We start from the raw sequence: 72,089 nt of genomic DNA, 5'->3' as shown, positions 1-72,089 counted from the left end.
TTGGGTACGAATCTGGCATAGAACTCGATGAGTCCCATGGGTGTTGATCAATCCAGATGTGGCAATTTAAATTGCTAAGATCAACACACATGCACAGGGATCCATTGGCTTTGCGAGCTAGAACAGTTGGAGAAACCCAATCTGATGATTCAATGGGTTCTATGACATCACTAGCACAAAGTTTTTCTAATTCTTTTTTAAGTCCCTCACGCACGGCCAATGGTACTCTGCGGACCTTATGTACTACAGGTTGGGTACCATCAAGTAATTTGATTTTGTGCTTGAAGCCTTTAAATAAACCTAATTTGTTGTTAAAGATCTCAGGATGGGTGGATTTCCACGTTTCCTCTTTAAGAGTTTGCACTAAAACCAAATCTTTTTTTAATATGACTTGCTGTGGATCATTAGGATCTAAAATGATTACTAGGTTACCTTGGTTGTGCCAACCCAAAAGACATGTATCGTCTTTGGCAACATATACAGTACCTAGAGCATTATTGCCTTTAAAACATAACTTGGCATGAAATTCACCTATGACATTGATGTTTTTACCACCATAAGCATTAGGACGAACCAGTGAATGCTTTAGAACATGACCTTGGGACTGAAACAAGTCTTCCCATATTTTGTCACTTATGAGAGTAAATGGAGACCCTGAGTCAGCCAACGCTTTGATGTCTTTCCCGTTCACAGTCAGAGTACATAATGGTCGTTTAGATTCTTGAAAAACCGTGGAAACAACGTCTGCATTGTGAGATTCTGACAATAAGCAAATTTGATCTTCGTCACTTTTTTTATTTTTATTTTAAAGTTTTATATAGTGCGAACCAGACCCTTGCGGGTATCAGAGCGCTTTACAGGGTAGGTGTCATAGTTACATAAATACAACGAAAATAACATAAGGTTCAATGCTGGTCCATGATAGTATAAACTTCCTAACATAGATACATGGGTATAAGGTACATAACAAAACATTCAATGTATATCAAGCAAAATATAGATACAGTATCCAGGAGACCTGGCTGGACAGTAGACAATAAAAGGTTCTATGTAGAAGATACTTTGGGTAGCAATATAACAGTAGTCCATGCTCAAGTGAATTTCACTTCTTTTTTGAAAGATGCCGTAGAGGGACTAAGTCTAGTTTCTGGGGGTAGAGCATTCCATATTCTGGGCGCCATCCCTGAAATGGTTCGGCTATATGTTTTCTTCTTGTTGAATCTTTGTGGTTTCAGTAGAAGGTTTTTAGCACTTCTTGAAGATCCGACCCCACATGAGGTTGCCAGTTTCTGTACCAAATAGCTAGATGCATTGTGGTGAATGTCTTTATGCGTCATACATGCTATTTTCAGATGTATTCTAGCTTCAAAAGGTAGACAATTAAGGGATTTTAGGTCGGGAGATATGTGGGAGCTTCTTTTGGAGCCTGTGATGAGTCTTGCTGCAGCGTTGATTGAGGTTCTTAGAGGGGCCGTTGCAGCTCTGTGCAGGCCGCAGAGAGAGATACTCCTGTAGTCAATTCTTGGGATGACTAGAGCTTGTACTGCCAGTTTGAAGTCCTTTTGTGGCAGGAAAAGTTTCAGTTTTCTCAGAGTATGTAACTGAAACTTTGCTCCTTTTGTCGTGTTGCTGATGTGTTTTTGCTTATTGAGGTTTCTGTCCGGTGTAATTCCCAGCGATTTTGCTGAGTCAACAATGAGAGGTTGGCAGTTGAGTGCAGTAAGGTGTTTGATCCATTCTTGCATTCTGGGTACTTGAGCGGGAGGAGCGATTCGGAGGAATTCGGTTCTGAGGTCATTCAGTTTTAGATGGTTTTTGGCCAGCCAGGTCTGAGTTTTTCCGAGAGTTGTGTTGAGCGCTTTGATGTCTTCCAGAGTATGGATCTTAAGGTATAATTGTGTGTAGTCAGCGTACATGTCATATTGCACGTTAGATGAGTTGAGAATTTCAGTGAGTGGTTCCATGAATAAATTGAACAGTGTCGGAGATAGTGAAGATCCTTGTGGGACTCCTAACGTGACCGGAACAGGTTTGAACAATGAGTGGTTGACCTTAAATAGTTGCAATCTGTTTTGGAGGAATGAAGTGAACCAATTTAGAACTGATCCAGATAGTCCCATTCTGTGTTTCAGAAGGTCTATCAGGTTGTTGTGTTTGACAGTATCAAAGGCTGAGTAAAGGTCTAGCAAGATGAGTAAGCAGGCTCCATTCTCATCTAGGATTTGTAGAGCATCATCAATTATATAAGTCATGGCTGATTCAGTGCTGTGACCTGCACGTAAACCTGATTGGTATTTATTGAGTAGGTTAAAATGTTCAATATGTCTTACCAACTGGAGGTGTACACATTTTTCTAAGCGTTTGGCCACGGTAAGGATGTTGGATAAAGGGCGGTAATTGTTTAAGTCCGCAGGGTCAGCCGTAGGTTTCTTTAGAATGGGGGATACCTGCCTGGCTTTGAGGGTGTCAGGGATGCAACCTTGGCGTAAAGAGTTATTTATGATCTTGGTCCATAGAGGCAACAGCAGCGGGGTGAAGTCTTTTACGAAGTTTGCAGGGAGAGGGTCAGTGAAGTGATTGGCTGGATTCAGGGCAGTAAGCGTTTTGAGAATAGATTCTTCTTTGTAGGTATTAAAAGAAGACAAATGCATTATTTTTTAAGTCGAACTTTGATGAGATTCGCTGTGGGGCATTTAGAAGGGAAGGTGAGGGGTTCGTATGTGAGACAGTGTGTGTGATTAGATCATTGAAAAGGTCTTTCTTTATGGTATTGGTCTTCTGAGAGAAGAAGGTAGCAAATTCTTCACAGTTTGGTCGTGAGCCACATTTATCTTGGGGCGGTGAGGTATATCCTTCGATTGAGTTTTGATTAACTCGAAAAGTTTTCTAGGACGATTTTTTGCCTGATCTAATTGGTGTGTGAAGAAGTCTGCTTTAGTGCGCTTGATCTTTCTGTAGTATGCATTTCTCTTCTTTCTTAGTATTTTGAGATGATTGGCGGATGGAGCTGATCTCCATCTGCGTTAAGTTATTCTTAGGGCTCGTCTGTCCTCGTTTAATCTTCCATTGTACCAAGGCTTAGAATCTTTTGTGGAGACTCTCTTCAATTGAAGGGGAGCTACCTCATTTAGTATCATGTTCATGGAATTGAAGTAGTGGTTGGTGAGATCATGAACATCTGATATCCCTTCAGGAGGAAGAAGTAGGTTGTAGCTGTGAGTAGTGCTTATGTTAGGGTCAATGTTTTTTAGATCCCTCTTCCATACTTTAGGTCTTGTGGGGTGAACCGAGTTGCATTTCACTGTTTCATTGATAAAGAAGGTGATGATGTGATGATCTGACCAGTCACATGGATGGATCTTGAAGATGATACATCCCGGGATTGTTCAATGTTGAGGATTTTCTTGGTCGAAGAGTGCTGGGGTTAACAGACGACCTGCTAATGGATTTGCAAACATTAGCAAAATGTCCTCTTTTAAGGCATTTACTACAAGTTTTGTAAAGAGCAGGACAAAATCTAGCATTACCAAAGTGAGAACTGCTACCATAACAGTAACATTCCCAGCGTCTATTAAGAAGGTCTGGCATTGGTGTTAGGTTTTGAATATCCTTAGGTTTTTCCTTTGCGTGGTTTCTCCTTTAAAGTGGAGTTTGATTTACTCCTAATGGCTGAAACATTTTGTGCTGGAGGAGCAGAACAAGGAATCGACATTTGCTCCAAATACGATGTAGTGCTTTCATTCCTAGTAGCTATATCTAGTGTTTTTTGCAGAGATAGATCAGGCTTGTTTAAAAGAGCTTCTTGCACTTTTTTGTTATTAGTTTTTCCCACCAGCTGGTCCCTAATCATTTCTTCTTCAAATGTTTTATAATCGCAAGAAACTGCCAAAATACGTACTGCGCCAATATAAGTGGAGGCAAACTCTCCTGGAAGCTGCGCTCTTTTGCCAAATTTATGTCTTTCTAAAGTGATGTTCTTACAAGCTTTGAACCTAATGTCAAGAGATTTAATTGCTGTTGCATACTCATCTTCAACTCCGTCACCATAGCCTTCTACAAGTAAGACTATTACTTTGGTAGTGTGTTTAAGGATGGTACGTCGCTCTGAACCTAGACAGTGTCTCAAAATTGCAAATTTCTTTTTGTGTTTGAATGACTCGCCTTCAAGAGCATCTAGGTATGCTTCGAAACTTTCTTTCCATTTTTCCCAATCGCAATCAGGTGAAGCGGGGTTAGGTGAAAATGCAGAAGATGCAGACAAGGATTGTTGCATAATGAAGAGAAAAGACAAAACTATCACCTCAGCTGATTTGAATAAATGTAATGATGAGTTAAGTAAAATGTCAGCAAAAAACCAGTATTGTATTGTCACACTACACATGCATATATATCATGAAACATGCGCGTTGCAGAATGGACGACTTGACACACAGAGTTGACAGAATTGAGGACTTCACACGTGGTGTGTGGCCGTTTTTAGTATATAGCGTGCGTGCCACTGAAGCAATTGCTAAATGCACTTAATTTTTCCAAAAGTGAACCACTATAACGCATTCAATATTGTTTGGCGTGCACGTTGTTGAATAATTGCTTGACATGCAATATTAGTTTATTATTCACGTGCGCGTCGCTGAAGCAAAAGCTTGATGCGCTGTTAAGATTCAGATCTTCGTAATCAGATCACTGCACTCAATGTTGTTTGGCGTGCGTGTTTTTGAATAATTGCTTGACACACAATGTTAGATTATAATTAGTGTGCGCGTCGCTGAAGCAAAAGCTTGATGCGCTGTTACGATTCAGATCTCCGTAATGAGATCGCTGCAACAATGTATCCTTTTCCATCCCAATTACAGATGGCGCCGCGTTACGTGTTCACGTCTGCGCGTTAAAACGTCAGACAACAGTGTCAGCGCGTGAAAGGACAGTCTATGCGCTTGGGACAGAGGAATCGTCGCGAGGCGTGTGCGCGGGCCAACAGGATGATGCGAGTGATATTAACAAAGTACACATACCTATGTTCAATTTTCACTCCGCTAATGTCTGCTGTGTTTGGTCCGCAATGGACGATCCTTTAATCTTCGCTGATCGCCGCTAGATCAAACACCTTGGATTTCGATCGCTGCTCCGGGTCATCAGCTGATTGCTTGAAACAAAGGAGGCAGGCACGCATGGTCATCTTGAAGGCTGATCGTCTCCAGTGAAAAGAAGATGCAAAGATACGTATGTAAATCTTCTTTATTGCCAACAAGATAGGAGCAACGATGTACAGCAACATCCAGTAATAAAACCAACTGTAATCTCTCTCCCTAACATTCGAGAACTTCCCAAGGTGGAAGTTCTAAGAAGAGAAATTGTCATGGACACAACCCAACAGGTAGCTAAAGACTTGGCCCATGTTTGCAAAGTGGAGCAGCTTTGCATTTGGAAAACACACTGTATGTGTCTTGCAAGGTACGGAAGACTGCTGGGAATTGAGATTACTGCAGGCAACGTTTGTTTTAATATTAGGGAAATAAAAGGTAAAAAACGGCCCAGCAGACGGTAAAACAGGCCCACAAGAAACACCCACACACTGACCTGTCAGAGCAGCCCATCGGACATTGCCTGGTTGTCCTACGGGCCAGTCCAACCCTGCTCTTAAAAACTAATTTGTTCCTATGTCCACTTGTTATACTCTTTCTTTACCTCTAACACAGTTGAGATGTTAATTCGTGCCTGTTACTAGTAAAACTCTCCGCTGCCCAAGTGGCTTGGGTCGTGTTATATTGTAATGTGTTTTATCTAGGTACCTGAATCAATATCCTATTCTTTGCCCTTGTCCGGTTATAGATCAATAATATCCCTACAACGGCACAGAAACCCTTTTCATAATTCGGTCATAGCGCATGCTGTCACATTAAGCAAGCCTATTCCTCCAGCCCCCTAGAAAGCACACCGAGTTCATAAACAAATCCAAGCCTCCAGCAACCTGGGAAATCCCCGCTGCTATTGTTTTGATTTCGTCCGAGAACTCCTGTAAAGCACTGTAAGAACGACCAGTCCTTAGTGACATCTTTATTGACGTCTTATGTCCATCCTTACGTCAAACCCGGCACCTTTCAGGTATAAATATACCAACGCTGCCTTAAGCAAACACACGGTGGTGGTGAATCTGGAGCAGCGACTACTTGCCCGAGAGCCCAGCTGATGCGAGAGCCCACTGACGCTGCCCCTCCCTTTTGACGCGCTGAGAAAGACGCTGTCTTTTCTCTTGCCGAGAAATCCAGCCTCCGGCGTTTCCAGCCTACCCTTGCGGGTGACTGGGATACCGAGTCTTGAGAGAGAGATACCAGCCCTCCTGCCTTCTAATACCCAGGTACTGAACTGACTAAACCCTTACAGAGAATTCTTGAGTCAGATTCTTGGCAAACCAAACTTAACTTAAACTGCTACTTACTTACTCCCTCCCATGTATTAGGTTTAGGTCAGGTTCACCGGGGTAGGCGTAGTTAGAAGCACCAGTTGAGTACGATTAGTCAATGTATATATGTATGTATCTATTTTATCCATTTTAAAGTATCATATGGCTAAGAAACCATATCAATGCTTTTACAGTATTATTTTATAATCCTGCTTTTACTGTATGCACTTTACTTAACTATAAGTATTACAATTGTAGTAATTCATTTCTCTTGTATGAGGAAAGAGACTGCTCAATATATAACACCTTTTATTGAAAACGCCTGTCTCTCTTTTTCTCTGCAAACTGGTGAAACTAAGTACGCACTTATTGACTGAGTGAAATAGCTGTCTTTTGTTTTCACACGACTCTAGAGATATACTCTTATTCAGGGAGAGCAAAGTTGTCATGTTTTATGGTTGTCAGAAACTAAATCCCTTCTTGTCTATCCAGGGAGGTTAAACTCCTCTTCGCTTATTCGAGAAAGTTTCTAGTGAACTCTGAGCTAGCTGGCAAAAAACTTAAGTCTAATATAGTGAGTAAAGACCTAGATAACCTCAGTCCTACGTCTACACTACTGAATATATTATTCCAATGCGCAGAGCCTATTGGGACTATAGGAACTACACTACATGGCGCCCAACGTTTGGTAAGGCGATAAATCTAACGCAAGACGTTAGAGTAACTCAGTCGTGCTTTTTCACACAGACCCTTTCTCCCGTAAATACTCCAAAGACGTCTGGAGTGGGTCAAAGGTTAAAATCCGCCGGAACTTAGTAGAAAGAGATTTCTATGTATTGTTTTTGGTTTATTCAACGTTGAAGGATACAGTGTTCCAAAATATTGTGCACCTAATCTTTGTTTCCTTGAAAACTTGATCTACAAAAAAAAAAAACCTTCCTGTCAGTAAAATGTCAGACGGTGAAGAAGATAGGGAGACAGCTAGAATAGCAGCTCAACTCCTAGCGGAAGACACAAGTCTCCTACAGCAAGACCCAGATGCAATACTCATCCCGGTCAGCATAAGAAAAACTATAACACTTAAACTTATAGAAAATGGACTAACATCGAGAGGTGGTACAGTCATATTCGTAATTGATGCACATGAATATCGGCAGACAGAGGTATTCTATTCATGGATAAACTTTCCAGCAGCAAACGCTGTCACACATGAGTTCCACTATTACAAAATAGAGGAACCACCGGATGAGTACACTCCTTTCGAGGAGGTGGAAATCCCATTAAAATACCAAGAGCACCTGCTCTGGTTTAAAGGCGCCCTAAAACATAATAATCACATCACCAGGCTCGGTCCACTAGGTAGACCAGGAGCAACGTGGCCGGTTCTAGCCAGCTACACACCACAACCTGACATTAATAAAATGTCTAGCGAAAAACTCTTAGTTAAAATAAAAGAATTAACAAAGGCATATAGAGAGTTAGTTCAATTGGCGATGGAGGATATAACTTTCCTCCAGAAATTGAAAGAAACAGATATAGCAGAACAACCATTTGAACTTGCCAGAATCATAGAAAAATCCTATGAAGAACTAGGAAGAGATAGTTTGGGTGGGAAACCAGTAAAACCCCAACTAACTGAAAATCCTGAAAAGATATTTATTAAAAATAATCTAAACACTCCAAAAAAGAGCTGGGATGGAAATAAACAATCCACTCCCAAAGAAAAAAGATTCCAGTCCAGAGGAAAGTCTCCTCGGCGGAGAGAAAGATCTCTGGACCAAGGACACAAGTCTCCCCAGAGGGAGCCCTCTGAGAAAAGATACAACCTTAGAAATAGGGATAATTTGAAGAAACCTGATAGATATCAAGATATTGATACACGTCCCTCTCGATCTTTTCAGACTTCCTCGCAGAATCGGAAAGAAGAGGACGGTCAGAACACAGGGAAGAGCACGTCAAGTCCAAAGACAAGGAACCTGCTCATCAAAGTAAAAAACTACAATTTCCAAAAAAGAAGGTAGCCAGCATTAAAATAATCAAACATGCCGAGGATCCTGAGGACACAGTTGAAAAACGGAGAGTGGGCTCAGACAATGCTAGACAGCGCAGCAGAAGTGAGCATAGCTCGCAAGATCCTGATGAATCATCTGGAGACAGTGGACACGAATGAATACATTCAGGTGGAAACTGCAGATACCAGAGTTAGCAAACCTCATAAAATATACGAAATAACATTACGTATAGAGGGAGATAAGACTAGGAAAATAAGGGGTCTATTTTGGGATAACCTCTCCAAAGGCTATGACATCCTTTTAGCTGAAAAAGACTGGCCACCGGAGTTTGTCAGGGAGTGCCCTCATGGCAAAGAAATGATTATGCCTGCCTTCTCAAATCACATTCCAATTCATAAAAATATACACTTGCAAGAAAGTGGGAAGTAGCCCAAGCTCCTGCATTATACAAAAACCATGTTGGATGGGATGAGGACTCTCCTCCTCACAAAATCCAGTTAAAAAATCAACCAACTGCACAGAGGCAGTACCCAATTAAGCAAGAAGCTAAAAAACAGGTCAGGGAGATCTTAGATCAACTTGAATACCAGGGGGTGATTGAAACATGCACCTCACAAATGAATAACCCTTTGTTTCCTGTCTCCAAGCCAGACGATTCATATCGTCTAGTTTTGCACTACAGACACCTTAACTCATGTTGCAAAACCTTTGCAGTACAAAACTCACATAGTGCAGCACTAATGAATAACATCGTGCGCAAAAAATACAAAACAACATTAGACATCTCTAATGGATTCTTTTGTCAAAATATAGCACCTGAAAGCAGGTATTTGACCGCTTTCTCAATAATGGGCTTGCAGAAAAAATTCTGTCGACTCCCACAGGGGTTCAAGAATAGGCCAGGATTATTCTCAGCAAGAGTAACAGAGTTACTACAAATGTATGATGATGAGGCATTATCTTATGTCGATGACATCTATCTAACAGATGACGACTTGGATACTCACTTGAAAAGAGTGAACACCATAATACTTGGGTTCGCAGCAGAGGGTTACAAATTCAACTTTAAAAAGTCCCGAATTGCCCATCTAACTGTCCTGTTTTTGGGATATGAATTATCAAGTGAAGGCAAAAGCCTGGCAGACAATTTCTTAGAGAAATGTGCTGTAATCCAAGCACCAAGAACGCTGAAAAACTTACAATCAATTCTAGGCTTCCTGAATTTCGGAAGAACTTACATTCTAAATTATGCAGAGAGGGTTAAACCTCTATATGAACTAATAAAACCGGATTTTAAAACAATCAATTGGACTCAAAAACACACAGAAATTTTGAGATCATTGCAAACAGACATGTTAGCTAAAACAAAATTGCAAACACGCGATAACACACGCAACCTTGTAATCCGAGTCATCCCAGGAAGATGCGGATTCACGTACCTAACCTCAAATGAAGGAGAAACAGTACCAATAGCATACAAATCACATTTGTACACAAAAGCGGAAATGAAATTTAGCTCAACGGAGAAAATTCTAACTGCGGTAGCAAAAGAAAGAGCCCTAGCACAAGGTAAACGAATAATCATCGTTACACCAGTACCAGCTCTAGAAGCGGCAACAAAGGCAAGCATCCCTAATGCTAAAGCACTACATCCAAGATGGATACAATGGGTTAATTCTCTTGCTGCAACAGACGTGGTTTACGAATTTGATCCTAATTTAAAAACACAAGAATTTCTCCAATATGAATTTGAATGTCCTCTGCCGACCGAAATCCTGCCCCTTGAACACTACGGCTGTATAATATATACAGCCCGCAGTTGGGGGTAAACAAGCTTACAGTGCTGCGTGCGTGATTGTTAAAGGTCGTTGGCACGAAGGAAAATTTAGACCACTGGTCACTAAAACACAATCTCTAGGAGATTGTACAGCTCTAGGAGATTGTACAGCTCAGCGAGCTGAACTACTGACTTTTAAGATCGCGCTTGAAAATACTGATCGTGAATTCCCCACACTCATAGTGTGCGATTCGTATTATTGCGTTCAGTCTTATAATGAATACTTGCAGAATTGGGTTCTAAATGGTTTCAAAGATGCAAAGGGTGGCACAATCAAGCATAAAACGCTTTGGGAACAAGTAGTTCTTTTACAAAAGGAACTACAAAAGACTCACGTGATACATACACTGAGTCATCAACGTGATGGCGTTCACGTTGCAGGGAACTCATTGGCTGATGAGGCCGCGAAGGCAGCTGTGCAAACGGCTTCCGTAGCTGCCATCACCCGGTCAAAAACAAAAATAGACAGTGACATATTACAAGCTGTTAGTGCTACAGTAAATAATGCGATAAAAACACTCCCGAAAGGCTTTCCAGTAAAGTAGTCATACATAACTGACGGGAATAACGTTCCATTTGCTCGAATCCCTGGAGTGGGGGATAGGGCAATTCCAAACATGGAACATAGGTTAGGACTAATTATAGCGGCACACGAAGGGCTCGCCTCTGCACACGCTGGTGTCTCGGCCACAGTATCATTATTAAAACAGAGATATTGGTGGCCACAAATGAGAAGACAAACTAGGAACTATGTTCTAGATTGTGAAATATGCCAAAAAATGAAAGTTTCAACGGTAAAAAGACCAGCACAGACGCCCCTTCTGATCTCAGATAAACCATTCGCGTGTGTTTACCTGGACCACTGTGGTCCCTTACAAAGGGATGGCAACTATAAATACATCATGGTCGCAGTGGACTCCTGCACAAGATTCATTTGGATGTGGCCCCAGCGCTCGGCTGACGCCAGAACTGTTATAAAAGATTTGCGAGTCTTTATCGGCACATACGCAATTGGCATGCTACACTCTGATCAGGGTTCTGCTTTTAGCTCTCGAGCTTATAAGGAGGCCATGACCAGCATGGGCATTGCATTGCGGTATTCTTGTCCCTTCCATCCTGAGGGAAACGGGCTTGCGGAAAGAAAAAACCGAGACATAAAGCAATCTATAACGGCAAAGGTATTAGGTTCGGGTGTTGGGTGGGTCAAACATTTAATAAGTGTCCAACGTAGTCTTAATAATCTGCCAAGAAATTCTCTAAAAGGTTTCAGTCCGTACGAACTATTGTTCGGGGCTAGAATGCATATCCAGGACCTCGATAGTCAAACTTCAGTGGTAGAAAGAAAATGCTTTGATATCAAAGATCGTTTGGCTATTTTACAGGACTCAAATGAAACAAGAAAAGACCTGAGCAACATAAAGTTGAAACAACCGCCAACAGCCACTGAAGAGAAACCACCTGTCCCAGCAAGGCCTGTCTGGATTCCAAAGATTGGGGATCTGGTCAGAGAGAAAATCGCGGTGAAGAAGGAATTTGGGCCTTCTTACAGAAAAGCAGTACCTGTCTTAGCTGTCAACGGAACAAGATCAGTTGTACTACCGCCCCTTGCTGGTAAAAAGGAGAACCGAGTTGTATCCATCGACCTGGTTAAACCACAATCATGGGGCCAATAATAAGTAGTAGGCCCAGTGGACTCCCAAGAAGTAGCAGAACACCAAAGTTTGCTACAAATCAAGAGGTTCAAACTGAGAGACTAATCACATTTGATAAACCTACAGTGAATCAACAAGGACTATGCAACAAAGCCATGGAACTTATGCCTCTTGAAACCCAAATTACAACAATTCGTCAAGAAACACCTGTCTACAACGATGTAGCCACAGACTATACTAATAAAACAAGGAAAAATCCAGAAGCAATTCCAATAATTGACAGAACTGCGTTAGGCTACTTCATCAACTTCGATGACTTTTCTGAGGATCGGAGCGAACCTGAGGAACAGCCAACATCCACAAAAACTTTTAAAAACAAGGCTAAAAAACTCTTTCATCAACTAAAGGAGACCTATCTGATTTCCCCATGGATTGAATTTTGGGTGGTGCTAGGTGTACTTTTCCTCCTGCTTTGGCTCATCATGGTACTATGCTTGGGACACTTCATTGAGGGAAAATATGTTACAATGGACACAGCAAGCCAGAACATCAACCTGGTCCTAAAGCCACACAAGTCTTCACACATCGAGAAAAGAGAACTTTCTTCGGTGAACTTCACAGCCAATCCATTGACCGGTGGGGTAGCATGGGACAAAACAGATTACGATATATATGGCCCGGTCGAACTCTTGAAGTATCCTCATCAATTTAAGGTTTCATTAAGTGACTTTGTAAAACCGAGCACATTCTCTAATGATTGGGACTTTGAAAGTATTAATGATATGATGTCAGACTTAGTTATGTCAGCAAAATTTACAGAACATGATTATTTACAGGGTTCATCAAATTATGATCAGATGTACTGCTACAACCACTATGGTAACCATTATTTGCATAAATCTGCTCAGCCTAGAAATGTTTTAAATTATAATCAATGGGAACGTTGTGCAACTCCACCAAAAGGTAGTTCAAAAACATTCTATGTGAAATTCCCATACTTCTCAGGGTTTAACACAAGTGACGCAGAAACATTTTATTTCAAACTGTTAAATAAGACAGGAATGAAAACCATGCTATCAAATACAAAATCAATCTATTCAGAATCATTTTATGAAAAAATGAATACATTTGGTTTTGATTTTTGGAAAGATAACATTGAAACGAAAACAATCTGGGGTACTAAAGACTGGCAAGTCCAAGGTATAGAATCGTTATTCAGAGCCTGCATGATCCCAGAACAAATTATATTTTTGAATGACACAATTCAACAAACAACTTGTCTTGGCCTAGCCAAAATTAAAGACTTAAACAAACCGTCTATTCCAAAGCCAACACCTGACAGTAATAGCACTACAGAGGTTGAGATAGACGTAGCCCATATTTTTAACCAAAACAGAACACATCCTGATTGGAAAAAATGGTTGATCTGGCCCACAGACACAAATAACTGTCAAGATAGATTCCTGAACAAAAAACAGGGGTTCAAATTGACCAGGCCAGACCCTAGATACTCCCAGAGACAACATCCAGGGATTGTAACAACTTACAGTGTAGGAAAACTCTGCCTCGAATGGCTACAGACATCCACACTGGCAGAAATTAAGCAACACTTAACTTTACTTAAAGAAGGTGCTGACTTGCGTGATTTCATTATGGGACCACGCAAACAACGGGACTGATAGTGACAAATACACCGAGGTTGTTTCTAGGTGATAAGGAGTTTTTTAAAAACTGGGCCCTTATCGCTTGGAGATGTACCAGGGATTGGTTGATTTTAATTATTCAAACCTCTAAACGCATAGCAGATACCTTGCTTATAGAAATTCAAATCCTTGAGTCTAAAATTAAGACTACCATAAGTTCAAAAGTCTTTACCAAGAACTTAGATGAATCCAATAAAAACAACAGAGATTTTAAGGAGCACACCTTGTCGGTGAAGATGGACAAATTCAGGAAAGATCTGGATAAGTTTAAATTTGAGAAAATATACCCCTACTCAAGTGACACTTATATTCCACCGGCATATGGCACCGCTGGTCAGAGGAAGGGGTCTTCTTACAGTACATCCAGTTCAGGTGACAATTCTTCAGGGAGCGATACTGGTAGCGACCACTCAAATACACGAGGTCGCGGTCAGGGTAAACGTAATTTCAAGAACAACTGGAGGGGACATCAGCAACAACAATGGTGGCAACCCAACCCGTGGCAGTTTGGTGGAATGCCCCCATTCTTCCCTCCACAACAACTGGGTCCTTTTCAGCAACCCATGGGACCTCATATGACTAACTTTCCCGGGAATTTTCCAACAAACAACTTCAACGGGCAGCCTTTTTTAGGGTTTGGCCGGGGCAGATCCCGTGGCAGAAGGAGAGGCAACACACAGCCCCAGGTCCACTTCAGCCCCCCACCAACAACGACAGAGGTGAGGACTCTGAGGAGCAACTCGTCCAAGAACAAGGAGGCGGGACAGAGCAGCTCAGCCCAAGTATAGTTATGAATCTTAGCAAACATACCTTAACTGCTACAGAAGAAGAGGCCCTGAATAAAGGACTGGGTTTTGTGCCAACCCATCATAATGATGAGTTTGAGACCCGTTTGGAAGTGGCAAGATTCCTCAGGAAGATAAGACTGCACTTCTTCTTTGCTAATAAAGAAGCCTCTATGCAAAATGAGGAAGATGTCAATACAGGATTGAGATGTAAGTCTACTTTCACCCCACCGACTCATCTCATGCCTCCCCAGGTCCTAGCCTATGAACAAGCACTTGAAAAGGAATTGGATGACCTCTTTAGCACTAAACATAAGACTTTCCAGAACTTGTCTAAATCACACCATCTAGCACTAAAATCCCTTACTGATAACAAGGACTTGACAATTAAGCCAGCTGATAAGGGCGAATCGGTTGTTATTTTGGACACTGAGGTTTATCGAGCCGAGTGCCTCAGACAACTCAACACTGGCAATGCCTATACCCCTTTGGGTCACGATCCTACAGACGACCTGAAACTAAACATCAAAACTATGGTTGAAGAAGCATCTGCAGAGGGATGGATCACACCAGCTGAAGCCCTGTATCTTTGCACGGAACATCCTAAGAGGCCTTACTTTTATACCTTACCCAAGGTTCATAAAGAGCAACGACCGCCGCCAGGACGCCCCATCATCTCGGGGATAGGGTCCGCCCTAGAACCCCTTTCCACTTTTGTGGATTATTTTTTGAGACCGATGGTGCAGGAAATGCCCACTTATCTCCAGGACACTACCGACTTGCTCAGATTGTTACCTAGCATCGAATTTGACTCTGAGAGGGATCTCTTAGTCTCATTTGATGTAGAGGCACTCTACACCTCCATCCCTCAGGATGAGACACTGGATGTTGTGCACCAATTGCTGGAGTCCAGGGAACTGAGTAGCATCACTCCTGTCCAGTTTATAATGGCTTGTGCCACACTGGCCATGAAACAAAATTTTTTCCAGTTTGAAGAACAAGTGTACCTACAAACATCGGGTACCAGCATGGGGAGCGTTTACGCCCCTAGTCTGGCGAACCTTTATGTCCACTGGTTCGAGCAAAATCATGTATTAAACAATGGAAACCCGTTTATCGATAACCTGAAGACCTGGAAAAGGTATATCGACGACATTTTTGTAGTGTGGAGAGGGTCAAGCGACAGATGCCTAGAATTTCTCGGCTGATTGAACAGCAGAAACAACTACCTGAAGTTCACCATTGAAATGGGACACCAACGTCTGGCCTTTCTCGATCTACTAATTGTATCTTGCCCCGAGGGCCTACAATCAGAATTGTATAGGACGCCCACTGCCAGGAACTCCCTACTGCTTTTTGACAGTAACCACCCCAAGGCACTAAAAGAAAGTTTACCCTTCAGCCAGTTTTTACGGGTTCAGAGGAACTGCTCCACGAAGACAGCTTTTAAAAAACATTCCAATGAGCTGAGCATGCAACTAGTGGCACGAAAATATCCACCTAAACTTGTCAAAAGGTCCATGAAAAGGGCGATGAACAACAATCGCGAAGCACTGTTGGAACCCAGACCTCCCAAACCGGATCTGGACCGCCTCACTTTTGTCCATACCTTCGGTAGCCTCTCCAACAGCATACAAAGTGTTGTTAAAAAACACTGGCCAATATTGAACTCTGGACGCTTAACGCTTCCGCGCCCCTTGGTTTCATTCAAGAGGGGTCCTAATCTGAAAGACAGACTAGTACACACCAGGCCACGTGAAGATCCACCAAGGGCGGTAGGAGCACTATGGAATCTCCCTCCTGTCCCAGGGACATCATCCCTGCGGTAATTGCCAAGTCTGCGCTCAGACAACGAAATCATTGGAAGTCGATATTGGCACTGCCAGACCATGGAAGCAAATCAAATTTACTAATTGCAATAGTGACCATGTGGTCTACCTCATCATCTGCCCCTGTGGCTATAAGTATGTGGGAATGACAACACGCAAGGTCCGCATACGGATATCTGAGCACAAGAGCACCATCAGGTGTGCCAGGCAAGCCACTAAGTTAACAGCCCACTTTCTGGAGGCGAAACACCTAGCCACGGAATTTAAATGGACTGTTTTGGAGCAACCATTCATCCCCAAACACACAGCAGATGTGACCAAATACTTGCTGACGAAAGAACAAAGATGGGTACTGAAATTGGGGACTCACAAGGACGGATTGAACGATGACATTCCTTGGTCCGTTCTGTGAACGATTGCCAGTTAACAGTCAGGACCCCAAGGTACCACTTCATTGGCCTGAACACTCCCCCTTCCGTCTATTCACACACTGGACACTGACCTAACAGGTTTGAGAGGGGGCTTTGAGTGTTTATTTCAGAGATGTGATTATCTTTCTGAAGCCCGTGCATTTATTCCCCATCCCGTGAGGAATGTAACCAATGGGGTTTAGTGACGTCAACCCATTTATTTTAATTTGTCCATCCTGACGCCACTGTTTTTGTCCATCTTTACCACCATAGGGCTGCATGTTCTGGCCTTTTTTCAAGGTGCTTTTCTGTTGTCCTAGGTCATTGGACATTGCATCTATAAAGACTTATTCGTGTAAAGTCAAATTCATAATGACTCAAATGAATTCCCACAGCTATTTTGTAATTTCTTGCATTATTTAGTCAGGCGTCACGGTGGTTAATCGCTCACTTACAGTCTCAAGCCATCTATACATATTCACCGCCGCCTCTCTTCTGGCCTCACTAACTTGCAGCCAGGTATCATAATCAGCGGTAATGCCACAGAAACGCTGTGTTTTCTTTTCCTCAGTCTTGGTTTTCTTAAACCACAATACTTGACTTCGCTAGCGCATTGTTATGTTTATACTCGCATTTCAGTTGTGTGTCTCCGTTACCATGACTCCTATTGCATATCAACCTATGACCTGTTTTGGCCTTCAGTTAACTGAGCCAACCAAATCGCGGGCCTCATCCACTCTCAGCCAATTGAGAGTGGCAGTGAAGGGCTCCACGTGACCACGCGACCAATGGTAGCGCGGCTTTTAAACAGGCTATCCTTGGATGTTCGTCACCTCTCCAGACGGCCAGGACGCCGGCCCCGGAGTACCGACGGATAGGTAAGAGGGACTTTCCCTCCTTCTCCTGTTTCCACATCTTTACCTTCTTTTAGTGGAGAGCATTCATTGCCATATGGAATTTCGGCCCTGCCATTGATGGGCTTGATTTTTCTTTTTGATAGTGATTCCATCTTTTCTCTGGCCATTGAGATCATGAAGTGTTTTGTTCTGTGCATACTGTGTGTTGATATGTGTTCCACATGTCTTTTAGAGCGGTGCTTCATCTTCCCCTGAGCCGCTGCCAGGTGGGGTGAGGCCAGTCCACCTTACAGATCGAGGTAAGGACTGAGGAGCGTTCTGCTTATGAAATTTCTTACTGAATGTTTCTATATCGGGCCATATGTGTTTTAAATGCCCGTATTTCAACAATCTGAACATGATGTTATGTCAGATCCACAATGGTGGACTTTCTTGTCAGCCCAGTAGTTAACGACAGTTATACCCAACCTCTTCTCTTCCCACAGGGATTAACCCAGACTGTAAGGGCACCCGGAGCTTTCAGGTGACAATGTTCACTTTTTTGTTTTCCCGGTGCTTCCTTTCACTATATGTATTTCACGTGGTGCAGTAGTTTAATTTTATTGTCGGTCCTGATGAATGCAAAGACACAAGAGTCCCTTATTTGCAGAAACTAGTTGACCATTTGTTCACCTCAGGTCGTCCACATAACTAGACAACCTTGGGTCACATTGCCTTTTAACGTTGGTATGTTAGGCACACATCGAATAAACTTTTGTTAAGTGCCTTTTCTAACCAATTTTAATACACTTTTGTTTTGGTTTTCTCACCTTTTCACCCCTTTTTACACTGCACACCCCAGTCCCATGTTTTTGGCCGCTCATTAAACATCGAGTGGCTTACCTCACTGTCATTGCCATCATCCACTTAGGAACCCCCTTACCACCGGGTTGACCTTCGTGGTTGGCACCGATTTTCTCAGACGGGTGGTACGGATAAAATCCCAAATGATGAAGGGCGGATCCGTATGGTGACTGATGGGTATTTCTCGCATTCTGCTGAGAACTTCTGTGGCGCATCACTGTGGTTCCTTGGTTGTGGTAGACCTGTCAATTTTTCTGGGCACATTTTTTGAGACCCTCTGATACTTTTGTTGTTTACCACGCAAACAGCGTCAAAAACGTATCATAGTGGCCTCTATATATGCAGCTTATAACGAAGCTTGGAAAGTAACTCAAATTAAAACAGCAGAGAAAATACGGGAAATTGACCGTATTAATTTGGAAAAATCACTTTCTGTTGTGGACAATGGGTTAATGACTCTGTCCTCCAGAATATATTCACTGGACAGTATTGTATCATCTGCAATCGATATAATAGAACAGGACATGCTAATGTTACAACATGGTCAGTCCCAATTGCGTTCTATTGTACAGCTTGGCTGGACGTTACAAAATCTGCGTTCAGGCTACGTGCCTTGGCGTTTAATCAACACTTCGTCATTATTCTCTATCTTTAACCTTACTGATCTACAAATCAGCTTGGCACAAAAGGGAGCGGAATATACAATTCTGAGCATTGAAAAACTTGAGAGATTACCATTGACATTGTCAGAACGACCTGTCATTGAATGGATAATACACGGGATAATAACTATTCCGATAACGACTTTCCAATTTCGATACTGCCAACAGTATATACAGGCAGGCCAGTATGAAAGGTTGGGTAAAGGATACATCAAGTCATCATGGAAATTACCTTACACACACACATGTTATAGTGAAAAAGGACAAAATGTATTTCTTAGTGGTGATAATTGTGAAAAATCACTAAGTGGTATACTTCTGTGTCAGGGCATAAATTTGCATGGGGCCTGTGAGGGGACTTCAAATAACCTTTCATGTCACCAGCTTGGCACACCTGCAACTCGAATAGAGCCATTCTTTAGACGGCTTTCTAATGGGAGCTACATTCTAATTGTGGACCACAGATGTTGTGGCCTGGTGCCAGGAAAAGCTTATCTCGTAAGTGTAACGTCCAGGGTCACTTGCTGTGAGCAAGTATTGTATCCCAACGACACTCCAGACAGGGAGGGAAAAATGTGGCCCAGTCTGAAAATCTCTTCTATTCGAATTGATACTTTAAGCAGAATGAAGTCTGTTCTTCTACAGACGCCAGTGCACTTGACGTCATCAAAAGAAACATATGATCTCCAAGTTGCAAGGACAACGGCAGAGATTCATAACCTTTTATCAACAAATTGCCCCCTACACTTCGCAGAAATGCTAAATGAAATCTTAAACATTTCTGATACGAATGGTATCGCGAGTGTATTTAAGACAATTGTTTCGGGACTGTTGACACCTTTCAAAGCAGTCCTGGGCATTTTTCCTAATTTTGTCCATTCACTCTTTGGCGGCCTTCCACTCCTGTTGGGACTCGTAGCAGGCATTTTATTTTTGACTCTCCTGCTTCGTTATGGCAAGCCATGTCACAGACAAGACTCCAGCAACAATGGAAGAAACGATCCTAGCTATACGCTATCGGGACCGCATAACTAAAGTCCTTGGATTAGCCCGGCTAAGAGATCTGAATATGACCTGGTTTCTTTCATTCAGACCCATCTGGCAAAACTGTATCTTACCTGTGTTAAGATGTATGCTGTGCGGAGAAGAATGCGTGTTAGACGTCTGTCTTACACTACAATCAGAAGTACCATTGGATACAGATACTTTGCTGAACCCAGTAAAGGCTCATGCATCGTGTTGTCCCCAGCGGTTACCCATCCTGATGACGGCATTCGTTGAGACTTCACCTCTGCGATTGAAGGGTAGTGAAGTGCAAGATGAGAGCAGCATCAACCAGGTACGACCCCCTGTGAGCACTGCTGATCCTGTCATCGATGATAGCAATCATGCTCACGATTGCACAGTTGCGGCATTTTCCAACTTGGTCGAACTTTCACCTGAAGCAGTAAACTGCTTTTTTGAAAGTCTGTCTGAAATGATGTTCTCGCCCGAACAGAAAGAATAAACTCTTAAGCAAATGAGCACTCAGCGTTCCCTGAATTCTGAATTTGGCCTTCAGCTTTGAAAAACAAAAGCTTCTGAAAATATTTGGAACTGTTTTGACTTCTTCCCTTGAAAAACGAAACTATTTTTTCCCCCGATTCCAAAATATTTACTGTTTTTTTTGGCACTCATCCTCTGCTTAAAGTAGAACTATTCTTAGAGAACAGAGCTTCTATTTTTAGGAACTCTAGAGACAATATATTACCTCAGCCTCTAGCATATTTACAAAAAACTGTATATATATGTGATGGAATGGTCTCGCACTTTTCTTTTCTGTATTAAGAGCCATTTCATGTGTAATTTTCGCAAATCATTCATGCTGATATATATGTGCATCCTTTATTGAATGATTACACTGCTTGAAAGCATACAGTACCTATACTCATTTTCGTGTATTTCGCATATACCAATTCAGATGCAAAATAATGTATTTTGGGGTGGATCGGTATACACATGCACCGTTAGATATGTTTACTATTGCTTAGTTTAGTAATTATGGACATGAATTCGTGGAGTGGGTGTAGTGTGTTTTATCTAGGTACCTGAATCAATATCCTATTCTTTGCCCTTGTCCGGTTATAAATCAATAATATCCCTACAACGGCACAGAAACCCTTTTCATAATTCGGTCATAGCGCATGCTGTCACATTAAGCAAGCCTATTCCTCCAGCCCCCTAGAAAGCACACCGAGTTCTTAAACAAATCCAATCCTCCAGCAACCTGGGAAATCCCCGCTGCTATTGTTTTGATCTCGTCCGAGAACTCCTGTAAAGCACTGTAAGAACGACCAGTCCTTAGTGACATCTTTATTGATGTCTTATGTCCATCCTTACGTCAAACCCGGCACCTTTCAGGTATAAATATACCAACGCTGCCTTAAGCAAACACACGGTGGTGGTGAATCTGGAGCAGCGACTACTTGCCCGAGAGCCCAGCTGATGCGAGAGCCCACGGACGCTGCCCCTCCCTTTTGACGCGCTGAGAAAGACGCTGTCTTTTCTCTTGCCGAGAAATCCAGCCTCCGGCGTTTTCAGCCTACCCTTGCGGGTGACTGGGATACCGAGTCCTGAGAGAGAGATACCAGCCCTCCTGCCTTCTAATACCCAGGTACTGAACTGACTAAACCCTTACAGAGAATTCTTGAGTCAGATTCTTGGCAAACCAAACTTAACTTAAACTGCTACTTACTTACTCCCTCCCATGTATTAGGTTTAGGTCAGGTATACCGGGGTAGGTGTAGTTAGAAGCACCAGTTGAGTACGATTAGTCAATGTATATATGTATGTATCTATTTTATCCATTTTAAAGTATCATATGGCTAAGAAACCATATCAATGCTTTTACAGTATTATTTTATAACCCTGCTTTTACTGTATGCACTTTACTTAACTATAAGTATTGCAATTGTAGCAATTCATTTCTCTTGTATGAGGAAAGAGACTGCTCAATAAATAACACCTTTTATTGAAAACGCCCGTCTCTCTTTTTCTCTGCAAACTGGTGAAACTAAGTACGCACTTATTGACTGAGTGAAATAGCTGTCTTTTGTTTTCACACGACTCTAGAGATATACTCTTATTCAGGGAGAGCAAAGTTGTCATGTTTTATGGTTGTCAGAAACTAAATCCCTTCTTGTCTATCCAGGGAGGTTAAACTCCTCTTCGCTTATTCGAGAAAGTTTCTAGTGAACTCTGAGCTAGCTGGCAAAAAACTTAAGTCTAATATAGTCAGTAAAGACCTAGATAACCTCAGTCCTACGTCTACACTACTGAATATATTATTCCAATGCGCAGAGCCTATTGGGACTATAGGAACTACACTACAATATAAATACCTTCAATATGTGTTTCAGCCTGCTTGCAGCAAATGAAAAAGCATGAGGCCTCCTCATGGCTAGGAGTATCCAAATCGTGTGACAAGGGGAAACACTAGCACCCAAACAAATCATATTGAAAACGTTATGTACAATAGCCCCAGGCCAATAGGTTTGGAACATTGGGTAACCCCTCCCGGTTTGGCTGACTCAACCCGTTTCCATAAATATGCCTCCTTAAAATGGAACCTCCCCAACATATAATGCCGTCATAAGTTCTACCTTTCCAAAAGGAAACCTAATTGTTAGAACCCATATTCAGATCATAGAATTGCCATATTATTTCTCTCTTTCACAATGAATCCCAGCTATTACAACCTGCATTAAAAAGCACACAACTACAGCAGCAGTTCCCTCATTACACAATTAATCCATACTATGAACCCCTAATATTAGAACCTGCATTACAAGCCCACACTTCCAGCAGCAGTTCCTTCATTACACAATGAATCCAGACTATGAATCCCTACTATTAGAACCAGCATTAAAAGCCCAAAACTCCAGCAGTAGTTCCCCCTTTAAACAATGAATCTCCACTGTTAGAACCTGCATTAAAAGCCAACAATTCCAGCAGTAGTTCCCTCATTACACAATAAATACCATACTATTAGAATCTGCATTAAAAGCCCACAACTCCAGCAGCAGTTCCCTCATTACATAATTAATCCATACTATTAGAAGCCATGTTCGATACACAGAACTCCAGCATTAGTTTTCGCCTTCCAAAATAGAATTCAAGCGTAAATTATCAAATTTAATTATGAATCCTAACTATTACAACCCACATTCGGGACATAGAATTGCACCATTGCTTCCCTCTTCACCCAATGGATTTCAACCAACAAAACCTGCATTCAAAACATGCAGTTCAAGCAAAAGTTCTCACAGTCCAAGATAGAATTCAAGTATAAATTATCTCAATGGGCAATGAGTTCAAACTATCAAAACCCACATTCAGAAAAGAAAATTCAAGCATTGGTTCTTGTGAGGAAATGGGGTTATTGTATAGTGTGGTTGTGCAACTTCAACCTGTAATACACTTACCAACCTTTAGGACCTTCAGGTTTTGTTCGTCAAACCCTCAGCTCAACCCTGAGTAACTTTGGCACTGAGCAACAAGGCTCACACAGAGGAATAAGTGTAAAACATTTAAACAGCACCAAAACAATTGAAGAAAAAAATCAACAAAAATCTCAAGAAATCCAACACCAATTTATTAAAATAGAATGTATGTCTATAAGAATGTAGACACTAGAATGAAAAAAATGCACCAGAGGGTTCTGTAGATATAGATTTTACAATGATTAATAAATCAAAGCATTTGCACTCAACCGTGAACAAGCTTTGGCAAATGTATTGAATTTCACGCTTAGAAACTTTTTCAAAGAAAACTTGGGTAATTGTCAGTGCGGTTGGTTAGAAATAGTTGGGGTGACCAACTCCAATGGGGAGCTAGTCAGGGGGACCGGCCAGGCCCTTAGAAACAGTTACCCTACAGAAGAAGCAGTCCTCTAGTGGTCCAAAGTCCTTTATAACCATTGCAATGGAATTTTATGGAGTGGTCCTGATACATGGGGTTAGAAGGATGCTGAAGATGCTCCAAGAATGCTGTGTATGCGATGCAGTTAAAGGGAGTCTTCCTGCACGTCTTCCTTGACCCCCAAAGATGGTGCGGGGCTCCTGGTTGCAGGGTTGACGTTCCACAAGGTTCTCTTTGGTCTGGTCGTAGTCCAGTCACCCCTTTACTAACAGTTGCCCGATATCACATTCATAGGCCAATCATTCCTGGGCTGATAACTCAGCTGCTGAGGGTCCCAGCAACTCTCCAACAGCACTCCCAGGCTCAGTGAACTCGGGTGCAACTCTATGCTTCGGATCTTGGTGCTGCATGGTGGCAGTGGTAGTGACTTGAAGACTTTTAGCTACCAACTTGACCCAGCAGGCTTCTTCCGCTGTTGTGTCCCTGTGCTGCGAAAAAGATGCCAGTCAGCTGGCCCTTGCAGTTTCTTGATTTTGCTGGGCTTAGGAGACAACTTATACTTGAGCAGGACAAGGCAGGCACTGGCCCTTCCTTCACTACCCACCACATGCAGCAGGTGCAGTCAACAACGGATGGTGGAGCCTCAGTTTGTTACAGCCTGATTCATCAAGCTGATTTGCGCTCGCAAAGGGCCAGATTCTGAGAATCTGGCCCTTTGCGAGTGCGATTTTTGCATTTGGGATTCATCATCCCAAATGCAAAAATCTCTATTACCGAAATCGCATATTTGCGAGGAATTGGATTTGAGGAATCTCTAATAGAGATTCCTTAAATGCAATTCATCAACCAAATAGAAATAGCGAAATCCCAATATTCGGTCTCAATTTACCACCAGGTCTGACTTGGTGGTAAATTGCGTAAATAGTGTAAAAAGCACTTTAGTGCATTTTTTTCTTTTGCATGTTACACACACACATGTCCTTTGGACATGTGTGTGCGCAACACCTGTTCAAATGTGCATTTTAGGGGTGCTACAGGGTGTCCTTTGGTCACCCCTGGCACCCTTAAAATCGCTATCTGATTTGCGAGTAGCAAATTGCTACTCGCAAATAAGGGATACTCCCCATTCATTCCTATGGGCCTTTTGGCCCATAGGAATGAATGGGGAGGTATTCCTTTTTTTGCGAGTAGCAAATTGCTACTCGCAAATAGAGAACATGTAGGAATCGCTATTTATTTAGCAATTCCTACATGAATACCGTTTTGCGAGTCCTCAATAGCGAATCGCTATGATTCGCTATTAGGGGCTCGCAAAATGGCCCCTTGATGAATCAGGCTGTTAGTTCCATGGTGCAGAAGGCAGTTCTCCTTCTGCCTTGCTTCCGATGAATAGAGATCTGAGGTCTGGGCGCCTGGTTGCCCCTCTTATGCTCAGAAAATGCCCTCAGGGCAGGATGCTGTTGGTAGCCAATGGGCTAGCAGGTTCCCCCTCCCACCTGGTGACAACTTCCCATGAAGTGTGGTATCTAGCTATCCCAGGATGCATCATTCTGCCCACTCTCAAGATGACGAGACCCCTCTCTCAATGTTCAGACCTCCCTAGCCCATGCCTGGGGTGTGGCTACCTCAGAGCTACACGCCCACCCCAGGGAAACTGGTTTGGCAAGGTGTATCCCCTTTGCTCCCCGTGCCAGCCTACCTGTCTAGACAATGGGGCAGCCCTCCTCCCAAGTATACCCCAATTGCCATTCAAAGGTGGCTTCTCCTTTGAAGCTCGCCTTTTGGGCTGACACCTTTGTGGCTTCCTGCAGGAGGGAGGTAACACCTTTCTTCCGTGCAGCCCCCTATTGTGTTCTCCCTGGGAGTCGTTAACACATCTCCCAGGAGGGCAGAAAGCTGTCAGCGGGTCAAGCCCCATGTACATTAGTAAACAGGCAATGGAAACTTTGGGTAACTAAAATGGCAACATCTACAATTGCACTTTGCCCACCAGTGACATTAAATTCGATTTACCATTAAATCGGATTAAATGTACTGATTCTTTTGATACCAAATAGTACCAGCCTTAGTAGTCCCATTCAGAAGTTAGCAGGGTTAGGGTGCCAGACTGAAAATCTGTATGTGCCAATGGAGCTACTAGCCTTTCCACGGTAAAAATGACAATTTTATGTTTTTACTGCTGGATGTAAAGTTACAGGTCCCACTTTTTAACGTTCAGCACCATGCTTTAGAGTTCGTTAGGCCTGACGAGGGGGTGACATACATACATTAAAAAAGAGAGGGTTGGACTTGCTTTGCCAGTACTTTAAATGACTACGTCGAGTTAGCAGTTTTAAACTGCCCTTCCAGTCTGAAGTGGCAGACTGAGAGCCATGTCTTACCTTGTGCTCGTGGGGGCACAACTAGTGCTGCAGGCCATGAGATAAACCTCAATATATAGGCCCTAGGTACCCCTGGTACAATATACTTGAGACTTACAAGTAAGTTGGGTTATGCCAATAGGGGACAAGCCAATTAAACATGCACCATTTTGAAGGTCAGAGCACATGTACCGAGTCTTGGAATTTCAGAGCCATTATACCAGTGCTTAGCAGTCTAAATGGGGGCAAATAGTGTGTGTGGGGGTAAACACACAAACAGCCTGTTTCCTTACAGTTATCTTACTCTGAACAGAATTCGAGCATAAATTCTCTCATTCCACAATTGACTGGATAATTCGGTATTTAAGAAAGGGAACTCTTTAAAAGCAAAAATTGTAATGTAATGTGGAATGAGACAGGGGTGTTTAAAATTTGGAATAAGAGTTCAGTTTCACTAACGAAAGCCTCATATGATCAGAAAGATTAATCTAAGACCTTGCCACGCTAGGACATTAGGAAATATATAGATATACACAGACCAAATGAGGGAATGACAAGTAAGACGGAAATAAATTATATCGTGCTCTAAAGATTTATTCGCTTGATTCAAAGAGCTCAAAGTGGGGAACTTTAAGGCTAGTAAAAAACTAAATACGCTCCTGATTCATTGCCAGTCTACGACACTATTTATTGTAAACTTATCTAATGATTGTGCCGTTCATCACCAGTTCTTTCCACTGCTGTTCTTTGTAACCATTCTATTGCATATAATTGAATGTGTTGCCTTATAACTAGCTAGTGTTTGTGGTGGAAATGCCTTGTGTTCAAATAAACATGAATGTCACTTTCCTTTAGGCGAAAACACCTGAAGGTCGTTAATATTGATTTTCCATTACCTCGACTTCTGTATTATTGTAAGACCCACATGAACCAGCACTGCTGTCTAAGCACACCTCTCCAGTCAAAAGTACTGTCAACGTGACAGGAGAATGCTGCTCCAATCTGAGTTTACAATGGACATAGTAATAGTAATGGACAAGTAAGTAAAATACTCTATTTAGACAATCAAGTCCATAGAAGTTCCAGGTATTGTACAAACATAAAAGTAAAAATGACTTTTGGGCAAATAAGCAACGTCTCGCAATGTGCTATCGTTAGAAATTGATTTTAAAACCCTAGGGCTGTGGTTAAAGTCCAATATTATAAAGTGTAGTATCTAAAAATGTAACAGACATGAGTGTCCGTTAATGGTGAGTGTAGACTATGTAAGAAATTGTCTCAAAAGTATTGTGTTTCAGGCAAGATAAGTAATAGTTCATGCTCGAGTTCCATAGTGTGCTCATGTGCTCAGCGGCCTGCCCCTTTCCCACAATTTTTAGGAATTTGCAGTGGATGCCCCCAGTATTGGGCTGGTTCGCGTAGGAACCGGCCGACTTCCAAAAATAATTTCCTAAACTGGGTTAATTCTTTTGGTATCACTGTGGTGTAAATTAGTTTTAGGGCCCCTTTGCATGTTCTTGACCCGTGCAGCAAAAAGATTGGCCTCAGGTACTTTCGCCTCTGGTGTAGCGGGCCTGCGCAGCAGCATAAAATATGGGGCAGCCCCATATGTACGCAGGACACTGATAGGCTTCGATCTGCCTTAAGCGCAAGGGGCCATAGCTTACTTGACTTGGGGTGAGTGACTGATTGTTCCAAAAAGTTTATGTCATCGTTCATTAATACCCACTACAGTGATGTAAAGCTTCACTTGATTTATGTTGCTGAACAACAACACACATGCAAAAACAACAGTTGATGGACACAATGCAGAACAATGTCATACGTTCACCCCAGTACAGAGATCTGGGCCTAAATCCATAGGTTTTTTTCTCACCAGCCATTCCAGTTTGAACCTAGCCATATGCAAATCAGCCTTGACCCTGTGCCCCATGAGAACAGTCAGCCCGAACTGCCACGCCAGGTCTTCCCTGGACTGAAAACAAGCATCCTAGGACCGGTTTCGGGCTTACAGCCCAGTGGCATGGAGAGCACGGGACTCACTTCTGAGCATACCCGTCCCACTCGGGGTGACACATGCAAAAACAACAGTTGATGGACAGAATGCAGAACAATGTCATACATTCACCCCAGTAGAGATCTGAGCCTAAATCCATCGTTGTTTTGCTCACCATTCCATTCCAGTTTGAACCTAGCCATATGCAAATCAGTCTTGACCCTGTGCCCAATGGGAACGGTCCAGCCCGAACTGCCAAGCCAGGTCCTCCCTGGACTGAAAACAAGCAACCTAGGACCGGTTTCGAGCTTTCAGCCCTCATCAGCCAGGATAAATTGACTCCAGTGGCATGGAGAGCACGGGACCCACGTCTGAGCATACCCGTCTCACTCGGGGTGACACATGCAAAAACAACAGTTGATGGACAGAATGCAGAACAATGTCATACATTCACCCCAGTACAGAGATCTGAGCCTAAATCCATCATTTTTTTGTTCACCATGCCATTCCAGTTTGAACCTAGCCATATGCAAATCAGTCCTGACCCTGTGCCCAATGGGAACGGTCCAGCCCGAACTGCCAAGCCAGGTCCTCCCTGGACTAAAAACAAGCATCCTAGAACCGGTTTCGAGCTTTCAGCCCTCATCAGCCAGGATAAATTGACTCCAGTGGCATGGAGAGCACGGGACCCACGTCTGAGCACACCCGTCCCACTCGGGGTGACACATGCAAAAACAACAGTTGATGGACAGAATGTAGAACAATGTCATACATTCACCCCAGTGCAGAGATCTGGGCCTAAATCCATTGTTTTTTTGCTCACCATGCCATTCCAGTTTGAACCCAAGTTGGCAAGGTATGCCCGGACGTGGGTCCCTTGCTCACTTTGCCACTTTGCCACTGGATTGAAGTTAGCCTGGCTGATGAAGGGTGTTACCCAGAAACCGGTCTCAGGATGCTTGTTTCTGGTTCGGGGAAGACCTGACTTGGCAGTTCGGGCTGGACTGTTCCCATGAGGCACAGGGTCAAGACTGCTTTGCATACAGCTGGGTCTGAACTGATGTGGCGAATTGAGCTAAAGAATGATGATGGATTCAACCCAGATCTGTGCCTGGGGGTGAGTGTCTGAAAAGTTTCAGCGCTCCGTCCATCATCTCCTTGTGTTTGCTTTGTTCGCCCTAAGTTGGCAGGTTATGCCCAGACGTGGGTTCCTTGCTCACTTTGCCACTGGATTCAAGCTAGCCTGGCTGATGAAGGGTGTTACCCAGAAACCGGTCCCAGGATGCTTGTTTCTAGTTCAGGGAAGACATGGCTTGGCAGTTCGGGTTGGACTTTTCCCATGAGGCACAGGGTCAAGGCGGATTTGAATATAGCTGGGTCTGAACTGAGGTGGCGAAGTGAGCTAAAGAATGATGATGGATTCAACCCAGATCTGTGACTGGGGGTGAGTGTCAAGTTTAAGCGCTCCGTCCATCATCTCCTTGTGTTTGCATAATACATTTTTTGACATGATTAATGACAGATTACTGTAGCACAACGCATAGATTATTGAATCTCGTCATTCTGTAGTGAAGTCTGTCCTGAAGAATCGCCACTTGATACGATTGGACAGACACTGCCGAGAAACATATCTACTCAGTTTTTTTTAAACACTTTCTTCACTTATTAGGACCAGTGTACCCTGAATGAGCACCACATCTTTTAATTTGGTTAGTGAGCTCAAACAATACAGTTATCTGATACTGAACATCACTAGACCTATTTTAACTCACTCCTGTTAGCACTACTTTACATATTCTACAAACAAACCTACACCCCCCACTTCATCATACGGCTATCAAAGATCTCTGGCAAAGAGACCCTCTTGGGTGCCTGTTGGGCATTGCAGCACGGGCCTGAGTAGGAGCTAGCCCAATGATGAAGCATGGCACTCTTCGGGGTGGGTGAGGGCACTTGCTCCTACTGGAGCTCTCTCCCTGAACTGGAACACTAAGACCCCTCCTTCATCTGGAATCCAAGGAACTGCACAAACACCCTATTAAGAAATAGATACATACACACAATGAGTAACATTACAAAAGGCACAAGTTTTTAATAGAAAATACTTCTAGAACTGAAAGCTTGGATATTAAAAAGGAAGGGTGAGGTCATCTCAGAACCTGCATTGTAAATATATTTTTATGAAAACGCATGGCACAGCCTCCCAGCTAAAATGTGTGTGTGAAAAACAAGACTTTAGAAGGCCTAGAGATTTACCAGGGGAGCAGTGGTGCTTGGTATGTAGTAATGAATCTTGAAGTGGGCATTCATGGCCCTTTCAGGACCTAAAGGTCTCGTTTCGTGCTTTAATACAGGCAGCAAATGCTCCCAGTCAAGAAATGAATCCAAGGACTTTACGATACCGCATCAAGCATTGTCAAATTCTCAAGATATCCTGCGATGCACAGGAGATGTGGACTGAAGCTGGGTAGTATGTCTCATATATTTTTTGAATATTCGGGTTCAAGAGATGTTTGGTGGAACACGGCAACACTCTCTGAATTTATTAGAGAGTATTTATTTATGTAATAGGTTAATGCTGTTTGCTATTTTGTTTGAAATTTGGCAATAACTTTCAGCTACAACAGAGTTTTGCACTACTGGTAGTTCGTAGAATGATTAATAATGGGAATTGTTGAAGACAAAGCTCCTGATTTTGAAGGGTGGAAGTGGGATCCTGCAGATGTATGTGCCAAAGAACCAACCAAGAACCTGGAACGCGACAGGAGGTAACCTTGCTATGGTTATGGAGGAGTATGTGTTCTCTGGTAGTTAAAGCTGACCATGAGCTCTTGGTTAAGGTACTGCAAGTAAGATATGAGTATTCAGGGGCGCGTGTAAACTCATAGGGCCTACTACAAGTTGAACACCTCTGATGTCATAAATATTGCATTCGATCATATCTGACACAGAGGTGTTCAGAACTGATCAGATGCGACAGTTATTGCAATTCCGACTTTATGGGGCACAACATGTGGATTTTGGTGCTTAATGAATATTTTACAAAATGGTGCAATCGTTATCACACCTGGTAACTACCGCGTGTGATAAACATTGCACACCTTGTAATTGCGATCCCTGTCTAAATAGCTGTTTGGGATAGCAATTTTACTTGCCACTTTTAATAAGAAAGAAAGAACTTGGTACTGTTTTTTCCAGTTGTTAGAGGAATAATGGATACTAATATGGTTTGGCGACGGGTGGTATCAATTGTCCCCTCCCAGTAAGCATTGGTTCTGTGAGTACAAGCCTTCCCACCTCTCCTTTCTATAACTAAGAAAGGGTGACTGAGATAAACTTGATGGTGTACGCAGGCGTTACCATTAGTGAGCGTGTATAAGAACTAAAAAAAGGAACAATTAAAGAACTGCAGTATTCGACTGTCTGGACCCACCCCAAAAACAATCTATTTTGATTCACAAGGCAGCAGGACATGTTCTGTATGCTACAGCAAAGCTATCAATAACTGATGTTTAGCCTTAAACCTTACCCCCCACAGCCATCCAAAAATATGTCCCACAAGCAGTAGCCAAATGGTCAGATACTCAGCATGGATAGTGGACTATATACACATGCTTTGGTCCTGTCCTCTCCTTAGGACACACTACAGCTACATTACAAATGTACTATCTACTATCACTGCCAAACCTATCCCGCAGGGCTGATTGTCACTTTAATTAGGGATATACAAAAGATCCAAGAAAGACTGTGCGACCACACAACTGTATCCTGGCCCTTATTCTACAATCACATCAATGGAAGTCGAAAACCCCACCTTTCATAGCAGCCTCATATTGGGCCCTTTTTATTAGGTTGAAACCTACCAGACAGCACAGCTGTCTGGTTTGCTAAAGACATCTTTGGGACATATAGAAAGCTTCCTTCGGAATGCATTCTGCCATTTGCTTACAATAGGCTTTGTGATTTGTAACTCACGTTTTCTGGCTTTCTATTTGGCGTCTCTGTTTGTTTCAAGCTACCCAGGGTAAGATAGTCCCTCCCAAGGAGCAAAGCCTTTTCACACCAACTCCCCTTGTATTCTTCCATGAGTGCTCCATTTTTGTAAGCAGGCCTGTAAACCTTATTTTTATCTTTTTACATTTGCTGTGCATTTAAAGTCCGAGGTCAAATGTCAGGCAATGTGGTGTTTACTTTTCTTTCTCTGACTTTAAAGTGAGAGGATTTATGTGACAATCTTGCTGGATACTGGAAATAGAAAAGAGTAATTTTCTAGTACACAACAACATTTAAATGAACTGTGCAAGTATTTTAGAATACATCAGAATTGGGACCACAAATGAAGCACATTTGTGTTAATTCTGAAGTGTGTTGAAAACAAATACTTTAATATGATCAAAGCAAATCATCACACTAGGTGATACCATTTCTACACAATACAATTTGTGCTCTTTATAGTTTTAATATTAAAACTTTATATCTGTGCAATGTAATGGTACTTTCAATTGAAAATGTGTTGTCTGTAATGGCAGTGTGCTACCACATCATGCATACTCCACTCTATGCCACTCCACTTTACACTGCACCAGTCCACACCACTGCATTCTACTCAACACCACTTCACTGTACCCTGTGCCACTGCACTCTGTTTCACTCTGCACCACTCCACTCTAAGCCACTGCACTCTGCACCTCTCTACTTAACTCTGTACCACTCTACTCTATGCCAGTGCACTCTACATTACTCTACTCTATGGCGCTGCACTCTTCGCTGCTCCAGTATAGGCCACTCCAATCTACCCTACTCCAATATACTCTGTACAGCTCCAGTCCACGCCAATTTGTAACACAGCACTCTACGCCACTGAATTCTATGCCAATACCCTACACGCTGGTGCACTTTCATCAGATAACACTAAATTCTACGCCCCTGCACTCTACCCCAATCCACTGTAGGCCACTCTAATCTACTCTGCACACTGCACTCTCTGCCAAAGTACTCTACACCCCTTTACTCTGCACCATTACACTCTCATCTGCACCACTGCACCGGCACCACTCCACCGGCACCACTCTACGCCACTTCACTCTACTATGAAGCAATCTATGCCAGTCTACACCACTGCACTCTCTGCCACTCTACTTTACACCACTGCACTCTATGCCACTCTGCTCTGCACCACTGCACTTTACTATGCACCACTCCAATTTATGCCACTGCATTATAAGACACTGCAATGTATGCTGCTGAATTCTATGCAACTACTGTCAACACCACTATGCTACATCACTATACTCTGCAACACTCTATGTCAATGCACTCTACACCAGTCCACTCTACTCTATGGTACTCCACGCCACTACCTTCTATTCTGCAGCTCTCTACTCGATGGCACTGCACACTACACCACTGCACTCTGTGCACCACTGTACTCATCGCCACTGCACTCTACACCACTCTACTCAACACCACGCTATGCCACTGCCCTTTATGCCAATGTACTCTACACCACTGCACTCTACAACACTCTACTCTGCAACACTGCACACTATGCCCCTGAACTCTATGCCACTCTACTCTGCATCACTCTACTCTATGCCATCGAAAGGGTTCCCTGGCAACAACATTGCCAGGGAATCCATTCCCGTTACTTCTTGGTTCCAAATAAAGGTCCAAACAAGGAGTTCAGGCCTATACTCGATCTCAGACTCTTAAACAAATGTGTCCTCAAAGAGAGATTCAGAATGTTGGCATTACACCAAATCATTCCACACATTCATCAAGGGGACTGGATGTGTTCCATAGACCTTCAGGATGCTTATTTTCACCTCCCAATTTCTCAGAAGCACCGGACGTTTCTACGATTCAGAATACAATCAGACCACTTCTAGTTCAAAGTTCTGCCTCTCGGACATAAGTCGGCACCTCGCACCTTTTCAAAATGCATGGCGGTGGTAGCGGCTTTCCTACGAAAGCAAAAGATCTTCGTCTATCCTTACCTAGATGATTGGTTACTCAATAGTGCTTCTCCCAGTCTCCTGCAGGAACATCTGGGATACTGCATTCAACTATTAAACCAGTTGGGCCTGTGCGTCAACTTCAAGAAATCTGTTCTCAATCCAACACAGAGGAAACACTACTTGGGCGCTACTCTAGACGCTGCAAATGCCAAAGCGTTTCCTTCAGAGGAGAGACTGTTATCAATACTTCTCAAGGATTGTACTCTCCTGCAAACTTCTCATCCCACGGCCAGGCAGGTGTCCTCTCTGCTGGGCTCGACGGCGTCATGCATATTCATTGTTCCAAATGCCAAGCTACAGACAAGACCCTTACAGCAAGCTCTGGAGGACCAATGGTCTCAAGATTCCAACTGCTGGGAGGACACTATAACTCTTCCTCACGCAGTCCACATCTCAATAAGATGGTGCAAGCAAAAGTCTCATCTTCTGAAAGGAGTTCCTTTCCAACAGGAACTCCCCAAACAAACTCTCATCACAGATGCGTCCCTTCAGGGCTGGGGTGCTGATATGGGATCTCTTGAAGTCCAGGGGATGTGGTCAGAAAAGGAGAAAACTTACCACATCAACATGTTACAACACAGTGGTACATCTGGCTCTCAAGGTGTTCTTTCCCTCCATAGAGTCAAGTTCCGTGCTGGTTTACAGACGAACAATACCACAACGATGTATTACCCGAGCAAACAAGGGGAGACCAGATCCAGACCCCCTGTCTCTGGAGGCGCAAGAGATTTGGAAATGGCTATTGGCTTGGAACATGTCCATATCTGCAGTTCACCTTCCAAGTGCCCTCAATGCACAAGAGGATGACCTAAGCCAAAACTTCGTCGAAGCGCACAACGGGGTGGCAAAAGACAAGATAACACAAGATATTTTTCAGGGATGGGGTTCTCCACACATCGACTTATTTGCGGACACAGCAAAGGCAAAATGACACGCCTTCGCATCCAGACACCCTCAATCAGGCCCCAGAGGGAATGCACTTTTGATTGACTGGTCAGAGAAATTACTCCATGCTTTTCCACCAGTCCCTCTCATACCACTGGTGATCAACAAACTCTACAGATCCAGGGCAGAGATGAACCTGATTGCACAAGAGTGGCCTCGGAAGTAACAGGTTTTTTACTCCAGTAATATTAGTTTTAGTGCTATGGTTTGAAATTATACTTTTTCTCTGAACTAGCACACTTCAGAAGTTCTCATTGGTAGAAGTCTTAAAGGCTCAGTCTAACCAGACCCAGTGTTAAGTTGAAAACACACATGCATTAGGATAAAATATATAAAAGGGTGCACTCACCTTTGGCATGACCTACCCTATAAGTCCCTAGTAGATAATAGGGTAGGGGGATTAAACCTACCTATAAGTCCCTAGTATATAGGGCCTTGTTGTAAGTTCTGAGCCGGAAAGGGGTTCTTTTGGGTGTCACACAGAAGTTTTCATAAAAGAGGTAACGGATGATTAAGGGACAAGGCAGTTCCTGCCTAAAGGAGTTTTAATAGCCAAATAAAGACGTCCAAGATCAAAGGACAAAGTAACAAAATCAAAAGTAGTTATGGGAAAAGTCTTGGATGGGGTGGGAGAATGTCTCTAGTATTTCCGGTTCCCGTAAAAAGCCTTCGCCTTGGGTTCCCCTTATTCCAGGTTCTCTTGGTTGTTCGGGTGGTCCCGCCGACCCAGGGAAGATGTGGAAACAAAGAACAGAACAAAAACTAAGGTCGGTTTATAGACGTAGCTGGTCTTTGTAAGTGCTACCATTACCAGCCTGAGAGGTGTCACCAGGGTGATGAAAAGGTGTGAGGGAACGATCGATAGTGGTGGCCCCTTCCCTTTTCTTAACTCGGGCTTCTTTTTCATTCCTCCCCGCCCCATCAGTCTCCTTAACATTTGTACCCAGTGCACTTGCCTGGAGCCACGGTCTACCTGGATCGCAGCAGTGGGTATTGAGGCGTCCTCTCCCCTCTGGGACGCCGGATACTTTCGCCTTTGTGTGCTCTGGAAGCGAGCTTCCACTGCAGTCTGCTCCTGTTAAGTTGACTCACTTCTCTGTGGTTCTGTGTCTGGTCCCTCATATCGCTATGTCCACGTCCGGATCTTCTCCCTCGATTATTTGCGCTATTCCTGTCCTCCCCGATCCTGTGTTCTCTGCGCCTTAACCTTTGGCATCTGACGTCATCTTAGGGTGCCACTCCTCCACTGGACCTCCGAAAGCTGCTCCGTGGAGAGAACTGCCAGGATCCATGTTGGAGTTCCCAGCTAGCGGGGACTCCATATTACGCTGCCTTTCCTCTCGGGATGGACGATCTGGCCATTCAGTTACAGGAAAATGGGATGGATAGTCAACGTTCCCCTGCAGTTTTCCAGGGTGGTGTAAAGTCTGAAACGAAAAGGGCTGCACAGCTAAGAACCAGCACAATACTTTTGCATTAGTGCCTTTGTGGGTGGCTAGCCAGGTCAAGGGTGCGTGATCTGTTAACAGGAAAAAAGAACGTCCTAACTGATAGTACTGGAGGGATTCCATGGCCCATTTTACTGCTAGGCATTCTTTTTCCATTGTGGCAGAACATCTCTCCCTTGGGAACAGTTTCCTCCTGAGGTATAATACGGGACATACGAGGCCCTGGGAATCAGGTTGCGATAGGACTGCCCCGAGACCTCGGTCCGAGGCATCTGTCTGTAACACAAAGGATTTCTGGAAGTCGGGGCATGTAAGGACAGGGGCATTACATACTGTGAGAAGTTAGCCTGGCATATGATGTCCACTAGTTCTAGTGGGCACCTTGTACCAGTCTAATCGACCCTTATTGATGGTGGTTGTAAAGTCAACCTTATAGAAAGCTATCCTAGGGGTTGCAGTGACGAGCAGTCTTCAGGCTAAGACTTCAGAGAGCGAATTAATCGAGTTGTTTTACCAATTATAATCCCTTGAGTACCAAATGAAAGCACACCACACAAGGTATATATCAAATATGTATGTATTTATTCTAAACACAACCCCACTGCACTCTTTATGAGGTCCGAGGTAAAAGTACAATACAAGTTACTTAATTGGTATACGATAAGTTGCACAGTATACGTTTTGCCCCAGGGGCCTCACAAACCATATACTAAAATAGTGGTATAAGAACCACGTGAGAATTAGAAAGCAGCCTGGGGCCTGTGGAATCGCTGGGGCTACTCTAAACAATCAAAGGTTGGAAAGTAGGAGGCCCATGGGAGTCGCGTGTAGTGGCTAAACACAGCCGCGGGTTATCATTGACTTTCTATGGGAAACGAACAAGTTACAAATTTACAATTTAAGAACACTTCTAAATAAACTACTATGGAACCCTTATGGACTTAGACACTAGGAGGGCCAATGCCCTCGAGACTACCAGAGTACTCGTGTTACCTCACGCACGGAAGCCGGGTGCATAGGTCTCTTTTGTTGTCATGTTTCGTCGTTGATTTCAATAGAGATCTCCAAAGAAGTGCTGCAGGCGACCAGAGGAAAATTGTCCTGGTGGATCCAAGGGTGGATCGAAGATCTGTAGAACCTGAAAGCAGAAGGGACAGAGTCTGGGTCACTTGCCAGTGACCAGGGCGGTGATAGGAAGATGCCACCAGATGTCGGGTGATTTCAGGTGAGGAGGTGAAGCTTGTCTCTTCAGCCACGAGGATCAGAAGGCGTCAACGATGACCAGGAGCTGGATTCAAGCTGTCCCACAAAGGATCTAGTTGACTGTGGCATCGGTATCCAGATTGGACCCAACAAGCCGTGGCAAACGCAACCCACGCAGGAAGTCGAGATGGGCTTTGGTGCAGACCAGCAAGGTCTGAGGAACTTCTCCTTTGCAGGGAAGTCGGAGCAAGCCTGGAGCAACCAGGAAAGTAAGTTAGATTCAAAGAAAAGTCTTCGGGGTCCCTCTCTCTGTCAGTCTCTCTGTCCGTCTCTCTCTCTCAGCCTCTCTCTCTCAGTCTCTCTCTCTCTCAGTCAGTCAGTCTTCCAGACAGTCTCTCTCTCTCTCTCTCTCTCTCTCTCTCTCTCTCTCTCTCTCTGTCAGTCTCTCTCAGTCAGTCATTCTCTCTCTCTCTCGCACTCAGCCAGTCTCTCTCAGTCAGTCTCTCTCTCAGTCAGTGACTCTCTTTGTCAGTCTCTCTCTGTCAGTCAGTCTCTCTCTCTGTGTCAGTCAGTCTCTCTCTGTCAGTCTCTCTATCTCTCTCTTTCTGTCAGTCTCTTTCAGTCAGTCAGTCTCTCCCTTTCTGTCAGCCAGTCTCTCACAGTCTCTCTCTGTCAGTTTCTCTCAGTCAGTCAGTGTCTCTCTCTATGTCAGCCAGTCTCTCTCTCTCAGTCAGTCTCTCTCTCTGTCAGCCAGTCTCTCTCTGTCATTCTCTCTCTCTCTCTCTCTCTCAGTCAGGCTCTCTCTCAGTCAGTCAGTCTCTCTCTCTGTCAATCAGTCTCTCTCTTAGTCAGTGTCTCTCTCAGTCAGTCTCTAAATCAGTCTGTCTCAGTCAGTCAGTCTCTCTCTCTTAGTCAGTCTCTCTCTGTCATTCCCTCTCTCTGTCAGTCTCTCTCTCAGTCTCTCTCTCTGTCAGTCTCTCTCACTGTCAGTCCCTCTCTCTGTCAGTCTCTCTGTCCATCTCTCTCTCTCAGCCTTTCTCTCTCAGTCTCTCTCTCTCTCAGTCAGTCAGTCTTTCAGACAGTCTCTCTCTCTCTCTGTCAGTCTCTCTCAGTCAGTCATTCTCTCTCTCTCTCGCACTCAGCCAGTCTCTCTCAGTCAGTCTCTCTCTCAGTCAGTGACTCTCTCTGTCAGTCTCTCTCTCTCTGTCAGTCAGTCTCTCGCTCTGTGTCAGTCAGTCTCTCTCTGTCAGTCTCTCTCTCAGTCAATCTCTCTCTGTGAGTCTCTCTCTCTCTCTCCAAGTCAGTCTCTCTCTGTCAGTCAGTCTCTCTCTCTGTCGGTCAGTCTCTCAGTCTCTCTCTCTGTCAGTCTCTGTCAGTCAGTCTCTCTGTCAGTCAGTCTCTCTCTCTCTCTGTCAGTCTCTCTCTCTGTCAGTCAGTCTCTCTCTCTCTCCCAGTCAGTCAGTCTCTCTCAGTCAGTCATTCTCTCTCTACCTCAGTCAGTCTCTCTCTCTCTCTCTCTCTCTCTCTCTCTCTCAGTCAGTCTCTCTCAGTCAGTCTCTTTCTCAGTCAGTCTCTCTCAGTCAGTCAGTCTCTCTCGCAGTCAATCATTCTATCTCTCTCTGTCAGTCAGTATCTCTCTACCTCAGTCAGTCAGTCTCTTTCTCTGTCAGTCAGTCTCACTCTCAATCAGTCTCTCTCTCTCTCTCTCTCTGTCAGTCAGTCAGTCAGTCACTCTCTCAGTCAGCCAGTCTCTCTCTCTCTCTCAGTCAGATTCTCAGCAAGTCAATCTCTCGGTCAGTCAGTATTCAGTCTCTGAGTCAGTCAGTCAGTCTCTACTCTCTCTCCTCTCTCTCTCTCTCTCTCTCTCTCTCTCTCTCTCTCTCTCTCTCTCCATTCTCTCTCTCAACTCTGTCCACTCTATCTCCACTCTCTCTCTCTCTCCACTGTCTCTCCACTGTCTCTCTCTCTCCACTTTCTCTCTCTCTACTCTCTCTCCACTCTCTCACTCCTCTCTCTCCACTCTCTCTCCACTATCTCTCCATTGTCTCCCTCCACTCTCTCTCTACTCTCTCCCCACTCTCTCCCCACTCTCTCTCTCTGTACCCTCTCTCCCTTCTCTCTCTCTCCACTCTCTCTCCACTCTCTCTCCATCTCCACTGTCTCTCTCCACTCTCTCTCCTCTCTCTTTCCACTCTCTCTCCACTCTCTCTTCACTCTCTCTATCTCTCCACTCTCTCTCCACTCTCTCCACTCTCTCTCCACCCTCTCTCAACTCTCTCTCCAGTCTCTCTCTCTCCACTCTCTCTCTCTACTGTCTCATTCCACTCTCTCTCCACTCTCCTCTCTCTCTCTCTCTCTCCAATCTCTCCACTCTCTCTCTCCACTCTCTCTCCCCACTCTCTCTCCACTGTCTCTCTCTCTCCACTGTCTCTCTCTCCACTCTCTCTCGCTCACTCTCTCCACTGTCTCTCCACTCGCTCTCTACTCTCTCTCCACTGTCTCTCTCCACTCTCTCTCCACTCTCTCTCCACTCTCTCTCCCCACTCTCTCTCTCTCTCCACTCTCTCTCTCTACTCTCTCTCCATTCTCTCTTCCTCCACTCTCTCTCCACTCTCTCTCTACTCTCTCTCTCTCCACTTTCTCTCCACTGTCCCCCTCCACTCTGTATACTCTCTCTCCACTCTCTCTCCACTGCCTCTCTCTCCACTCTCTCTCTACTCTCTCTCTCTCTCCACTCTCTCTCTCTCCACTCTCTTCACTCTCTCCACTCTCTCTCTCTCCACCCTCTCTCTCTACTCTCACTCTCTCTCTCTCCACTGTCTCTCTCCACTCTCTCTTTCTCCTCTCTCTCGACTCTCTCTCGACTGTCTCTCTCTCTCGACTCTCTCTCTCCACCTTCTCTCTCCCTCTCCCTCCACTGTCTCTCTCCACTCTCTCTCCACTCTCTCTCTCAACTCTCTCTCTCTCTCCACTCTCTCTCCACTCTCTCCCACTCTCTTTCACAAAGTAGTGTGCGTTCCATGGGCGTCCGCAGAAATGTTTCCAGGGGCACATTTTTAACTTCATCACCATCCCCCTTGCACCCTTCTCCCCTCTGCCTTGCACCCTTCTCGCCCTCCCCCTTGCACCCTTCTGGCCCTCCCCCTTGCACCCTTCTCCCCCTTCCCTTGCCCCCTTTTCTACCTTGCACCATTCTCCCCCCTGCCTTGCACCATTCTCCCCTCTGCCTTGCACCCTTCTCCCCTCTGCCATGCACCCTTCTCCCCTCTGCCTTGCACCCTTCTCCTCTCTGCCTTGCACCCTTCTCCCCTCTGCCTTGCACCCTTCTCCTCTCTGCCTTGCACCCTTCTCCCCTCTGCCTTGCACCCTTCTCCTCTCTGCCTTGTACCCTTCTCCCCTGCGCCTTGCACCCTTCTCTACCTTGAACCCTTCTCCTCTCTGCCTTCCACCCTTCTCCTCTCTGCCTTGCACCCTTCTCTACCTTGCACCCTTCTCCTCTCTGCCTTGCACCCTTCTCACCTCTGCCTTGCACCCACCTCCTCTCTGCCTTGCACCCTTCTCCCCTCTGCCTTGCACCCTTCTCCCCTTTGCCTTGCACCCTTCTCTAACTTGAACCCTTCTCCTCTCTGCCTTGCACCCTTCTCCTCTCTGCCTTGCCTCCTTCTCCCTTCTGCCTTGCACCCTTCTCCCCCTCCCTGTTGCACCCTTCTCCCCTCTGACTTGCACCCTTCTCCCCTCTACCTTGTACCCTTCTCCCCTCTGCCTTGCACCATTCTCCCCCTCCCTGTTGCACCATTCTCCCCTCTGCCCTGCACCCTTCTCCTCTCCACCTTGCACCCTTCTCCCCTCTGCCTTGCACCCTTCTCCCATACGGCTTACACCCTTCTCCCTCTCCCCGTTGCACCATTCTCCCCTCTGCCTTGCACCCTTCTCCTCTCCACATTGCACCCTTCTCCGCTCCACCTTGCACCCTTCTCCCCCTCCCCGTTGCACCAGTATCCCCTCTGTCTTGCACCCTTCTCCTCTCCACCATGCACCTTTCTGCTCTTTGCCTTGCACCCTTCTCCCCTCTGCCTTGCACCCTTCTCCCCTCCGCCATGCACCCTTCTCTACTTTGCACCCTTCTTCTCTCTGCCTTGCACCCTTCTCCCCTCTGCCTTGCATCCTTCTCCTCTCTGCCTTGCACCCATCTCCTCTCTGCCTTGCACCCTTCTCCCCTCTGCCTTGCACCCTTCTCCCCTCTGCCTTGCACACTTCTCCCATACGGCTTACACCCTTCTCCCTCTCCCCGTTGCACCATTCTCCCCTCTGCCTTGCACCCTTCTCCTCTCCACCTTGCACCATTCTCCCCACCACCTTGCACCCTTCTCCCCCTCCCCGTTGCACCAGTATCCCCTCTGTCTTGCACCCTTCTCCTCTCCACCATGCACCTTTCTGCTCTTTGCCTTGCACCCTTCTCCCCTCTGCCTTGCACCCTTCTCCCCTTCGCCATGCACCCTTCTCCTCTCTGCCTTGCACCCTTCTCCTCTCTGCCTTGCACCCTTCTCCCCTCTGCCTTGCACCCTTCTCCCCTCTGCCTTGCACCCTTCTCCCCCTCCCTGTTGCACCCTTTTCCTCTCCGCCTTGCACCCTTCTCCCCTCCGCCTTGCTCCCTTTTCTACCTTGCACCATTCTCCCCTCTGCCTTGCACCCTTCTCCCCTCTGGCTTGCACCCTTCTCCCCCTCCACGTTGCACCCTTCTCCTCTCCGCCTTGCACCCTTCTCCCCTCCGCCTTGCACCCTTCTCCCTGTCCCCGTTGCACCATTCTCCCCCTCACCGTTGCACCATTCTACCCTCTGCCTTGCACCCTTCATCTCCCCACCATGCACCCTTCTCCTCTCTGCCTTGCACCCTTCTCCACTCCGCCTTGCACCCTTTTCTACCTTGTACCATTCTCCCCTCTGCCTTGCACCATTCTCTCCTCTGCCTTGCACCCTTCTCCCCTCTGCCTTGCACCCTTCCCCCCTCTGCCTTGCACCCTTCTCCCCTCTGCCTTGCACCCTTCTCCTCTCTGCCTTGCACCCTTCTCCCCTCTGCCTTGCACCCTTCTCCCCCTGCGCCTTGCACCCTTCTCTACCTTGCACCCTTTTCCTCTCTGTCTTACACCCTTCTCCTCTCTGCCTTGCACCCTTCTCTACCTTGCACCCTTCTCCTCTCTGCCTTGCACCCTTCTCCCCACTCCTCACTGCCTTGTACCCTTCTCCTCTCTGCCTTGCACCCTTCTCCCCTCTGCCTCGCAACCCTCTCCTCTCTGCCTTGCACCCTTCTCTACCTTGAACCCTTCTCCTCTCTGCCTTGCACCCTTCTACCATCTACCTTGTACCCTTCTCCCCTCCGCCTTGTACCCTTCTCCCCTCCCTGTTGCACCCCTCTCCCCTCTGCCTTGCACCCTTCAACCCTCTGCCTTGTACCCTTCTTCCCTCTGCTTTGCACCCTTCTCCCCTCCGCCTTGCACCCTTCTCCCCCTCCACGTTGCACCAGTCTCCCCTCTGTCTGCACCCTTCTCCTCTCCAGCTTGCACCCTTCTCCTCTTTGCCTTGCACCCTTCTCCCCTATGCCTTGCACCCTTCTTCTCTCTGCCTTGCACCATTCTCCCCTCTGCCTTGCACCCTTCTCCCCCTCCCCGTTGCACCAGTATCCCCTCTGTCTTGCACCCTTCTCCCCTCTGCCTTTAACCCTTCTCCCCTCTTCCTTGCACCCTTCTCCCCTCTGCCTTGCACCCTTCTCCTCTTTGCCTTGCACCCTTCTTCCCTCTGCCTTGCACCCTTCTCCCCTCTGCCTTGCACCCTTCTCTACCTTGCACCCTTCTCCCTTCTGCCTTGCAACCTTCTCCCCTCCACCATGCACCCTTCTCCTCTCTGCCTTGCACCCTTCTCCCTCTGCCTTGCACCCTTCTCCCCTCTGCCTTGCAACCTTCTCCCCTCCACCATGCACCCTTCTCCTCTCTGCCTTGCACCCTTCTCCCCTCTGCCTTGCACCCTACTCCTCCTCCGCCTTGCACCCTTTTCTACCTTGCACCATTATCCCCTCTGCCTTGCACCCTTCTCCCCTCTGCCTTGCACCCTTCTCCCCTTTGCCTCGCACCCTTCTCCTCTCTGCCTTGCACCCTTCTCCTCTCTGCCTTGCCCCTTCTTCCCTCTACCTTGCAGCCTTCTCCCCTCTGCCTTGCACCCTTGCACCCTTCTCCCCCTCCCCGTTGCACCCTTCTCCCCTCTGCCTTGCACCCTTCTCCCCTCCGCCTTGCACCCTTCTCTACCTTGCACCCTTCTCCCCTCTGCCTTGCACCCTTCTCCCCCTCACCGTTGCACCATTCTTCCCTCTGCCTTGCACCCTTCATCTCTCCACCTTGCTACCTTCTCCTCTCTGCCTTGCACCCTTCTATCTCTGCCTTGCACCCTTTTCCCCTCCGCCTTGTGCCCTTCTCTACCTTGCATCCTTCTCCTCTCTGCCTTGCACCCTTCTCCTCTCTGCCTTGCACCCTTCTCCCCTCTGCCTTGCAGCCTTCTCCACCTTGCACCCTTCTCCTCTCTGCCTTGCACCTTTCTCCCCTCTGTCTTGCACCCTTCTCCTCTCTGCCTTGCACCCTTCTTCCCTCTGCCTTGCACCCTTCTTCCCTCTGCCTTGAACCCTTCTCCCCTCTACCTTGCACCCTTCTCTACCTTGCACCCTTCTCCTCTCTGGCTTGCACCCTTTCCTCTCTGTCTTGCACCCTTCTCCCCTCTACCTTACACCCTTTTCCCCTCTGCCTTGCTCCCTTTTCCCCTATGCCTTGCATCCTTCACCCCTCTGCCTTGCACTCTTCTCACCCTCCCTGTTGCACCCTTATCCCCTCTGCCTTGCACCCTTCTCCTCTCTGCCTTGCACCCTTCTCCCCTCCGCCTTGCACCCTTCTCCTCTCTGCCTTGCACCCTTCTCCCCTCTGCCTTGCACCCTACTCCTCCTCCGCCTTGCACCCTTTTCTACCTTGCACCATTATCCCCTCTGCCTTGCACCCTTCTCTCCTCTGCCTTGCACCCTTCTCCCCTTTGCCTCGCACCCTTCTCCTCTCTGCCTTGCACCCTTCTCCTCTCTGCCTTGCCCCTTCTTCCCTCTGCCTTGCACCCTTCTCCCCTCTGCCTTGCTCCCTTTTCTCCTCTACCTTGCACCCTTCTCCCCTCTGCCTTGCACCCTTGCACCCTTCTCCCCCTCCCCGTTGCACCCTTCTCCCCTCTGCCTTGCACCCTTCTCCACTCTGCCTTGCACCCTTCTCCCCTCCGCCTTGCACCCTTCTCTACCTTGCACCCTTCTCCCCTCTGCCTTGCACCCTTCTCCCCCTCATCGTTGCACCATTCTTCCCTCTGCCTTGCACCCTTCATCTCTCCACCTTGCTACCTTCTCCTCTCTGCCTTGCACCCTTCTATCTCTGCCTTGCACCCTTTTCCCCTCTGCCTTGCACCCTTCTCCCCTCCGCCTTGCACCCTTCTCTACCTTGCACCCTTCTCCTCTCTGCCTTGCACCCTTCTCCCCTCTGCCTTGCACCCTTCTCCACCTTGCACCCTTCTCCCCTCTGCCTTGCACCCTTCTCCTCTCTGCCTTGCACCTTTCTCCCCTCTGTCTTGCACCCTTCTCCTCTCTGCCTTACACCCTTCTTCCCTCTGCCTTGCACCCTTCTTCCCTCTGCCTTGAACCCTTCTCCCCTCTGCCTTGCACCCTTCTCTACCTTGCACCCTTCTCCTCTCTGGCTTGCACCCTTTCCTCTCTGTCTTGCACCCTTCTCCCCTCTACCTTACACCCTTTTCCCCTCTGCCTTGCTCCCTTTTCCCCTATGCCTTGTATCCTTCACCCCTCTGCCTTGCACTCTTCTCACCCTCCCTGTTGCACCCTTATCCCCTCTGCCTTGCGCCCTTCTCCTCTTTACCTTGCACCCTTCTCCCCTCTGCCATGCACCCTTCTGCCTTGCACCCTTCTCTACCTTGCATCCTTCTCCCCACTGCCTTGCACCCTTCTCCTCTCTGCCTTGCACCCTTCTTCCCTCTGCCTTGCACCCTTCTCCCCTCTGCCTTGCACGTTTCTCCCCTCTGCCTTGCCCCCTCTCCCCTCTGCCTTGCAGCCTTCTCTCCTCTGCCTTACACCCTTATCCCCTCTGCCTTGCGCCCTTCTCCTCTTTACCTTGCACCCTTCTCCCCTCTGCCATGCACCCTTCTGCCTTGCACCCTTCTCTACCTTGCATCCTTCTCCCCACTGCCTTGCACCCTTCTCCTCTCTGCCTTGCACCCTTCTTCCCTCTGCCTTGCACCCTTCTCCCCTCTGCCTTGCACGTTTCTCCCCTCTGCCTTGCCCCCTCTCCCCTCTGCCTTGCAGCCTTCTCTCCTCTGCCTTGCACCCTTCTCCCCTCTGCCTTGCACCCTTCTCCACTCTGCCTTGCACCCTATTCCACCTCCGCCTTGCACCCTTTTCTACCTTGCACCCTTCTCCCCTTTGCCTTGCACCCTTCTCCCCTCTGCCTTGCACCCTTCTCCCCTCTGCCTTTAACCCTTCTCCCCTCTGCCTTGCACCCTTCTCCCCTCTGCCTTGCACCCTTCTCCTCTTTGCCTTGCACCCTTCTTCCCTCTGCCTTGCACCCTTCTCCCCTCTGCCTTGCACCCTTCTCTACCTTGCACCCTTCTCCCTTCTGCCTTGCCACCTTCTTCCCTCCACCATGCACCCTTCTCCTCTCTGCCTTGCACCCTTCTCCCTCTGCCTTGCACCCTTCTCCCCTCTGCCTTGCAACCTTCTCCCCTCCACCATGCACCCTTCTCCTCTCTGCCTTGCACCCTTCTCCCCTCTGCCTTGCACCCTACTCCTCCTCCGCCTTGCACCCTTTTCTACCTTGCACCATTATCCCCTCTGCCATGCACCCTTCTCCCCTCTGCCTTGCACCCTTCTCCCCTTTGCCTCGCACCCTTCTCCTCTCTGCCTTGCACCCTTCTCCTCTCTGCCTTGCCCCTTCTTCCCTCTGCCTTGCACCCTTCTCCCCTCTGCCTTGCTCCCTTTTCTCCTCTACCTTGCACCCTTCTCCCCTCTGCCTTGCACCCTTCTCCCCCTCCCCGTTGCACCCTTCTCCCCTCTGCCTTGCACCCTTCTCCCCTCCGCCTTGCACCCTTCTCTACCTTGCACCCTTCTCCCCTCTGCCTTGCACCCTTCTCCCCCTCACCGTTGCACCATTCTTCCCTCTGCCTTGCACCCTTCATCTCTCCACCTTGCTACCTTCTCCTCTCTGCCTTGCACCCTTCTATCTCTGCCTTGCACCCTTTTCCCCTCCGCCTTGTACCCTTCTCTACCTTGCATCCTTCTCCTCTCTGCCTTGCACCCTTCTCCTCTCTGCCTTGCACCCTTCTCCCCTCTGCCTTGCACCCTTCTCGACCTTGCACCCATCTCCCCTCTGCCTTGCACCCTTCTCCTCTCTGCCTTGCACCTTTCTCCCCTCTGCCTTGCACCCTTCTCCTCTCTGCCTTGCACCCTTCTTCCCTCTGCCTTGCACCCTTCTTCCCTCTGCCTTGAACCCTTCTCCCCTCTGCCTTGCACCCTTCTCTACCTTGCACCCTTCTCCTCTCTGGCTTGCACCCTTTCCTCTCTGTCTTGCACCCTTCTCCCCTCTACCCTACACCCTTTTCCCCTCTGCCTTGCTCCCTTTTCCTCTATGCCTTGCATCCTTCACCCCTCTGCCTTGCACTCTTCTCACCCTCCCTGTTGCACCCTTATCCCCTCTGCCTTGCACCCTTCTCCTCTCTGCCTTGCACCCTTCTCCCCTTCTCCCCTCCGCCTTGCACCCTTCTCCTCTCTGCCTTGCACCCTTCTCCTCTCTGCCTTGCACCCTTCTCCTCTCTGCCTTGCACCCTTTTCCCCCTCCCCGTTGCACCCTTTTTCCCTTTGCCTTGCACCCTTCTCCCCTCCGCCTTGCACCCTTCTCTACCTTGCACCCTTCTCCTCTCTACCTTGCACCCTTCTCCCCTCTACCTTGCTCCCTTCTCTCCTCTGCCTTGCACCCTTCTACCCTCTACCTTGCACCCTTCTCCCCTCCACCTTGCACCCCTCTCCCCTCCGCCTTGCACCCTTCTCCCCTCCGCCTTGCTAGGGCACTCTCTCACATAAAACCAAGCACTCTACCTCCCGGATTGTTGAGGTCTGCCTTAGGAGTGGCTTATAGGTGTATATGTGTCTATATAGGTACATAGATATAGGTATACTATATCTAAGTAAGGGGTGATTACACCACCTTACCCAGGCTGTGTGAACAGACCGGTGGTGTCAGCTTGGAAGGCAAACCAGGGGTGGAACAATACATGCTCCAGCCCCTGGTAGGCCTAGGGTGCACCTATGCCCTGGGTACCTATGGTACACTATACAGGGGCTCACAAGGGTGACCCAGTAACCAATCTGGTATGTACCTAAAGTACATGGTATCAATTTAGAGAGAGAACAGCTGGGCTGTTGGCCTGATTAGCAGGTCCACAGCCACACTAAAGTCGAAAAACTAGAGAATCACATCAAAAAGTGGGGGTACCCATAGGAAACTGACCGTACTCTCCTGCACATACCAGCTGTTTTAGTGATCTAAAACTGTGTTCCTGAGCTGCCCCCCATTGTATCTTGTGTCGGGTGCTGGTGTGCCTAAGTAGATCTGCGAGAGGACTGGTTACCCCGAGAACTGTGGTAAGAATCTACGCTAGTATCCTACTAACCCGAAGAAGGCCCTTACTTCTTTTCGGTTGCTGGGTGGCAGAATGTTTTGTATAGCCTCCAGCTTGTTGTGTTGAGGTTTAATCTCCTGTCTGCTGATCGTGTACCCTAAATACTCGATTTGATATGTACCAAGTGTAGTCTTTTTGGGATTTAAAATCAGTCCTGCCTGAGTCAGAGTGTTGAACATGCTTCACAGATGACTTAAGTGGGTCTCCCAGTCTGGGATATGGACGACAATATAATCTAAATATGCCACAGCATATTATTGATGGGCTTTAAGTATCACATCCATTAACCGCTGAAAAGTCGTGGGGCCTCCGTGAAGTCCAAAGGGCATTACTTTGAAGTGATAGAGCCCAGACGGTGTAGAAAAAGCATTCTTTCCCCTTGCTGATCTGGTTAGGGGAATTTGCCAATATCCTTTGGTTATGTCAATAGTAGACATGACTCATGCTTCCCCTAACCTCTCTATTAATTATCCACTCGTGGCATTGGATAGTTGTTGAATTTTGAGTGGTCATTCAATTGACGAAAGTCAATACAAAAACGAATACTACTGTCTGGTTTGGGCACTAAAACAATGGGAGAGCGCCAAGCCCTCTGAGAAGGCTCAATAATGTCTGCCTTAAGCATTGCTTCTACTTCTTGTTCTATCGTTACACGTCTTGCTTCTGGTATTCGGTAGGGTTTTAGATTGATCATCTTCCCTTCTGAGGTTAAGATATCGTGTGCTACCAATGGGATTCGTCCTGGTTTACTAGAACGTAATCCCGTAAACCCGTTGAGTAACTATTGTACTTGTTTCTTTTGTTCAAGGGAAAGTTCTGATCCCATGTTAGGTACCTCATTTTCTGTGTCTGTTCCACTCCCTGCATGTATTTTGAGTGGTTTAGAGAGGGTTACCTGTTGTATGGTGACAACTGAATCTCCTGGGAGGTCATCAGATTCCTCCCATTCTTTTAGGAGATTTATGTGATATGTTTGCCCGTAGTTCCCTGTATGGGGCACTGCAACTCTATATGAAACAGGAGTTACCTTTTTGGTGACTACATAGGGCCCTTGCCATGTGGCTAACAGTTCTTTTCGGATGAGGGCAGAAGGATTAACACTTTGTCTCCTATGTCTAAAGTCTGCATCTTAATATGTCAGTCATATTGTTCCTTCTGAGTCGTTTGTGCTTTGTCCATATTTTAATGCATGGTGTCCCACAGGGACGCTAGGGTTTCCTTCAAGGTTTGCATGTATCCTAAAAGGGGTCTAATATCGTCTCCTCTTCTGTCTACTGTTCTGCTGCCATTTCGAGCAGTGTTCGGTATTTCCTGCCAAACAGGAGTTCAAAGGGGCTAAATCCTGTTGATTTCTCTTCATGTGACCTGATAGCAAAGAGAACAAGGGGAAGTTTACGGTCCCAATCCTTCCCTGTCTCACTGATCAGTTTTTGGAGTATGTTTTTTTATGGTTTGATTGTACCTTTCCACTAACCCATCCGTCTGGGGGTGATATACAGCCGTTCTGATGTGACGTACTCCTAGCAGTTTACAGATTTCCTTCATTAATTTAGCCATGAAAGGAGTCCCCTGGTCTGTCAGTATCTCCTGGGGGAACCCCACACGGGAGAAGAAGGAAATCATGGCCTGGGCTACTGTAAGGGTGGTCATGCTTGTGAGAGGTATGGCTTGGGGATATTAGGTGGCATAGTCCACCAGGACTAATATGTACCGATGTCCTCTAGAAGAGGGAATCAAAGGACCAACCAGGTCATACCTACTCTGTGGAAGGGTATGTCGATCAGTGGTAAGGATTATAAAGGTACCTTTTTGACTTTGGAAGTGTTGATTAATTGACATTTAGGACAGGTAGCACAGAATCTAGCAGTCTCCTTGTAAATCCCTGGCCAATAAAATCGCTCCAACAAATACCTCAAGGTAAGTTCTCGACCATAGTGTCCCCCTCCTACTTGTTAATGAGCTAAATGTAGAGCTTGTTCTCTGAATGCTACAGGAATTACCAGTAGCTCACAATGGGACCCATCGCCTCCCGTAGCCCTATGCAGTAGGCCCCTTTTAATAAAAAACATGGGCCTACCTTATGAGGGTCCGCTTCTTGCATTTGATTCCATGCGTTCACTAAGGTGCTGTCTTCCATCTGTGCTGCTCGAAAACTCCGAGAGGGGGTATTCCCATTATCTGGGGAAGGAAGCATACATGAGGAAAGAAGTAGACTAGCCTGATTATACCATTCCTTATATTTCCTTTTCCTGCTTCTGTGTTTCTTTTCCCTGGTCTGGGGACTCTGTAAAGGTTCTTTGGAGAATGGGACTTCTTGTAACCAGTGTTTTTCAAGGGACAAGTTTGTTACGATTGCTAAGTACTCATTAAAGTTTGGAACAGCAGTACCTAGACGTGCCCTTTCAGGAACCTGGGGAACTACCCCTACTTTTCAAACCTGTGGATAGCCATCTATTTCCAACAGAATTTCTACCAAAGGATAAGCCCTAACATCTCCATGCACCCACGAGACCAGTACTTTTTCATTTCCACATGCTTTTGCTAAGGGGACCAATTCCTGAGAAACCACGGTATGGTGACAGCCTGTGTCGAGTAAGGCCTCTAGTGGTCATCTATTCTCTCATATGGATTTCTTGTATCATTCCCCCACTTCTCCTGTGCTTAGGATTCTGCCCCGGGATAAGCCTACCTCCATGGGTTCTGTGGTATCAGGTTGTAGGGGACAATCGCGGGCTATGTGACCCCATTGGGCACATCTGAAACATTGGCGACACACTGGTAGTTGGGGATTTTTAGGAAGGACTTTATTCATAGGCCTGCTCAGGGAAGGAGTACGCCTGTCTCCGCTGTCACTAGATACTCGGGGAGAAGGTTTGGGAAGAACAACAGGTCCCTTTCCTGTTCGTGCTTTGAAATCAGGAGCACTGTGGTAGGCACAAGTCAATTCCACGGCAATGTGAGCTGTCAGGTTTGGATGCTGTTTTACCCAAGCTCTGGTATCTACGGGTAAAGCTTCTAAGTATTGTTCCAAGGAGACCATTTGAGTGATTTCCTCCATAGTGGAGGTTTGGGGTTGTAACCACTGTGTTCCCAGATCTCGGATTCTATAAAAGAGAGCCCTGGGGTTTTCCCCTGTCACCCATTTCTCCTTACAAAAACGGGCTCTATAGTATTCATGGTCGCAGCCTAATCTCTCTAAAATCGTTTTTTTATATCTGGATATGGAGTAACCCCAGCCGCATTGGCAGCCTGATACGCTGCTTGTAACTCGCCAGACAACAACGGGGCAATATATTGACCCCACCTTTCCAGAGACCACATGGTGGTGGTGGCTACCCTTTCTAAATTAGTAAAGAAATAATCAGGGTCGTCACCCTCCTGAAATTTCTGTAACACACTACCAGGGACATTAGGATGGACCCTGGTGCTGGAGATAACGTCGGTAAGGCGCAGGATAGCAGTGTCTTGCACTTTTTGGATATTTGTGAGGAGCATTGCCTGTTCTTTTAGGGCTGTTTGAAATGCTGCTCTCTCTTTCTGTGCATTTTGGCTTTGTTGTTCAAAGACCAGCTGTAAGTGTCTCTGTCCTTCTGCCAGCTGGCTCATCATGTCTTGCGTGGTAATGGGTTGGGTCATATTTCAGCCTCAGATGACAAAATCCAACTTCTGACACCACTTGTTTTAAGTTCTGAGCCGGAAAGGGGTTATTTTGGATGTTACACAGAAATTTTCATAAAAGAAGGCTAGGTAACGGGTGATTAAGCCCTTGACCGCGGCGCAAATTCCGCTGCCGTGCTGGGGAATTAATGAGTGGGCATGTTTCGGACGGCCCCCGGCCATCCTCCGCACACGCCCACTGTGTCGTCGGACGGCCGGTGCCGTCCGACGCACGCAACGGGTTAAGGGACAAGGCAGTTCATGCCTAAAGGAGTTTTAATAGCCACATAAAGACGTCCAAGATCAAAGGACAAACTAACCAAATCAAAAGTAGTTCTGGGAAAAGTCTTGGATGGGGTGGGAGAATGTCTCTAGTATTTCTGGTTACCGTGGAAAGCCTTCGCCTTGGGTTCCGCTTCCTCCAGGTTCTCTTGGTTTTAAGGGTGGTCCCACAGTCCCAGGGCAGATGTGGAAACAAAGAACAGAACAAAAACTAAGGTCAGTTCATAGATGTTGCCGGTCTTTGTTAGTACTACCGTCACCAGCCTGAGCGGTGTTACCAGGGTGAGGGAAAAGGTGTGAGGGAACAATCGATAGTGGTGGTCCCCTCACCTTTTCTTTACACAGGCTCTTTTTTCACTCCTCCCCACCCCGTCAGTCTCCTTAACATTTGTACCCAGTGCACTTGCCTGGAGCCGTGGTCCTCCTGAACCACAGCAGTGGGTATCAGAGTGTCCTCTCCTCCTCTGGGACTTCCGGATACTTCTGCCTTTGTGTGCTCTGGAAGCGAGCCTCCACTGCAGTCTGCTCCTGTTAAGCTGACGCACTCCTCCGTGGTTTTGTGTCCGGTCCCTCCTATCGCCACGTACGCGTCCGTATCTTCTTCCCCGATGAACCGCGCTTTTCCTGTCCTCCAGGATCCAGTGTTCTCTGCGCCTTTACCTTTGGCGTCTGACATCATCAGAGGGCACCACTCCTCCGCTGGACTGCCGACCGCTGCTCTGCGGAGAGAACTGCCGGGATCCATGTTGGAGTTCCCGGCTAGCGGGTACTACATATTACAGGCCTGGCTGTTCAGAGGCCAGCAGCCCTTTCTGCAATTGCATGTGTGCACTGCTGAGTGCCTGAGGTTATTTTAAAAGCAGCCCTTTGCTTACAGCTAACATCCTCTGTTTTCACATGTCCTTTACCAGTACCACCGCAACAAGATTGACAACTATTCCACTTTTCAATTATGTTTTGACTCTAAAGTTTGGGAATTTTGTGAACACCAATCTACATGGTAAAGGTATAAGCAAAAATGTGTCACTAGCAGAAATTTGTCAAAAGACATAGCCTGACATTTGTCCTCTGAACACATAGCAGTTGTGACAAGCTGAAAACAAAATGAATATGTGTACTAGATTCCTGCTGTTGATGTCAACACTGTTTCCATGGGGGGGGGGGGATCTCTCTCTAAAGCTGTGTCCTTAACAACCCACATAGAAGTTTACACAAATCCTACACACTCGGGCCTATGCAAGCAGAGCTAGCTATCCAATGTATTATCTGGATCGTAAAGCATATTTGCAGGAAAGCTAGCCTTCGTGTTAAATAGATAAGACAGCCTGATAAATATGACAGCAAAGCACAGTCTTCTCATCAGGCATGTAAAAAAATATGGCAAAGGCAAGAATGCTGCTGTCAGTTTGGGGCTATGTTGAAGTGTGTGGCGAGTGAGCTACTTTTATTTGTAAAAAACATACTGATATCTCAATGCTTAGGTAGATTTGAAATAGTTCAAAAGTACTGTTGTACTTTTCATAATACTCGCCACCCCCCAAATAAACACCCCACAAACATCCACCTTTCAGGCTCCGTTAACCTCTCATCTACTGCTCACTGCATCATCTTTTGGGGCCTAGATTTAGTAAATGTCATACAATAAATTGAGCGAATGGAAAAACAGAGTGCAGCCCCATATTTACATCAAGTCCACAATAAAAGATATTCGGTGAATCTAAGCACTGAAGTTTGAAGGGGAATCACAGTGGTTGAGGTGAGGTCGACAAGCAGCAGGAAGCAAAGACATCCATAGATATAAGTAAGTAAAGTTCAGGACAAGAGGCAGTACTATGCAAAGGAAGAACATGCTCTCCCACAGTAAGTCTTTGAGATCCAAAAATGCAACTTTCTGAAAGTTTAGCAATCCAAAAATAACAACTAATTGTATTACACCTAAGCACAGAACAGGAGTATGTATGTTGGGTGTTAGACTAATAAATTAAGGCATTCGGGATGCAGCGTAACGCTAGGTTGAAACTCCATGTTCATATGTAATGTGCTTTATAATTTAATAATGGTTATGGTGCAATTATGCTTTTATCCAATACAATCATGCCCTATTCAAAATGCTAATTATTTACATGATTATGTTTATTGTGTCCTTTAATATCAATTGGTCGAGGAGACTGGAGAGTGAGGCATAGTTTGAAGGGGGATCATGGCGGTTCAAACTATGCCTCACTCGCAGGTGCACCGAGGCGTTTTAGACATATACAAGTGGGCCCTGTCCAGGATGCCAGCCTTTCAGGGGCACCCTGATAGAGCCAGCTTGGGCTGATGACCTTTAGTATGTCTCAACAGATTGGTTTTGGTGGGGGGAGGAGGGGAGACACAAAATATTTATTAGCAACAACATTAGTGACCTGCTGATGAATTATAATATTGAAAACACACATCACTACCCTGGGCTGAACATTAGATGTAAACACATTTAAAATTTGTATCAGCCTGTCTATTTCAGTGACCTCACCAAATAGGGTATGAAAGAGGTGAAATTGATGATAAATACAAAGCTGTTGTAAGGGGCCCCCAAAATTCGTTTGGCCCATGGCCCCCAAAATCCATAAGATGTGACTTGGAATTTCACATGAAAGAATATAGTACAACATGGCATATCAAAATAAAAATCATCTCAACTGAGCGTAAATTAACTCAATCTAAGTAAATAAAAAACTGAATTAAACAATACCAAACACAATGACGGGGTCACACCTACACAGCGTTGGTCCCTGGTGCAGAGAACAGAAATAGCCAGCCCACACCCATACTGAACTAGTTATGTCATTATGTCTACTAGCTTGGAAAATGTATGCTACTGCTGCGGGTCGCCGCCAGGGAGAGGGAAAGGGGTGGGGGTTTAATTCTTTCGTTAAATATTATTATTGTTATGTACAAAATTGACAGTGTATTGCGATATGAGAAATTCACTAGACCAGTATAATTGATGTCTGATTTACATGGGAAGAACTATTGTTTGAGAATACTGGATGCCATACGATATGTATATGACAAAATGTATATTTTATGACGCAATGCTACCAATAAAAACAAGTTTTAAAAAAACAACACCAAACACAATGTTCCACGTGTCACCTCAACCAAAAGTAACTCCACATACTCAGCCTAAAGTAATGCAACTCAGCACTCTGTTAAGCACAATGTAATGAGTTTAATATATCATGCACATAACACACAATGCAACATAATACTGTGACCAGAGAGTCAGCTGTTTTTAGGCTGATCTGGTCACCGGAGACCGAGACATAGTGTGAAGGGGAATCACGGTGTTTGTAAAACTTAAATGTGGGAGGAGAGAAAGAGACTGGGGAGTGAGGAGGCTCCCTTTAATGTATTCCAAAAGAGAAGAGATAAGGAAAGTGCATGTAACCAAAGAAGCTTCATTTCAAGTCTGAAAGTCAAATAAAGCTTTGTTTAGCTAGAGAATTAAGAAACATGGGCCCCAGAGATGTTCGCTGTTGAAGACAATAAAAAAGTCTTGCAATGGAAATCCTAAATCAATCTGTTGGCATACACGCGGCAGGGTAGTAAAATCAGGGGGGGTGGCTATTTTAGCAAGGCACGGTTTAGGGATTTGTAAAAGAGTAAAGGAGGACCGTTTGGGACAGTGGGGAATTATTGAACTTATAGTTAATGGTGTCCCTTTCTCAGTCTGCTCTATATATGGGTCAAATTTGGATAACCCGGAAGTTCTGAATTACCTAAGTATAAAATTTGCGGCATCGCCACATCCGCTAATCTTTTGCGGAGATTTTAATATCCATTTGGACAGTAATTTCAATCTTTCTAGTGATTCTCCATACCAAGGACGGAAAAATAGGACCTTCAAGGCTCTACGGGAATTAGTCAGGGAGCATGGGCTGGTCGATGCCTGGTAGACATAAACGGGCGGACTCGGGGTACACTTTTTATTCGGCCCCTCATACCTGACTATTTTTTTATATCATGTCAAATGGCTGAGGGAGTAAGTGTTGAGATCCCCCCTAGGGTTATTTCAGACCCTAACCCAATAGTAGTGAAGCTGCCACTTAGTGAATTTGTAGAAAGGCTGAGACCATGGACGTTTGAACGGAAGTATTGCTGGACCAGGTATACTGCGAGCATATCGCCAAGAGGATAGTAGAATTTTTTAATTTTAACAGGAACACGGTTCCTGAAATTATAGTGTGGGACGCGTTTAAGGCGGCCGTGCGCAGAGAGACTCTTAACTTCTCTAGTTACCGCCGGAAGGCGGCTAAGGAAAAGAGGAGGGGCTGGGTGAAACGGCTTAGGTTGCCTGAGATAGACCTTATGAAGAAAATTTGTGGAGGTCAAAATGTAGAAGAATGCCACCAGCTAATTACTATCATCAAGGCTAGAATACATCAGCATTTGGGGGAAGAGCTCGCTGTTAAGTATGTGCAATATAGAACTGAAGTTTACGAACTCAGAGAAAACACTGGTAGGGTTCTGGCGAAACATTTACAACAGAGGGAGGTTTCAAACAGAATTTGCTGAATCCAAGACCAGACTGGCCAGATTCAGGACTCCCCAACAGGGGTCCTGAACGTATTTCAGAATTTTTATTCCCAGCTTTATACTGAGGGAGTAGCTGAAGAAGCAGCTTTCAGTGGGGAGGAATCCCCTGAGGAGTTTTTTAAAGACCTCCAAACAGTGGAGATCACATCTGATCAAAATACGATTCTTGCGGCCTCGATCACATGGGAAGAGATTGAAATAGCTATAACTTCTTTAGCTTCTGGCAAGGCCATGGGCCAAGATGGGATTCCTTTTTAGTTTTTTAGAACATTCCGCAATTCACTGCGGCTAGATATAACATCTTTACTTCAGTCAGCACAAAGGGGACGTATCCCTGATTCCTGGCAAAGGACTACTATAATATTATTCAAAAAGAAAGGCAAGCCGGAACTTAACCCATCCTCATAAAGACCTATCTCACTCATTAATGCCGATAGCAAGAATTATTCGAAAATATTAGCATCCACATTAGGCAAGGTTATTAAGCCTTTGGTTTCTATTCGACAGCATGGATTTATCCCTAATAGGGACACGACTGATCATGTCAGAAGAGTTAGCGCCCTTCTCGACTGGGCTAAGGTCACGGGCTCTCCGCTGGGGGTGATCCTGTTGGACGCTGACGGTTCCTGTGGTCTGTCCTGCAGTGGAAGGGGATGGGTGTTGAGTTTATCCAGGCGATTCAGGCTCTGTATCAATTGCCAGAGGCCGGGATCCGTATATCAGGACAGGAATCTAAATCGTTCAGTATAAGTAGAGGCACTCGGCAGGGGTGCCCGTGCTCTCCCCTTTTATTCTCCCTGTACATTGATCCTTTTCTTAATAAGTTAGAACAATGTAGTAATATCAAGCCAGTGAAGGTCAATGATACAGAATATAAGACATTGGCCTACGCTGATGACATTGCAATACTTACTTCTGACATTATCTCTGCTTATCCAGCTGTGAAAGACATGGCTGAACGATTTGGTATTTCCTCAGGAAACAAATTAAATATCAATAAGACTCAGATTCTTTATTCTGGCACTAAGTCTTTTGTGGATCTGCCAGTAGTCCCTGAAGTAACATATCTGGTGGTCAAGATCACAGCAGGAGTGGATCAAATCCCGGGTATAAACATAGGACCAATGATTGCCACAGTTGGTCAGACATTGGAGAGGCTAGACCATCTGCATCTATCCATGTGTGGGCACAGCAATGTTATTAAAAGGGTGGTATTCCCAACATTTTTGTATTTATTTAGGACCATTCCCCTAGAATTCCCTGCTACTTGTTTTTCTAAAATCAAAAGGATGTGTGTTTAGTTTTTTGTGGGGATATCACAGAGCAAGGAGATCGGCCAAGTGGCTGACTCTTCCATTACTGGGCATGCATGCTGCAACATATGGGGGTACTTTTAGTGGGGGATAAAGCTGAAAGCTCGGAGGCGGTTAGACCAACTATCTATGAAATAGGAATGGGGATGAAGCCAAGCATTGCTTGGTTAAGATTTTAGAACCTCGCTATTATAATAAGACCAGATTCAAAATAATTAGGGCAGCCTACTCAGACTGGAGAAAGATACGGTGGAGACTAAAGTTATTGAATATAAATGGATACACGCCACTATCGGCCTGTTTGATTCTTCCACCAATTTTTCAAGTCCAAACCACATTCAGATGGGGAAATGTTGGAATTAGCACCTTGGGTGATTTGGGTTACAAAGGCCACATGGCTTCTTTTGTGTTTTTACAAGAAAAGTTTGGTTTGGACAAACAAGATATTTTTTAAGTCCTTACAGATCCGTAGCTTTTTAGGAAGGAGGATGCCAGGCCTAGCTTTAAACCTTGGAAAGCTTAGATTAGTGGAACTAATTCGTAGTAAAACTTGTATAAGGGGAATTTATAAAAATGTATTGGAGGCTCTCCCTGATGATATATCTATTCAGAATAACAAATGGGACAGGAAATTTGGGAAGGAGGGGATAAATATTGAGGATTCATTTGTATTAGCCAACAAAATTGTAATTACTCTAAGCCTGAGAAGTCAGCACTTGACGTCCATTTTCGACCTCTATTATACTCCGGCAAAAATTGCAAAGTGGGGAGGGACACAGGGGGAATATGCAATAGATGTGGGACGGCGTCAGCTAACACTATTCATATGTTTAATTATTGTCCCAGTTTAGCGCAATTATACATAATATTGGATTTTTTTTTCAAAAAGTACAATGAATTGTATATTATTTGTGAATTTACAATGATATGTATACATGAAATCCTTTCTGGTGTCTTTGTTTTGCTTATGCTTCTCTTTTGCTTATGCTTCTCTCATAACAACAATAAAAAAAAAAAAATCCTAAATCAAAGCTATGTCTTAAGACGCATGTGGCCGCAAAGGCATCCTGCCAATGTCATAAGGACAGGCACCACTCTGTCCATGTTAGTTCTTTAGCAGCACTCTTACCCACACTATTTTATAATCATCTGATTAACACATTTGAGAATCTAAAATAAAACAAAAACGCGGAATTATGCAAATAAAAGGTGCACCGAACTTTCTGTTTAATGGTGTTTTCTAAAGTTTTGTTTCCTTAAATCACCAGCCAGCCAGTCACCAGCAAGTAGAGGAAATGTCTCCGGTGACCGGAGAGAGTGCGGCATAGTCTTAAGGGGTATTACAGAGTTTATAAAAACTTGAACAGACCTGGGAGGAGAGAGAGACCAGGGAGTGAGGGGACTCGCTCCCCAGTCTCCCTCTCTTCCCACGTTTGTTTAAGTTTTACAAATGCCGGTATTCCCCTTCAGACTATGCGTCACTCTCTCTGGTCACCGGTGACTGAGGCATAGTCTGAAGGAGAATCACGGCATATATAAAACTTAAACAAACGTGGGAGGAGAAAGACCAGTGAGTGAGGAAACTCCTCACACGTTTTTATTTTTTTATTTTTTTTATTTCCAATACTTTTTATTGAGGTATTTACAAGGTACAGTATACAGGAGTAGAGTCACTGTCCCCTAGAGGGGAGGAAGCAAAGTATTCAGATCAGTTATGTTTGCCGGTGGGGTTACAACGGCTTGTGGGGCCTGCGTCAAAACATTATTATATTATTATTATAGGTGGTGCGGAAGTCCTCCTCTAGGTGACTGGAAAGGAAATTGAGAAGAGAAAAGAGAAAAGGGAGTGAGGAGATGGAGGAACACCATTGCGCTATATCTGTTGGCTTTTGACAGGCTTGTCCGCCTGCGCCGCTCTGATTGTGTGTTGCTAGGGTGGTTGCTTGCGTCTAGGGGGGCTTGTGTGGGATGTATGACGTTACAACGCATGCTTTTACCACGCATGCTGTTACAACGCAGTTTTTACAACACAAACCTTTACAACGCATAGCGCTTTGGGTTGCTGGATAGTGAATAGTTTAATTTACTATTCCAACTCCAGTCCCGGTGGACACTAGGGAAGGTGTTGGATAGTAAATTAAATCTATTCCCTAGCCTAGAGCGCCCCCCCAGCGCAATGCGTTGTAATGGTTTTCGTTGTAAAACCTGCGTTGTAAAAGCACTGCGTTGTAAAAGTTTCGTTGTAAAGGATGTTTCCCCTTTTTGTGAGGACAGGTAGTTGTCCAGGGATAGCCACATTTCTGGTTTGGCATGTGTTGCTGTTGTTTGATTTGATGTTATGGCGTCTGCCCCGCGTAGAAAGGTGATCCAGTTGACCCACGTATTGAATGATGCTCTCCCCGTATCTTTCCAGTTGTTCAGGATCGTCTTGATCGCTGCGGTGAGTAGGAGGTCGATCAGGTCTTATGTTATGTTATGTTAGCACTGCTTATATAGCGCATGGCTACCCCAGCAACGGGGCGTCCCAGCGCTGTGAACACACCAGAGAACAGAGCAGCACAGCGGGAGTAGAAGATTTAAATGGTAGAGAACAACCAAGTTTTAATCTGTTTACGAAACAGCTTGTGGTTAGAAGTGGTCCGAGCCCCGAGAGGGATCGAGTTCCACAACTTTGGGGCCAGATACTTGAAGGAGCGGCCTCCAGCTCTACTCCTTCGGATCTTAATTGTGCTGGCAAGAGATAGATCTGCCGATCGAAGGGGGCATAGAAGGAGCAGAGTCTCTGCAGAATTTGGGGGGCAGTATCATACAAGATTTTGTGAGTTAAACATAGGATTTTAAACTGGATGCGCTGTTTGACCGGCAACCAATGCAAACGTCGGAGAATAGGAGAAATGTGGCAGGTTTTAGGTAATGCAAATAAAATGCGGGCCGCGGCATTCTGGGCTCTTTGTAGCCTGTTAGTTTCCGTCAGATTAGAGCCAATCATGAGAGCATTACAGTAGTCTAGATGGGATAAGACTAAGGCCTGGATTATGATCTGACGGGTACGGGACTCAAAGAAACCGAGGATGGGTTTAAGCAAGCGTAGGCGACCATAGCAGGTACCTGCCACTCTCTTAGCATGGGTCTCCAAGGAAAGTGAGTTGTCTAGCATCACCCCCAAGTTTTTGACAGTCTCTTTGGGAGGGGGGGGAGTCCTAGTGTAGGGGGGCACCAATGTTTGTCTCATTTGTGCGTATCCTTGCCTATAAGGAGTATCTCAGTTTTAGAGGAATTTAGCTGGAGATGGTTCTGCGATAACCAGTTTGATATAGCCAGGATATCTTCCTGGAACTTGGTTTGGTCAGCCCCTGTGTTCTTAGAGAGGGTAAACATAAGTTGTGTATCATCCGCATATGATATTATTTTAATCTTGCGTTCCCGGGCCAACATGGCCAGGGGGCGGACATACACATTGAACAATGTGGGGCTGAGCCCAGAGCCCTGCGGGACCCCACATTCCAGGGGATGCTTACTGGATGAGTACCGCGGGGCATGCACTTGGAAGGAACGGTCAGATAGAAATGACACAAACCAGTCCAAGGCACTCTCCCTGACTCCGATCTCCGACAGTCTCTCAAGCAAGATCCTGTGGGAGACCGTGTCGAAGGCCGCACTCAAATCCAGCAGGACCAGAACAGATGTTTCACCCTGGTCCTGCGCCTCCCTCAGATGTTCCGTGACAGCTAATAAAGCGGATTCCGTACTATATTTAGCACGGAATCCGTTCTGGGATTCATCCAAAATTTCGTTAGACTCCAAATAGGTGGTCAAAATGGAGTTCACATGAGCCTCCATCACCTTAGTGAGATAGGGAAGTAGGGAGATGGGCCTAAAGCTATCCGGTCTAGTGGGGTCTAATGAAGGTTTTTTTAGGAGGGGGACAACTTTAGCATGTTTCCAGGATGTGGGGATGGTGGCCAACTGAAGAGAGTTGTTGATAAGCACCTGCCCCTCCCGCAAGATGGAATCCTGAAAAGATCTGAACAATTCCGGCTTGACAGGATCTTCAGGGGAACCGGACTTTACTTTTTTGATCAAGTGTTCCATCTCAGTCTGCTCAATAGGTGGAAGAGATTGTAACGAATATGGAAGATCATTAGAGCCTATGATGGAACTGGAATTCACAGTAAGTCCATCCAAGGACAGGGAGTTATAAATCCCTCTAACTTTGTCTACAAAAAAACAGGCTAGCTCTTCACAATGTGCGTCAGACACAATCAGATTACCTGTGCCCTCCGGTATCTTAGTCAGGTCCTTTACTAAGGTGAAGATGGTTTTAGAGCGATTGGTGCTGGAATTGATCAGTTCTGTGTAGTACTTGGCATTGGACATCTTTATAAGTTTATGGTAGGCTTTTGTGGCTGCTCTGAAGTTGGTTTTGGCCAGATGGTCATATAACCTCCTCCAGATGCGCTCCAATTGCTTACATTGCTTTTTTTTTGTTGAGAGGGCCTCAGAGTACCACGGATGAGACTGACCGTGCTTAGGCCTTGAACATTTCATCGGGATAAAATGGTCTAGTGATTCTTTTATCCACTCCCTGTAAGCTGTATCAGCCTCCTCCAAGTAACTAGGCCAAGTAGGACAGGAGGCTTTGAGTCTGGCTTCAAACGCGACATTATCTAGCTTATTCCAGGGACGTCTCCGCAGCAAGGGTGGGGGTTTTTCCCTACATCTAGCTGGGACCTTAAATAAGATGAAGACCGGAAAGTGATCCGTCCAGCTGAGGGGACTAGGAGTGGAAATAGAGGCTTCCTGGATATTGGTAAATACCGGGTCTAGTAAGTGTCCTGCTTGGTGCGAAGGTCCCTTGACCATCTGGTTAAGCTGGCAGGCCTCCAAATCATCCAGAAACTTCAGTATAGAGGGCGAATCATGCCACTCAAGATGGAGATTGAGGTCGCCCAGTACGCTGAAGTTTGCTGGTTGTAGGGCCAGCGCAGAGATAGTCGACACCAGCGACTCTTGAAACGCACTAGCTGGTCCCGGGGGACGATAAATCAGAAGACCCGTGAGGGTGAAAGTGTCAGAAACCCGTACCTTAAATAACGCACTTTCGCAACCAGTTATATTTATAGAATTGAGGGTACAGGAGTAATTATCCTTGGAGATCACTGCTAAGCCACCCCCTCTACCCCTTGGTCCATTCTGAATATATATATGGTAGCCCGGGGGGAGAGCCAGGGCAGAAATGGCCACGGTATCCTCGGTTAACCACGTTTCTGTCAAGAATAAAAGGTCAGGGGAATGATCTAATAGGAACTCATGCACATCCTCATGGTGTTTCACTAGTGACCTGCAGTTAAGGCTCACTATACTTAAATTTGTGGAAGACTTAGCCACTGAAGCTGTTAATGCTGGGAGCTGATTGGTCTCTGTGGCCTTAAAAACACATTGATCACAATTTGCACTGAGGGAACCGGGATGCCACAGATGTGCCGTGCATACTGCCTGCCTTCCGATAGTGATCAGCTCCTTCCGAGTGTAGGGGGCCATTAATAAGCCTAACAACCAGGGGTCTGGGCAACTGGCGACGGACTAGCGCGGACGGGCGCAGACGGGCTCGCCTTCGGAGACCCGCCGGCGGCCCGCCGCGCGCATCCGCTGCGCGTGAGAGTGTGAGGCTACCTAAGTAGGCACCGGTCCCGCCTCTGGCGGAAGTCTGACACCCTTGGGGGCCGGTCCAAAGGTCTGGGACGACCTCCACACAATCGGCACAAGCCGTGGTGGAACGGGGCGGTGACCTGATGCGAGACGAGGAGATTTGCACAAGGTAAACCGTTTTTACACACAGTCAGTCAGTAGCGTGATTTAAAAAGCAGAAATACACAATAATGTGAGCATCAGTTTTAAAATAACAAGAGCAAACGCTGCTGCGGCGCCTAGTGTCTCAGGCGCGTCCACTGCGCGTGAGAGTGTGAGGCTACCTAAGTAGGCACCGGTCCCGCCTCTGGCGGAAGTCTGACGCCCTTGGGGGCTGGTCCAAAGGTCTGGGACGCCCTCCACACAATCGGCACAAGCCGTGGTGGAACGGGGCGGTGACCTGATGCGAGACGAGGAGATTTGCACAAGGTAAACCGTTTTTACACACAGTCAGTCAGTAGCGTGATTTAAAAAGCAGAAATACACAATAATGTGAGCATAAGTTTTAAAATAACAAGAGCAAACGCTGCTGCTGCGGCGCCTAGTGTCTCAGGCGCGTCCGCCTGAGACACGGTCTTTGTCTTCTTTGGTTTGTATCGATGGGGTCATGAAGGCTGTGACCAGTTTGTGGAAGTCTAGCTGTATTGAGAGGCCTAGGACGTTGATTATGAAGTCACTTATTCTGCTCCAGAATCTTTTGACCTTAGGGCAGTAGAATATTAGGTGTGCCAGGTCCCCTTTATGTTTGTTGCAGTTCCAGCACACATCGCTGTCCCTTATTCCTATTGTGGCTAGTTTGGACGGGGTCCAGTACGTCTTGTGCAGTAGCCAGAATTTGGTTTGGGCTAGGGTGGTGGTGACTTTCTTGTGTGAGGCTGATGTCCAAAGTTTGCATTTTTTGCTCTCTGTTAGTTCTTTGCCGATGAGGGATTCCCAGTATCTTATGACTTTGTTGTTTAGGTTAGTCGTTCTGGTGCGTAGCAGCTTGTAGAGGTGTGAGGTTTGGTGTCCTACTTTATTGAGATTTCATGCGTATTGTAGTATCGACGGGGTCTCTTTGTTTAGGTTAGCCTTAGTGATTGCTACTTTTATCTTGAGGAAGTTGTAGAGCTCTATGTTTGTCAGCTCGTGTGTGCGCCTTATGGTGTCGAAGGTGGTGTAAGTGTCATGTTGGCCCAGCTGTGTGATGGTGGAGATGCCATGTCTGTACCAGGAGGCCATATTGAGCGTTTTCGCGCGGTATTTTATTTTGGGGTTGAACCATATCGATTCCCATTTGGTGTTCTTGATGCCCGTATCCATATCCTTGTCTATTTTGAGGAGGGCATTCCTGGTGTTCTTTAGGACTGGGTTGTTGGTAATCTCCGGGTGTTTGCTCGCTGTTAGAAGGGCTATTGGGTCCATACCTTCTAATATTCTTATCTCTAGAGAGAGCCAGACGGGTATATAGTTTTGTTCAGGGGTAAGCCATTGTAGGCCTTGTTTGGCAATGCACGCAATCTGGAATGCCTTGAAGTTTGTTACATTTAAGCTGCCAAGTTCCTTGCTTAGCCTCAGTTTCTGTAGACTGATTCTGGGTCTTTGCCCTTCCATAGGAAGTTGTTTATTAGTTTGTCCAGGCGCTTATGGAAGTCCTCTGTGTTCACCAATGGCAGCATGTTCAGCATGTAGTTGAAGTAGGAGAAGTGTGGCTCACTTGTTAGAGGAGGCAGACCCTGAAGCAGAGGTCAGACCCGGGACCAGAGTTCAACTCCCGACGCGGCAGGGTCTTGAGCCCAAATATCCACGGACTCGATAATTCTCGTTTCGGTGCCTACTCGAATCACGGGTTCACACTCTGCAGCTCTGGGCATTAGCTGCTTAATCTCCACTACGGCCCCCCCGCGGCGGGATGCCTGGCTTTCACCTTGGGGATGCCCAGTACGGGTATCTCACAGGGAAAAAGCCAGGACGGGTTCCCGAGGCAAGCGCCGAGATGCCTATGGGTAATCGAGCGCTATATAAGAACGCATAATAATAATAATAATAATAATAATAATAATGTAGTTGACCATGGGGGTCGGCATCATTTTGATCGTTTCCACTCTGCCCCACCAGCTGATGAATCTGGGTGACCACAACTCTAGTCTGCCTCTCAGCTTGTTCAGGGGAGTCTTCTCGTTTTGGTCTAGCGTGGTTTTAAGGTCTCTACCGAATGATAGTCCCAGGTAGTTCAGAGGTTCCTCTGCCAGGCCAGCCCCGAGTTCCCTAGCACGTCTCTGGTTGTATGTACGTTTAGAGGCTTACATTCAGATTTGTCTTTGTTCAACTTGTATCCTGAGGCCCGGGCATATTCTTCTATGGAGGACATTTGCGCGGCTATTGAGGGGCCTGGATCTTCCGTGACGATGAGGACATAATCAGCATAGGACGCTAGTTTGACAGCTTCGCCGCCTATAGGGATGTCCTTATTTCCCCGAATCATGGTTAGTAGTGGCTCCAAGTCCAGTAGGAATAGGGCCGGGGAGAGTGGACATCCTTGTCTCGTGCCTCTTTCCAGTGTGAGTGGCTCAGAGGTGCCGCTGTTCAAGACGACACGCGCCTTGGGTTCATTGTAGAGTGCTAGCACCATCTTCCTGAAGTTGGGGCCTAGGCCGAATTTTTGCATGCAGCGGTCTAGGAAGAACCATGACACTCGGTCAAAGGCTTTTTCTGCGTCCAGAGCTATCATGACTGCAGCGTTGGTGCGTTTGGATGTATGGTTTATTAGGTGGCACAGCAGTCTGGTGTTGTCGTGTGACATTCTGTTTTTGAGGTACCCCACCTGTGAGCAGTGTATGAGGCTAGGCAGGAGCGCGTTCAGTCTTGTGGCGAGTACCTTCGCGTAGATTTTGCAATCTACGTTTATTAGTGAAATTGGCCGGTAGTTCTTGGGGTGTTGTGGGTCTTTGTCTTCCTTTGGTATCACTATGATGTTTGCCTCCGCCATAGTGGGTGTCATCTTCCCTTATTGGATGCAGCTTGAGAACACCTCTTTCATTGTTGGTTTAATTAGTGGTAGGAACTGCTTGTAGAATTGCGCTGTGTAGCCGTCTGGACCCGGGGCTTTGTTGTCCTTGAGGCTCGTCACTGCCTTCTCGATTTCGTCCCCCGTGATGTCCAGTTCGAGTGTTTCTTTCTGTGATTCTGTAAGAGCGGGCATGGAGAGTCTGTCTAGGAGCGAGGCACCCCCATCTCTGTCCAGGTCATGGTCTTCTTTGTATAGGTCTTCGTAGAACTCCTTGAAAACTCTGAGAATTTCCTTGTTCGCCGTTTGTGATGAACCTTTTGCGTCTGTCACTGCGGCTACTGCGTGTTGTCTTTGTTTGCTCTTTAGGTACGTGGCGAGTGCTCTCCCTGCTCTGTTTGCTGTGCAGAGATTGATTGCCTTGTACTTGTTCAGCCAGGTCCCAGCTCTTTCGCTGAGGATTCTGTTGAGTTCATATTTCTTCTTTCTTAGCGTTGTAAGCGTGTTTCTGTCTCTTAGATTCGCTATATGTCCTGTTTCTAGGTCTTTAATCTCTTTCTCTAGTTCTACTACCTTCTTGTTTCTTTCTCTGTTGAGCCTCCCTTTAATGGAGAGTAGTGTTCCTCTAATGGTGGCCTTCAGGGCATCCCAGAGGACATCCCTCCCAATGTCTAGGTCGTCTTTCTGCTCCAGGTAGTCTTTGATGGCTTCCCCTATCTCATCCGTAGTGGTTTTGTTTCTAAGGAGGCTGTCATTGAGCCTCCATCTGCGTGTTATTTTCTCGTTGTGCCTTCCTGATAATGTTAGGCTGATGTGCGAGTGGTCTGAGATTGATCTTGGTGCTATCTCTGTTTGGTCTATGAGGTGCGTGTCTGTTTCGGAAATTAGGATGTAGTCAATTTTGCTGTAGGAGTTGTGGGGGTGAGAGCGAAAGATGTAGTCCCTGGTGTCCGGGTTTTGCAGTCGCCATGGGTCCCTTAGGTGGAGTTTGGTGCATAGGTTTTTCAGTGTGGTTTCCCCCTGCGAGTTGTGACTTGGTCTTTGTGGATGTCTGTCGGTGGCTTGGTCTAGCACCTGTTTTAGGTCTCCTGCTACTACTAGTAGGTCTTCTTGGGGATCTTCATCTGACGGAAAGCTGATTGTGTCCCTTTTTCCTTTCTACGAGTCTGCTTTTGCCGCCAGGGACGCCTCGCCGGACCCGCTTCGCGGGTCCCGCAGCGCGGCTCAAACAGCGTTCATTGTCAAGGGGGCACTTTATCTCGACCGGCAGGGCTGCGAGCACGGACAGGGACTCCGAGGACCAGGAGTCCCTGCGCGCCCTAATTGACCAGCTGGGCTGCTCTCCCTGCCGGCCCCGCCCGCCCGCTTGCAGAGTAAAAAAGGCTGCCTGCTAAGAACCGAGTGGGATCTTCATCTGACGGAAAGCTGATTGTGTCCCTTTTTCCTTTCTCCGAGTCTGCTTTTGCCGCCAGGGACGCCTCGCCGGACCCGCTTCGCGGGTCCCGCAGCGCGGCACAAACAGCGTTCATTGTCAAGGGGGCACTTTATCTCGACCGGCAGGGCTGCGAGCACGGACAGGGACTCCGAGGACCAGGAGTCCCTGCGCGCCCTAATTGACCAGCTGGGCTGCTCTCCCTGCCGGCCCCACCCGCCTACCACAAATCTTGTTATAATAAGGAGGCATAGATCCCGCTGCGCGGGAGCGCGCGGGAGCGCCCGGGGCTAAGCCCGGGCAAAGGGCGGGCCCTCTGAGGCCCTCCGAGGACTGCAGAGACTGGACTGAGCACCAGACCCTGGTGCGCCTGGGACTTGGGACTCTTGAGTGTTAGGTATTGTTATTAACGATATTTGTTATTTTTAGTTAGGAACACGTGCTGACTTTGATGGTTACAGCCGTCCTGTTCTGGTGTAAGTTTAGTGTAGAATTTTTATTATCCATTTGATTTACTCTTAAAAATATTCTCAGAATCTGCTTTTGTTAAGCTTGTATAATGAACAAGGAAAAATTAGATAAAGGGCCTATGGATAATTATTTAATCCAAAAAATTACTCAGATTAATTCTAATAGACGTGCCTCTCTTGGGCAGGGGAACTCTCATGCGCCGCAGGATGAGGCACTCTTAATTGATATATCCTCGCCCAAAAAACCTCCTATTCCTGCTGGTAGGTCAGTGACTGTGACTGCACAAGTCCATGTTAAAAACGCCCTTGACTACCCAGATATTGTGGATAAATCAAAGTATACCCCACCTACAAGAATATTTAAAAAGGCGAAAGCACGAAAGAGAAGGGGGAAACAAAATTATAAAGTACAATTAGATGTACCCAGAAAAAACTCACAAGTAGTTAATATGCCAAACGATAAAATCAGTGTAGGCAATACAGGGTTAGTCTCCTTGGGATTACATGTACATAATAGTGTGGAAGAAATCGGGCCTCCCAATCTGGGTAAAGGGGAGGACGAAACTGGAATTTTCAACTTTTCTATAAAGGAACTTTCAGTACCAATAACTCCGGTTAGTCTGAAATCCCCACACATTAGTCGAAGTAGTACTTACGAGGAGCAAGGGCTTTCGGATTCCCCAAGATTCTCGCCTACTTTCTCTACTAATTCTACCCAGTCGTCACCCTTGAAAACTACTACTCATAATATAAAAAAAAGAGGGGGTTGCCCTATGCCTAAAAGGGATGCTAAAGTACAGAGGAGGAGTTTGACTCCTGTTGTGACCAAGGTGGCAACTTTGCCTCAACCGATATCTGATTTTTGTACTCCTGGTGAGACAGTTTTGTGTGTGAGGCTAGAAAGTTTGCTAAAAGACCTAAATCAGCCATTACTGGATAAAATGACTTTGTGTAACACTAGACTCGAACAACTAGATGTAAAAGTAGGGACAAATACGCAATTATTAGCTGATCTGATACAGGGGGTGGTTTTAATGAAATCTGATGGCTTACCTGTGCCACCGGCAACTGTTATTGTCCCCAAACTAGTAAAACCTCCTCCAGTTCTTTTAGCAAAATTAGGATCTGGTGGGATTAAACCAACTGGCTTTACACCTAAAAGTGCTCCATTGGTAACTCCGCTACAAAACAAGCCTTCCAATAAACCTGTGAATAGTGTAGGTGGCCAAGGTAAGGATAAAATGTTGGTAATAGAAAGGCCACAGATACTCCAATCTAAGACTAGTAAGGAGAAGGCCACCGAAAACCCGTATAATGGAAAACGGTATCAAAGGAGAACGGTTGATCTACCGCCTGAAGCAGCTCCCTACACTATAGTTATGGCAGGGGTTCCCGAGCTATCTATGGATGTTAGGGAAGATCATCGTGCTTTAAGAAATAAAGTAACACACTGGTTACATAATAATAGACCCCTTCCAGCGCACATTAATGGAGAAATTCGGACAGTGAGGCGAGCGATCTGGGTGGGTTCTAGACCCAAAGATAAGAAAGGGGACATTATCATTATAAATTTCAAGGACCACAGAGCAGTTCGTCATATAGGAGATTGGTATGAGTCAAATGACAGTGACTCTATTTCTACTCACTATCTCAGTTATTTCTATCCTTACTGTCCAGGCCAAAAGCCTGGAGGGAGGGATAGAGTAAGACAACCTGTAGATTGGTCCTTGCCAAACCCCCGTGGATATGGCCCGAATGCTTTACCTCACTTTGGTATCCCTCAGAGACAATTTTTTCCAATTACCACTGGAATGGATTATGGGAATAACAACTATTCCCGAGAGAATAGGGATTTTTTCCGCTCATCTTATAATTTACCAACGTATAACAGATTCGATGTGTTTTCGGGCCTTGATTATGTGGATTGACATGAAAAGGGTGCCGCTCACACAATCCATCGGAGTCTGTTAGAGGCTGACACGCTTAAAAGTAATCCAATAATTCCTTCCATAGGGGAGGGATGTCGAATAACCTCCCCCCCAGAATTGACTATTAACATAAATCCTGATATGGGTGAGGAGTCCTCTCCTTCTAGCACTATTATAGTACAGAAGGATGAGACTGGGAATAGCATCGGGGAAGTGAGCTCTCAACGTAAGGAGATAGACTGTGATACTTCCTCGGTCCAAGAGGCAGGAAGAAACAAAAAACAGGATTCCTGTACATTCCTATCTTGGAATGTAGCAGGTTTAAAAAATAAGATAGATAATCCAGCACTGAACTCAATTGTAGGTGAGCGGGATGTTGTGGCCCTTCAAGAAACATGGTCCACAGAACTCGTCCATCTAAGTGGGTACAGAACTTTCTTTACCCCAGCTGAGGCCGGCCTATATGGCCGTGTGAAGGGAGGTTTAACAATTTTCGTTTCAAATAAGCTTAAATATGAGAAAGTGATTTTTAAACCTAGCTCGAACTATTTTCAACTTATAACCATAAGTACTAAGGGATTCACTGTAATTTTGATTAATTTTTACAATAATATCCCGAAAGCTCATATAGTGATTACTTTAACAATACTTAGAGAAAAAATACAACACGAAATAGATAAATCAAATAAGGAAACTGTAATTTTATGGGGGGGTGATTTTAATTGTCCACTCTGTATCGGGGGCAAAAATGGGCTCTGTGGCTTAATGTTAGAACAAGATACACACCTAACACACTTTGAGCATTCCCTGATTGGGGATCTACTAAATGAACTAGTGTTTATGTTTGATTTGGGTTTTGAGAATGAAATAGCTCAGAATTCCACTCCATTTAAACCGACATTTGTAGGTAGAGATGTAATGTCCACTATTGATTTTGTTCTCGCATCTAATAGTTGTGGTAATAAAGTCAATAGCTTATTGACTCTGGATTTGCCCCTAAGTGACCATCTGCCTTTATTATTAGATGTTGTGAATCTTTTTTATGAACCCTTTGATTGTACCCCCCTTCCTGATATTGCCCCTGATTTAACTTTAGGTAGGCAAAACGGGTATACTCTAAAATGGGGTAAAGTTATGCCGGAGCAATT

At 45.9% G+C, this 72,089-nt stretch overlaps 1 long non-coding RNA gene across 1 annotated transcript; it reads right to left on the bottom strand.

Moving 5' to 3' along the window:
- Positions 1 to 37,216: 37,216 nt before the first annotated feature.
- LOC144798408 (uncharacterized) lies at positions 37,217 to 53,204 on the bottom strand. Its single transcript, XR_013603534.1, has 3 exons — positions 52,653 to 53,204; positions 50,685 to 50,785; positions 37,217 to 38,110 (listed from the first exon to the last, which is right to left on the bottom strand). It is a non-coding gene; the product is annotated as an uncharacterized LOC144798408 (long non-coding RNA).
- Between the last annotated feature and the right edge of the window lie 18,885 nt (positions 53,205 to 72,089).

Source organism: Lissotriton helveticus, chromosome 12 (genome assembly GCF_964261635.1).
Source record: "Lissotriton helveticus chromosome 12, aLisHel1.1, whole genome shotgun sequence".
Lineage (NCBI taxonomy): Eukaryota > Metazoa > Chordata > Amphibia > Caudata > Salamandridae > Lissotriton > Lissotriton helveticus.
The sequence above is the reverse complement of the archived record's forward strand: the minus strand, read 5'-3'. Positions and strand labels throughout refer to the sequence as shown.